Raw genomic sequence first — 72,089 nt, forward strand, 5'->3', positions numbered from 1 at the left:
CTTCACAACATCTTACAGCTATTCAAAGAACTTATAAAATACTAACAACAATTACACTTTAGGACAATATATAGATGATTACACAACTTTACAACAGTGAAGAATGTCAACTAATATAATAACAGTACACTAGATATTGAAACACATTCTTGTATTACATATACCCAGATTTTTATTAGTAAACACTTATTATCATGTACAACAAGATATAGATGTTTAATGACAAGTTTCAGAGCAATTTCAGACTTGCTCTTTCACACACTAAGGTTGATAATAAAACATTATAACACCTAATCGAATTGATAAGCCCCCTCTTGCTTCTCAGGAAAACATCACTACAGTTAAACAGTGCTAAAATTCTAGTTGTTCGAGCAGTTCAAATTCCAAATTTGGGCAGCGAAGATGGAGATACGGCGATTGACCGAGGAGAACAAGAGGATTCGTAGTAGTCCTCCTGTTTCGAGTCCTCAGGTCAAGAAGGGATCGTGGTCAGTGGCTGGACAGCAGGGGACGACGAAGTTGGCGGTCAAGAAGACGAATGGAAAGCCAGAAACGATGAAGAAGAAAGAGACTGATGTAGAAACTCTTGTGGAAACCTCCAACGCATTCTCGGTGCTACCCGACGAATGTGAGTCGACTACTGGGATCGTCACGACGAACGACAAGGAAGGTAAGAATATTGTAGTTGTTGGTGATAACCAGGTTAGATACATGGATAGGGCATTCTGCTTGAAGGACAGGAGTAGGAGACAGAGGGTTTGCTTTCCTGGGGCTGGGATGGAGGACATTGTTAGCCGGCTTGACAACATCATGAACGGTAATGGGATTAATCCTATTATTTGCCTCAGTGCTGGAGGCAATGATGTAGGCAAGCGTAGAAGTGAGGATTTAGTTAGAAAGTTCAGGACAGCTATAGACATAATTAGGAAGAAGGGGGGGCGCCCTGTTATATGTGGCATTTTGCCAAGAAGAGGTGTTGGTAATGAATGGTTGTCCAGAGGAATTGGTATTAATTGTTGGCTGGATAAACACTGTAAGGATAATGCAGTACCGTTCATTGACAACTGGGACAACTTCTATGGCCGAAATGACATGTATGCCTGGGATGGGGTTCACTTATCCAGGGCAGGTGTGGGTTTTCTTGCTAACTCAGTTGAGGGGGTTGTTAGGACTTTAAACTAGGATTAGTTAGAGGTATGGGTTTAAAAATGATAAATAATGAGTATGGATATATTGACTTATGCTCTGATATTAAGAATCTTAATAGTAACTGTCATGGAGTAACTCTGGGTAATGATAATTTCAGGAATTGTGTAAAAACAATGATCAATAGGAAAAATGTACAGAAGAAAAAACATATGATGGTATTTTATGCTAACTGTCGAAGTGCATGAAATAAAATCAATGAACTACGTTTGGTAGCATGCGCTGGGAACTTTGATATCATTGCATTAACTGAAACGTGGTATGATTTAAAGAGTCGGGATATGACTGCTGAGTGTAATATTCAGGGATTTAAGTTGTTCAATGTAGATAGATGTAATGGGAAGGGGGGAGGAGTTGCATTATATGTTTGAGAAAATATTAATTGTTGCATAAAAACAGGTATAAAAATAGATGGAGCAGTAACAGAATCTGTTTGGGTAGAGTTCGTAGAGGGTGAAGAAAAACTAATTCTAGGTGTAATATACCGACCTCCAGGCTTGGATCACGATAGAGGGAGACTTCTTTGGAACGAAATTGTTAGGGCTTCTAGACACAATAACATAGTCATAGTAGGGGACTTTAACTTTAGTCAAATTGACTGGAATTCTTTGACAGGTAATCTAGAGTCCAGTGACTTTATGGAAACAGTTCAGGACTGTTTTCTGAAGCAGAGCGTAACAGAGCCTACCAGGGGTAATAATTTGCTAGACCTAGTCTTGTCAAATAAGGAAACACTCGTGAATAATCTGGAGATCACTGAAGAGCATGGCGCAAGTGATCACAAATCCATCACTTTTAGCATTAACTGGGAATGCAAGAATAATGATAATACAGTAAAATCCCTGATTTTCGTTCTGCCGATTATAATGGACTTAGGGAACACCTGTCTAATCTTGATTGGGGTTATCTAGCTAATGATTTTATTGACGATGATCATACTTATGATTATGAAGGGATCTGCTTTTATGATTGTTTTCTTAATAATGTACACAGTGCCCAGAGTATATACATTCCCCAGAGAGAAATTAGGTCTAATAACAACGATCCCAAATGGGATAACAGGAGGCTAAAGCATCTATTAGGGGAGAAAAGGGGAATTTATAGGCGCATCAGAAGAGTAGAGGTTAACCTTACTGACCAATATGTTCAGCTTAAAAGAGAAGTAAAAAAGGGGATTAGAAAGGCTAAACGTGACTATGAAATTAAAGTTGCTAATGAATCAAAGACTAATCCAAAGGGGTTCTTTCAAGTGTATAGGACGAAAGTGAAGGAAAAAGTAGGACCTCTGAAAATTGGGAATGGACAGCTGACGGATAATGAACTGGAAATGTGTTCCTTATTTAATGACTGTTTTTTGTCAGTTTTTACACAGGAAGATGTAAATGAGATTCCAGTAATTAACAATTATTTAGTTCCTAATGAATTTAAGTTAACTAATATTACTGTCACGAGGGACATGGTTATTAAACAGATAGAAAACTGAAGCAAAATAAGTTCCCGGGACCCGATGAGCTGTTTTCCAGGGTACTTATGGAATGCAAGATGGAGCTTAGTCAGCCATTAACGAGTGTATTCAATGCGTCCATCCTTACCGGTGTTGTGCCAGAGTTGTGGAAGATGGCTAATGCGGTTCCTATATTCAAATCAGGGGATAAGTCCACTCCTTCAAACTACCGTCCAATAAGCCTGACATCTATAGTGGGCAAGTTATTAGAATCGATTATAGCTGACATTATCAGAAGTCACCTTGAAGTGCATAACTTGATAAATGAATCTCAGCATGGATTCACGAGAGGTCGTTCCTGCCTGACAAACTTACTGACGTTCTTCAATAGAACATTTGAGGCAGTTGACAGTGATAAGGAATATGATATTGTTTATTTGGATTTTAGTAAAGCCTTCGATAGAGTACCTCACAAGAGACTCTTAAGAAAAGTGGCAGCTCATGGTATAGGAGGTAAAGTTCTAGCATGGATTGAGGCATGGCTTACCAATAGAAAGCAGAGAGTTACCATTAATGGAGTGAAATCTGAATGGGGATTAGTCACTAGTGGCGTTTCACAAGGATCAGTTTTAGGCCCTCTCTTGTTCATAATTTACATTAATGACCTTGATGAAGAGATTACGAGTGACATGAGTAAGTTTGCTGATGATACAAAGATAGGCCGTATAATTCACTCTGAGAAGGATATCAATGAACTCCAGGACGATTTGGACAAATTAATATCTTGGTCTGAAAAATGGCAGATGAAGTTCAATGTGGATAAGTGTAAGGTACTTGCCCTTGGTAATGAAAATAACCCTCGAAGCTATAATCTAGGTGAAGTAGAGCTTGATCATACAGAATGTGAAAAAGACTTGGGAGTCATGGTAAGCAGAAATCTAAAGCCAAGACAGCAGTGCCTTAGTGTGCGCAACAAGGCCAACAGATTACTTGGATTTATCTCAAGAAGTATAAGTAACAGAAGTCCAAAAGTTATTTTACAGCTCTATACATCACTAGTGAGGCCTCATTTAGATTATGCTGCTCAGTTTTGGTCCCCTTACTACAGGATGGACATAGACTCATTAGAGAACATACAGAGAAGAATGACTAAAATGATTTACTGTGTAAGGAACCTCCCGTATGAAGATAGACTTAAAGCTTTAAATCTCCACTCTCTGGAGAGGCGTAGAATGAGGGGAGATATCATGGAAGTGTATAAGTGGATGACGGGCATAAACAAGGGAGATATTAATAAAGTACTGAGGGTGTCGAACCAGGTAAGAACCAGAAATAATGGATATTAGTTGGATAAATTTAGATTTAGAAAGGGCATAGGTAAGTACTGGTTTTCTAACAGAGTTGTAGATGAAGATTGAGACACTTATGCAGCATATAGGAATCTTTATTCAGGAAACGTTTCGCCACACAGTGGCTTCTTCAGTCCAATACAAAGAGGAAGGCGTAAGGAGAGGAGGAGAATGAGGTAATCAGTCCCTCAACCTGGAGTCGATGTGTTCAGTCCATCAATCTTGTAGAATGATGGACTGAACACATCGACTCCAGGTTGAGGGACTGATTACCTCATTCTCCTCCTCTCCTTACGCCTTCCTCTTTGTATTGGACTGAAGAAGCCACTGTGTGGCGAAACGTTTCCTGAATAAAGATTCCCATATGCTGCATAAGTGTCTCAATCTTCAACTTGTCGGTTTTTCAAAACATTCATCACAGAGTTGTAGATGCGTGGAACAGTCTTCCCAGTGGGGTGATAGAGGCTAGGACCTTGGGTAGTATTAAGAAGAGACTGGACAGACATATGAGTGGTGACGTGTACTTAGCTCTGTGAAGACCTGTTTGTGTGCTCTCTGTGAATCTGAACCAGGATGCCCTCTCTTGAGCAGCTTTACCAGCAGCTGAGAGAAGAACTCAGAGTTGCTAAACTGGAGATACGGCGATTAACGGAGGAGAACAAGAGGATTCGTAGTAATCCTCCTGTTGTGAGTCCCCAGGTTAAGAAGGGAGCTTGGTCAGTGGTCGGGCAACATGGAACCAAGCTGAAGATTAAGAAAACGGTTGGAGAGGCAGAAACAACGAGAAACCAGAAGACTGCCGTGGAAACTTCCAACTCATTCTCGGTGCTATCTCACACCTCACTCAGGTCACCATGCGTCACTCACACGTCACTCAGGTCACCATGCGTCACTCACATGTCACTCAGGTCACCATGCGTCACTCACACGTCACTCAGGTCACCATGCGTCACTCACACGTCACTCAGGTCACCATGCGTCACTCACATGTCTCTCAGGTCACCATGCGTCACTCACACCTCACTCAGGTCACCATGCGTCACTCACACCTCACTCAGGTCACTATGCGTCACTCACACCTCACTCAGGTCACCATGCGTCACTCACACCTCACTCAGGTCACCTTGCGTCACTCACACCTCACTCAGGTCACCATGCGTCACTCAAACCTCACTCACGTCACCATGCGTCACTCACACGTCACTCAGGTCACCATGCGTCACTCACACGTCACTCAGGTCACCATGCGACACTCACACGTCACTCAGGTCACCATGCATCACTCACACGTCACTCAGGTCACCATGCGTCACTCACACGTCACTCAGGTCACCATGCGTCACTCACACGTCACTCAGGTCACCATGCGTCACTCACACGTCACTCAGGTCACCATGCGTCACTCACACGTCACTCAGGTCACCATGCGTCACTCACACCTCACTCAGGTCACCATGCGTCACTCACACCTCACTCAGGTCACCATGCGTTACTCACACGTCACTCAGGTCACCATGCGTTACTCACGCGTCACTCAGGTCACCATGCGTCACTCACACGTCACTCAGGTCGCCATGCGTCACTCACACCTCACTCAGGTCACCTTGCGTCACTCACACGTCACTCAGGTCACCATGCGTAACTCACACGTCACTAAGGTCACCATGCGTCACTCACACCTCACTCAGGTCACCATGCGTCACTCACACCTCACTCAGATCACCATGCGTCACTCACACCTCACTCAGGTCACCATGCGTCACTCACACGTCACTCAGGTCACCATGCGTCACTCACACCTCACTCAGGTCACCATGCGTCACTCACACCTCACTCAGATCACCATGCGTCAAACACACCTCACTCAGATCACCATGCATCCCTCACACGTCACTCAGGTCACCATGCAACACTCACACCTCACTCAGGTCACCATGCGTCACTCACACCTCACTCAGGTCACCATGCGTTACTCACACCTCACTCAGGTCACCATGCGTCACTCACACGTCACTCAGGTCACCATGCGTCACTCACACGTCACTCAGGTCACCATGCGTCACTCACACCTCACTCAGGTCACCATGCGTCACTCACACCTCACTCAGGTCACCATGCATCGCTCACACCTCACTCAGGTCACCATGCGTCACTCACACCTCACTCAGGTCACCATGCGTCACTCACACGTCACTCAGGTCACCATGCATCACTCACATCTCACTCAGGTCACCATGCATTACTCACACCTCACTCAGGTCACCATGTGTCACTCACACCTCACTCAGGTCACCATGCATCACTCACACCTCACTCAGGTCACCATGCGTCACTCACACCTCACTCAGGTCACCATGCATCACTCACACCTCACTCAGGTCACCATGCGTCACTCACACGTCACTCAGGTCACCATGCATCACTCACACCTCACTCAGGTAACCATGCGTCACTCACACCTCACTCAGGTCACCATGCGTCACTCACACCTCACTCAGGTCACCATGCGTCACTCACACGTCACTCAGGTCACCATGCGTCACTCACACCTCACTCAGGTCACCATGCGTCACTCACACGTCACTCAGGTCACCATGCGTCACTCACACGTCACTCAGGTCACCATGCGTCACTCACACCTCACTCAGGTCACCATGCGTCACTCACACCTCACTCAGGTCACCATGCGTCACTCACACCTCACTCAGGTCACCATGCGTCACTCACACCTCACTCAGGTCACCATGCGTCACTCACACCTCACTCAGGTGACCATGCAGCACTCACACCTCACTCAGGTCACCATGCGTCACTAACACGTCACTCAGGTCACCATGCATCACTCACACCTCACTCAGGTCACCATGCGTCACTCACACGTCACTCAGGTCACCATGCGTCACTCACACGTCACTCAGGTCACCATGCGTCACTCACACCTCACTCAGGTCACCATGCGTCACTCACACCTCACTCAGGTCACCATGCGTCACTCACACCTCACTCAGGTCACCATGCGTCACTCACACCTCACTCAGGTCACCATGCATCACTCACACCTCACTCAGGTCACCATGCGTCACTCACACGTCACTCAGGTCACCATGCATCACTCACACCTCACTCAGGTCACCATGCGTCACTCACACCTCACTCAGGTCACCATGCATCACTCACACCTCACTCAGGTCACCATGCGTCACTCACACCTCACTCAGATCACCATGCGTCACTCACACGTCTCTCAGGTCACCATGCATCACTCACACCTCACTCAGGTCACCATGCGTCACTCATACCTCAGTCAGGTCACCATGCGTCACTCACACCTCACTCAGGTCACCATGCGTCACTCAGGTCACCATGCGTCACTCACACCTCACTCAGGCCACCATGCGTCACTCACACCTCACTCAGGTCACCATGCGTCACTCACACCTCACTCAGGTCACCATGCGTCACTCACACCTCACTCAGGTCACCATGCAGCACTCACACCTCACTCAGGTCACCATGCGTCACTCACACGTCACTCAGGTCACCATGCATCACTCACACCTCACTCAGGTCACCATGCGTCACTCACACGTCACTCAGGTCACCATGCGTCACTCACACGTCACTCAGGTCACCATGCGTCACTCACACCTCACTCAGGTCACCATGCGTCACTCACACCTCACTCAGGTCACCATGCGTCACTCACACCTCACTCAGGTCACCATGCGTCACTCACACCTCACTCAGGTCACCATGCATCACTCACACCTCACTCAGGTCACCATGCGTCACTCACACGTCACTCAGGTCACCATGCATCACTCACACCTCACTCAGGTCACCATGCGTCACTCACACCTCACTCAGGTCACCATGCGTCACTCACACCTCACTCAGGTCACCATGCATCACTCACACCTCACTCAGGTCACCATGCGTCACTCAGGTCACCATGCATCACTCACACCTCACTGAGGTCACCATGCGTCACTCACACCTCACTCAGGTCACCATGCGTCACTCACACGTCACTCAGGTCACCATGCATCACTCACACCTCACTGAGGTCACCATGCGTCACTCACACCTCACTCAGGTCACCATGCGTCACTCACACGTCACTCAGGTCACCATGCGTCACTCACACGTCACTCAGGTCACCATTCGTCACTCACACCTCACTCAGGTCACCATGCGTCACTCACACCTCACTCAGGTCACCATGCGTCACTCACACCTCACTCAGGTCACCATGCGTCATTCACACGTCACTCAGGTCACCATGCGTCACTCACACGTCACTCAGGTCACCATTCGTCACTCACACCTCACTCAGGTCACCATGCGTCACTCACACCTCACTCAGGTCACCATGCGTCACTCACACCTCACTCAGGTCACCATGCGTCACTCACACCTCACTCAGATCACCATGCGTCACTCACACGTCTCTCAGGTCACCATGCATCACTCACACCTCACTCAGGTCACCATGCGTCACTCATACCTCAGTCAGGTCACCATGCGTCACTCACACCTCACTCAGGTCACCATGCGTCACTCACACGTCACTCAGGTCACCATGCGTCACTCACACGTCACTCAGGTCACCATGCGTCACTCACACCTCACTCAGGTCACCATGCGTCACTCACACCTCACTCATGTCACCATGCGTCACTCACACGTCACTCAGGTCACCATGCGTCACTCACACGTCACTCAGGTCACCATGCGTCACTCACACCTCACTCAGGTCACCATGCGTCACTCACACCTCACTCAGGTCACCATGCGTCACTTACACCTCACTCAGGTCACCATGCGTCACTCACACGTCACTCAGGTCACCATACGTCACTCACTCCTCACTCAGGTCACCATGCATCACTCACACCTCACTCAGGTCACCATGCGTCACTCACACCTCACTCAGGTCACCATGCGTCACTCACACGTCACTCAGGTCACCATGCGTCACTCACACGTCACTCAGGTCACCATGCGTCACTCACACGTCACTCAGGTCACCATGCGTCACTCACACATCACTCAGGTCACCATGCGTCACTCACACGTCACTCAGGTCACCATGCGTCACTCACACGTCACTCAGGTCACCATGCGTCACTCACACGTCACTCAGGTCACCATGCGTCACTCACCTCACTCAGGTCACCATGCGTCACTCACACGTCACTGAGGTCACCATGCGTCACTCACACGTCACTCAGGTCACCATGCGTCACTCACACGTCACTCAGGTCACCATGCGTCACTCACACGTCACTCAGGTCACCATGCGTCACTCACCTCACTCAGGTCACCATGCTTCACTCACACCTCACTCAGGTCACCATGCGTCACTCACACGTCACTCAGGTCACCATGCGTCACTCACACGTCACTCAGGTCACCATGCGTCACTCACACCTCACTCAGGTCACCATGCGTCACTCACACCTCACTCAGGTCACCATGCATCACTCACACCTCACTCAGGTCACCATGCGTCACTCACACGTCACTCAGGTCACCATGCATCACTCACACCTCACTCAGGTCACCATGCGTCACTCACACCTCACTCAGGTCACCATGCGTCACTCACACCTCACTCAGGTCACCATGCATCACTCACACCTCACTCAGGTCACCATGCGTCACTCACACGTCACTCAGGTCACCATGCATCACTCACACCTCACTCAGGTCACCATGCGTCACTCACACCTCACTCAGATCACCATGCGTCACTCACACGTCTCTCAGGTCACCATGCATCACTCACACCTCACTCAGGTCACTATGCGTCACTCATACCTCAGTCAGGTCACCATGCGTCACTCACACCTCACTCAGGTCACCATGCGTCACTCAGGTCACCATGCGTCACTCACACCTCACTCAGGTCACCATGCGTCACTCACACCTCACTCAGGTCACCATGCGTCACTCACACCTCACTCAGGTCACCATGCGTCACTCACACCTCACTCAGGTCACCATGCAGCACTCACACCTCACTCAGGTCACCATGCGTCACTCACACCTCACTCAGATCACCATGCGTCACTCACACGTCTCTCAGGTCACCATGCATCACTCACACCTCACTCAGGTCACCATGCGTCACTCATTCCTCAGTCAGGTCACCATGCGTCACTCACACCTCACTCAGGTCACCATGCGTCACTCAGGTCACCATGCGTCACTCACACCTCACTCAGGTCACCATGCGTCACTCACACCTCACTCAGGTCACCATGCGTCACTCACACCTCACTCAGGTCACCATGCATCACTCACACCTCACTCAGGTCACCATGCAGCACTCACACCTCACTCAGGTCACCATGCGTCACTCACACGTCACTCAGGTCACCATGCATCACTCACACCTCACTCAGGTCACCATGCGTCACTCACACGTCACTCAGGTCACCATGCGTCACTCACACGTCACTCAGGTCTCCATGCGTCACTCACACCTCACTCAGGTCACCATGCGTCACTCACACCTCACTCAGGTCACCATGCGTCACTCACACCTCACTCAGGTCACCATGCGTCACTCACACCTCACTCAGGTCACCATGCGTCACTCACACCTCACTCAGGTCACCATGCATCACTCACACCTCACTCAGGTCACCATGCGTCACTCACACGTCACTCAGGTCACCATGCATCACTCACACCTCACTCAGGTCACCATGCGTCACTCACACCTCACTCAGGTCACCATGCGTCACTCACACCTCACTCAGGTCACCATGCATCACTCACACCTCACTCAGGTCACCATGCGTCACTCACACGTCACTCAGGTCACCATGCATCACTCACACCTCACTCAGGTCACCATGCGTCACTCACACCTCACTCAGGTCACCATGCGTCACTCACACGTCACTCAGGTCACCATGCATCACTCACACCTCACTGAGGTCACCATGCGTCACTCACACCTCACTCAGGTCACCATGCGTCACTCACACGTCACTCAGGTCACCATGCGTCACTCACACGTCACTCAGGTCACCATTCGTCACTCACACCTCACTCAGGTCACCATGCGTCACTCACACCTCACTCAGGTCACCATGCGTCACTCACACCTCACTCAGGTCACCATGCGTCACTCACACCTCACTCAGATCACCATGCGTCACTCACACGTCTCTCAGGTCACCATGCATCACTCACACCTCACTCAGGTCACCATGCGTCACTCATACCTCAGTCAGGTCACCATGCGTCACTCACACCTCACTCAGGTCACCATGCGTCACTCACACGTCACTCAGGTCACCATGCGTCACTCACACGTCACTCAGGTCACCATGCGTCACTCACACCTCACTCAGGTCACCATGCGTCACTCACACCTCACTCAGGTCACCATGCGTCACTCACACGTCACTCAGGTCACCATGCGTCACTCACACGTCACTCAGGTCACCATGCGTCACTCACACCTCACTCAGGTCACCATGCATCACTCACACCTCACTCAGGTCACCATGCGTCACTCACACCTCACTCAGGTCACCATGCGTCACTCACACGTCACTCAGGTCACCATACGTCACTCACTCCTCACTCAGGTCACCATGCATCACTCACACCTCACTCAGGTCACCATGCGTCACTCACACCTCACTCAGGTCACCATGCGTCACTCACACGTCACTCAGGTGACCATGCGTCACTCACACGTCACTCAGGTCACCATGCGTCACTCACACGTCACTCAGGTCACAATGCGTCACTCACACATCACTCAGGTCACCATGCGTCACTCACACGTCACTCAGGTCACCATGCGTCACTCACACGTCACTCAGGTCACCATGCGTCACTCACACGTCACTCAGGTCACCATGCGTCACTCACCTCACTCAGGTCACCATGCGTCACTCACACGTCACTCAGGTCACCATGCGTCACTCAGGTCACCATGCGTCACTCACACGTCACTCAGGTCACCATGCGTCACTCACACGTCACTCAGGTCACCATGCGTCACTCACCTCACTCAGGTCACCATGCGTCACTCACACCTCACTCAGGTCACCATGCGTCACTCACACGTCACTCAGGTCACCATGCGTCACTCACACCTCACTCAGGTCACCATGCGTCACTCACACCTCACTCAGGTCACCATGCGTCACTCACACCTCACTCAGGTCACCATGCGTCACTCACACCTCACTCAGGTCACCATGCATCGCTCACACCTCACTCAGGTCACCATTCATCACTCACACCTCACTCAGGTCACCATGCATCACTCACACCTCACTCAGGTCACCATGCGTCACTCACACCTCACTCAGGTCACCATGCATCGCTCACACCTCACTCAGATCACCATTCATCACTCACACGTCACTCAGGTCACCATGCATCACTCACACCTCACTCAGGTCACCATGCGTCACTCACACCTCACTCAGGTCACCATGCGTCACTCACACGTCACTCAGGTCACCATGCGTCACTCACACGTCACTCAGGTCACCATGCGTCACTCACACCTCACTCAGGTCACCATGCGTCACTCACACCTCACTCAGGTCACCATGCATCGCTCACACCTCACTCAGGTCACCATTCATCACTCACACCTCACTCAGGTCACCATGCATCACTCACACCTCACTCAGGTCACCATGCGTCACTCACACCTCACTCAGGTCACCATGCATCGCTCACACCTCACTCAGGTCACCATTCATCACTCACACGTCACTCAGGTCACCATTCATCACTCACACCTCACTCAGGTCACCATGCGTCACTCACACCTCACTCAGGTCACCATGCGTCACTCACACGTCACTCAGGTCACCATGCGTCACTCACACGTCACTCAGGTCACCATGCGTCACTCACACCTCACTCAGGTCACCATGCGTCACTCACACCTCACTCAGGTCACCATGCGTCACTCACACCTCACTCTCCACCTATACATAATGTCTTTCAACCTCTCTGTGTTAGAAGTGATCAAGGTCCCAGGACCGAAACGTTTTCTAATAAATATGTCACAGTGTTTGCTTATGTGTCTTTCTAAACCACCACTGTGCGTTACTTACAGATATCACTATATGTTACTCACGGTTAGCATTGTTCATTGCTCACTGATACCAATGTACGTTATTTACAAGTACCATTGTACGTTAGTCTGAGCAACTACTGTACGTTATTCCAGCTACGACTCCACCTTTCAGTTACCACTGTACATAGCTTAATGCTTCTTCAGTATGTTACTGACAACTTTCAAGATCACTTACATACAGCAACCACTGTACCTTACAACGTTTCTTCCAGGTTGTACTGTACTTTACTCACAACAATCAACGTGTGTTGCTTTAGCTTTCACCGTGTGTTACTTATGGTATCATAGTACCTTGATAAATTAGACACATGTGCAACACTTGGGTATCTTTAATGAGGAAATGTTTCACCACACAGTGGCTTCATCAGTCCATACAAAGGAGAATGATGAAGAACAGGAGAGGAGCTTGTGGTAATCAGTCCCTCAGCCTTGAGTCGATGTAATCTGTACGTTGCTTGTTGTTACATATGTACGTTGCTTGTCGTTACATCTGTACGTCGCTTGCTGTTACCTCTATGTTGCTGGCTGTTACATTTGTACGTTGCTTGTTGTTACATCTGTACGTTGCTTATTGTTACATCTGTACGTTGCTTATTGTTACATCTGTACGTTGCTTGTTGTTACATATGTACGTTGCTTGTTGTTACATATGTACGTTGCTTGTTGTTACATCTGTACGTTGCTTATTGTTACATCTGTACGTTGCTTATTGTTACATCTGTACGTTGCTTGTTGTTACATCTGTACGTTGCTTGTTGTTACATCTGTACGTTGCTTGTTGTTACATCTGTACGTTGCTTGTTGTTACATCTGTACGTTGCTTATTGTTACATCTGTACGTTGCTTATTGTTACATCTGTACGTTGCTTGTTGTTACATATGTACGTTGCTTGTTGTTACATATGTACGTTGCTTGTTGTTACATCTGTACGTTGCTTATTGTTACATCTGTACGTTGCTTGTTGTTACATCTGTACGTTGCTTGTTGTTACATCTGTACGTTGCTTGTTGTTACATCTGTACGTTGCTTGTTGTTACATCTGTACGTTGCTTGTTGTTACATCTGTACGTTGCTTATTGTTACATCTGTACGTTGCTTGTTGTTACATCTGTACGTTGCTTGTTGTTACATCTGTACGTTGCTTATTGTTACATCTGTACGTTGCTTGTTGTTACATCTGTACGTTGCTTGTTGTTACATCTGTACGTTGCTTGTTGTTACATCTGTACGTTGCTTGTTGTTACATCTGTACGTTGCTTGTTGTTACATCTGTACGTTGCTTGTTGTTACATCTGTACGTTGCTTGTTGTTACATCTGTACGTTGCTTATTGTTACATCTGTACGTTGCTTGTTGTTACATCTGTACGTTGCTTGTTGTTACATCTGTACGTTGCTTGTTGTTACATCTGTACGTTGCTTGTTGTTACATCTGTACGTTGCTTGTTGTTACATCTGTACGTTGCTTGTTGTTACATCTGTACGTTGCTTGTTGTTACATCTGTACGTTGCTTGTTGTTACATCTGTACGTTTCTTACAGCTAATACTGTAGAATGCTCTTACCATTGACAAAAATTTTTTGCTACTTTTATCTAAGTCCTCTACCTCACTACTTAACACTATGTCGTCTACCTCTCTACTTTACACTGTATCAAGGTCGTCTATCTCTCTATTTAACACTGTATCTAAGTCCTCTACTTTTCTACTTAACACTGTATCTAAGTCCTCTACCTCTCTACTTAACACTGACTATGTCGTCTACCTCTCTACTTTACACTGTATCTAAGTCCTCTATCTATTTAACACTGTATCTAAGTCTTCTATCTATTTAACACTGTATCTAAGTCCTCTACCTCACTACTTAACACTGTATCTAAGTCCTCTACCTCACTACTTAACACTGACTATGTCGACTACCTCACTACTTAACACTGAATCAAGGTCGTCTATCTCTCTATTTAACACTGCATCTAAGTCCTCTACTTTTCTACTTAACACTGAATCCAAGTTCTCTACCTCTCTACTTAACACTGTATCTAAGTCCTCTACCTCTCTACTTAACACTGTATCTAAGTTCTCTACCTCTTTACTTAACACTGTATCTAAGTTCTCTACCTCTCTACTTAACACTGTATCTAAGTTCTCTACCTCTTTACTTAACACTGTATCTAAGTCCTCTACCTCTCTACTTAACACTGTATCTAAGTTCTCTACCTCTTTACTTAACACTGTATCTAAGTCCTCTACCTCTCTACTTAACACTGTATCTTAGTTCTCTACCTCTTTACTTAACACTGTATCTAAGTTCTCTTCCTCTCTACTTAACACTGTATCTAAGTTCTCTACCGGTGGCCTGGTGGCTAAAGCTCCCGCTTCACACACGGAGGGCCCGGGTTCGATTCCCGGCGGGTGGAAACATTTCGACACGTTTCCTTACACCTGTTGTCCTGTTCACCTAGCAGCAAATAGGTACCTGGGTGTTAGTCGACTGGTGTGGGTCGCATCCTGGGGGACAAGATTAAGGACCCCAATGGAAATAAGTTAGACAGTCCTCGATGACGCACTGACTTTCTTGGGTTACCCTGGGTGGCTAACCCTCCGGGGTTAAAAATCCGAACGAAATCTTATCTTATCTTATCTTATCTTAAGTTCTCTACCTCTCTACTTAACACTGTATCTAAGTCCTCTACCTCTCTACTTAACACTGTATCTAAGTTCTCTACCTCTCTACTTAACACTATCTAAGTTCTCTACCTCTCTACTTAACACTGTATCTAAGTTCTCTACCTCTCTACTTAACACTATCTAAGTTCTCTACCTCTCTACTTAACACTGTATCTAAGTTCTCTACCTCTCTACTTAACACTATCTAAGTTCTCTACCTCTCTACTTAACATCCTTAAGTTGCTTTTTCTAGTTAAATTTTGAGAGCTGAAAACTAATTGCAAAGGTTACGCAAAGTTTTCCCATTAGTGAGAATTTCCTCGGGTATCATCAGCAATCACCGAGACGTCGCAAAGGTACCGCACTCAGAGTCCTCATTAGCAACATTCTTTTTCATCAAGTGTACTTAGCAGTGTGCAGTGATTCTCCTTCGCTTGTTTGATCTGTTGAGAACTGTTCAGTGGTGGTCTGTACCACTTTAGACTTCTCTTGTTTGATCTAAGTGGTGGCCTTTACCACTTTAGACTTCTCTTGTTTGATCTTTTAAGAATTGCTCAGTGGTAGCCTGTACCACTTGAGAAAGCTTCTCTGCTTCTGCTTTTTCTCTCTCTCTCTCTCTGTCTCTCTTCCTTTAAGGTTTATAAACTGAGCACTACCTAACGAGGCTGAGTGAGTGATCACCTTAAAATTACATCGTTTACTCTCCCGAGTCACATTCTTTTGTTCTAGTCAGAGGAAGTCTGATGCTCCGGCAAAGTGTGACTTCTGTTAGACTGTGGTGATGGGGTTGTTGATTGTAGCTGCTATTGTAACTGCTGTTATGTTGTGGTGATGGGGTTGTTGATTGTAGCTGCTATTGTAACTGCTGTCATGTTGTGGTGATGGGGTTGTTGATTGTAGCTGCTATTGTAACTGCTGTTATGTTGTGGTGATGGGGTTGTTGATTGTCGCTGCTACTGTAACTTCTGTTATGTTGAGGTGATGAGGTTGTTGATTGTCGCTGCTATTGTAACTGCTGTTATGTTGTGGTGATGGGGTTGTTGATTGTAGCTGCTACTGTAACTTCTGTTATGTTGAGGTGATGGGGTTGTTGATTGTCGCTGCTACTGTAACTGCTGTTAGACTGTGGTGATGGGGTTGTTGATTGTCGCTGCTACTGTAACTGCTGTTAGACTGTGGTGATGGGGTTGTTGATTGTCGCTGCTACTGTAACCTCTGTTATGTTGTGGTGATGGGGTTGTTGATTGTCGCTGCTACTGTAACCTCTGTTATGTTGTGGTGATGGGGTTGTTGATTGTCGCTGCTACTGTAACCTCTGTTATGTTGTGGTGATGAGGTTGTTGATTGTCGCTGCTACTGTAACCTCTGTTATGTTGTGGTGACGGGGTTGTTGATTGTCGCTGCTACTGTAACCTCTGTTATGTTGTGGTGATGGGGTTGTTGATTGTCGCTGCTACTGTAACTGCTGTTATGTTGTGGTGATGGGATTGTTGATTGTCGCTGCTACTGTAACTTATGTTATGTTGTGGTGATGGGGTTGTTGATTGTTGCTGCTACTGTAACCTCTGTTATGTTGTGGTGATGAGGTTGTTGATTGTCGCTGCTACTGTAAGCTCTGTTATGTTGTGGTGATGAGGTTACTGATTGTCGCTGCTACTGTAACCTCTGTTATGCTGTGGTGATGAGGTTGTTGATTGTCGCTGCTACTGTAACCTCTGTTATGCTGTGGTGATGGGGTTGTTGATTGTCGCTGCTACTGTAACTGCTGTTATGTTGTGGTGATGGGGTTGTTGATTGTCGCTGCTACTGTAACTGCTGTTATGTTGTGGTGATGGGGTTGTTGATTGTCGCTGCTACTGTAACTGCTGTTAGATTATGGTGATGGGGTTGTTGATTGTCGCTGCTACTGTAACCTCTGTTATGTTGTGGTGATGGGGTTGTTGATTGTAGCTGCTATTGTAACTGCTGTTATGTTGTGGTGATGGGGTTGTTGATTGTCGCTGCTACTGTAACTGCTGTTATGTTGTCGTGATGAGGTTGTTGATTGTCGCTGCTACTGTAACCTCTGTTATGTTGTGGTGATGGGGTTGTTGATTGTAGCTGCTACTCTAACCTCTGTTATGTTGTGGTGATGGGGTTGTTGATTGTCGCTGCTACTGTAACTGCTATGTTGTGGTGATGGGGTTGTTGATTGTCGCTGCTACTGTAACCTCTGTTATGTTGTGGTGATGGGGTTGTTGATTGTAGCTGCTACTGTAACCTCTGTTATGTTGTGGTGATGGGGTTGTTGATTGTCGCTGCTATTGTAACTGCTGTTATGTTGTCGTGATGGGGTTGTTGATTGTCTCTGCTACTGTAACTGCTGTTAGATTGTGGTGATGGGGTTGTTGATTGTCACTGCTACTGTAACCTCTGTTATGTTGTGGTGATGGGGTTGTTGATTGTAGCTGCTATTGTAACTGCTGTTATGTTGTGGTGATGGGGTTGTTGATTGTCGCTGCTACTGTAACTGCTGTTATGTTGTGGTGATGAGGTTGTTGATTGTCGCTACTACTGTAACCTCTGCTATGTTGTGGTGATGGGGTTGTTGATTGTCGCTGCTACTGTAACTGCTGTTATGTTGTGGTGATGGGGTTGTTGATTGTCGTTGCTACTGTAACTGCTGTTAGATTGTGGTGATGGGGTTGTTGATTGTCGCTGCTACTGTAACTGCCGTTAGATTGTGGTGATGGGGTTGTTGATTGTCGCTCCTACTTTAACTTCTGTTATGTTGTGGTGATGAGGTTGTTGATTGTCGCCGCTACTGTAACCTCTGTTGTGTTGTGGTGATGGGGTTGTTGATTGTCGCTGCTACTGTAACTGCTGTTATGTTGTGGTGATGGGGTTGTTGATTGTCGCTGCTACTGTAACTTCTGTTATGCTGTGGTGATGGGGTTGTTGAATGTCGCTGCTACTGTAACTTCTGTTATGCTGTGGTGATGGGGTTGTTGATTGTCGCTGCTACTGTAACTGCTGTTAGATTGTGGAGATTGGGTTGTTGATTGTCGCTGCTACTGTAACTGCTGTTATGTTGTGGTGATGGGGCTGTTGATTGTCGCTGCTACTGTAACTTCTGCTATGTTGTGGTGATGGGGTTGTTGATTGTCGCTGCTACTGTAACTGCTGTTATGTTGTGGTGATGGGGCTGTTGATTGTCGCTGCTACTGTAACTTCTGCTATGTTGTGGTGATGGGGTTGTTGATTGTCGCTGCTAGTGTAACTTCTGTTATGTTGTGGTGATGAGGTTGTTGATTGTCGCTGCTACTGTAATTGCTGTTATGTTGTGGTGATGGGGCTGTTGATTGTCGCTGCTACTGTAACTTCTGCTATGTTGTGGTGATGGGGTTGTTGATTGTCGCTGCTACTGTAACTTCTGTTATGTTGTGGTGATGAGGTTGTTGATTGTCGCTGCTACTGTAACTGCTGTTATGTGGTGGTGATGGGGTTGTTGATTGTCGCTGCTACTGTAACCTCTGTTATGTTGTGGTGATGAGGTTGTTGATTGTCGCTGCTACTGTAACCTCTGTTATGTTGTGGTGATGAGGTTGTTGATTGTCGCTGCTACTGTAACCTCAGTTATGTTGTGGTGATGAGGTTGTTGATTGTCGCTGCTACTGTAACCTCTGTTATGTTGTGGTGATGGGGTTGTTGATTGTCGCTGCTACTGTAACCTCTGTTATGTTGTGGTGATGGGGTTGTTGATTGTCGCTGCTACTGTAACCTCTGTTATGTTGTGGTGATGAGGTTGTTGATTGTCGCTGCTACTGTAACCTCTGTTATGTTGTGGTGATGAGGTTGTTGATTGTCGCTGCTACTGTTACTTCTGTTATGTTGTGGTGATGGAGTTGTTGATTGTCGCTGCTACTGTTACTTCTGTTATGTTGTGGTGATGAGGTTGTTGATTGTCGCTGCTACTGTAACTGCTGTTATGTTGTGGTGATGGGGTTGTTGATTGTCGCTGCTACTGTAACTGCTGTTAGATTGTGGTGATGGGGTTGTTGATTGTCGCTGCTACTGTAACCTCTGTTATGTTGTGGTGATGGGGTTGTTGATTGTAGCTGCTATTGTAACTGCTGTTATGTTGTGGTGATGGGGTTGTTGATTGTCGCTGCTACTGTAACTGCTGTTATGTTGTGGTGATGAGGTTGTTGATTGTCGCTACTACTGTAACCTCTGTTATGTTGTGGTGATGGGGTTGTTGATTGTCGCTGCTACTGTAACTGCTGTTATGTTGTGGTGATGGGGTTGTTGATTGTCGCTGCTACTGTAACTTCTGTTATGTTGTAGTGATGGGGTTGTTGATTGTCGCTGCTACTGTAACTGCTGTTAGATTGTGGTGATGGGGTTGTTGATTGTCGCTGCTACTGTAACTGCTGTTAGATTGTGGTGATGGGGTTGTTGATTGTCGCTGCTACTTTAACTTCTGTTATGTTGTGGTGATGAGGTTGTTGATTGTCGCCGCTACTGTAACCTCTGTTATGTTGTGGTGATGAGGTTGTTGATTGTCGCTGCTACTGTAACCTCTGTTATGTTGTGGTGATGGGGTTGTTGATTGTCGCTGCTACTGTAACTGCTGTTATGTTGTGGTGATGGGGTTGTTGATTGTCGCTGCTACTGTAACTGCTGTTATGTTGAGGTGATGGGGTTGTTGATTGTCGCTGCTACTGTAACCTCTGTTATGTTGTGGTGATGGGGTTGTTGATTGTCGCTGCTACTGTAACTGCTGTTATGCTGTGGTGATGGGGTTGTTGATTGTCGCTGCTACTGTAACTTCTGTTATGCTGTGGTGATGGGGTTGTTGATTGTCGCTGCTACTGTAACTGCTGTTAGATTGTGGTGATTGGGTTGTTGATTGTCGCTGCTACTGTAACTTCTGTTATGTTGTGGTGATGAGGTTGTTGATTGTCGCTGCTACTGTAACTGCTGTTATGTTGTGGTGATGGGGTTGTTGATTGTCGCTGCTACTGTAACCTCTGTTATGTTGTGGTGATGAGATTGTTGATTGTCGCTGCTACTGTAACCTCTGTTATGTTGTGGTGATGAGGTTGTTGATTGTCGCTGCTACTGTAACCTCTGTTATGTTGTGGTGATGGGGTTGTTGATTGTCGCTGCTACTGTAACCTCTGTTATGTTGTGGTGATGGGGTTGTTGATTGTCGCTGCTACTGTAACCTCTGTTATGTTGTGGTGATGAGGTTGTTGATTGTCGCTGCTACTGTAACCTCTGTTATGTTGTGGTGATGAGGTTGTTGATTGTCGCTGCTACTGTAACCTCAGTTATGTTGTGGTGATGAGGTTGTTGATTGTCGCTGCTACTGTAACCTCTGTTATGTTGTGGTGATGGTGTTGTTGATTGTCGCTGCTACTGTAACCTGTGTTATGTTGTGGTGATGGGGTTGTTGATTGTCGCTGCTACTGTAACCTCTGTTATGTTGTGGTGATGAGGTTGTTGATTGTCGCTGCTACTGTAACCTCTGTTATGTTGTGGTGATGGTGTTGTTGATTGTCGCTGCTACTGTAACCTGTGTTATGTTGTGGTGATGGGGTTGTTGATTGTCGCTGCTACTGTAACCTCTGTTATGTTGTGGTGATGAGGTTGTTGATTGTCGCTGCTACTGTAACCTCTGTTATGTTGTGGTGATGGTGTTGTTGATTGTCGCTGCTACTGTAACCTGTGTTATGTTGTTGTGATGGGGTTGTTGATTGTCGCTGCTACTGTAACCTGTGTTATGTTGTGGTGATGGGGTTGTTGATTGTCGCTGCTACTGTAACCTCTGTTATGTTGTGGTGATGAGGTTGTTGATTGTCGCTGCTACTGTAACCTGTGTTATGTTGTGGTGATGGGGTTGTTGATTGTCGCTGCTACTGTAACCTGTGTTATGTTGTGGTGATGGGGTTGTTGATTGTCGCTGCTACTGTAACCTCTGTTATGTTGTGGTGATGAGGTTGTTGATTGTCGCTGCTACTGTAACCTGTGTTATGTTGTGGTGATGGGGTTGTTGATTGTCGCTGCTACTGTAACCTGTGTTATGTTGTGGTGATGGGGTTGTTGATTGTCGCTGCTACTGTAACCTGTGTTATGTTGTGGTGATGAGGTTGTTGATTGTCGCTGCTACTGTTACTTCTGTTATGTTGTGGTGATGGAGTTGTTGATTGTCGCTGCTACTGTTACTTCTGTTATGTTGTGGTGATGGAGTTGTTGATTGTCGCTGCTACTGTTACTTCTGTTATGTTGTGGTGATGGAGTTGTTGATTGTCGCTGCTACTGTTACTTCTGTTATGTTGTGGTGATGGAGTTGTTGATTGTCGCTGCTACTGTTACTTCTGTTATGTTGTGGTGATGAGGTTGTTGATTGTCGCTGCTACTGTTACTTCTGTTATGTTGTGGTGATGAGGTTGTTGATTGTCGCTGCTACTGTTACTTCTGTTATGTTGTGGTGATGAGGTTGTTGATTGTCGCTGCTACTGTTACTTCTGTTATGTTGTGGTGATGGGGTTGTTGATTGTCGCTGCTACTGTAACCTCTGTTATGTTGTGGTGATGAGGTTGTTGATTGTCGCTGCTACTGTTACTTCTGTTATGTTGTGGTGATGAATTTGTTGACTGTCGCTGCTACTGTTACCTCTGTTATGTTGTGGTGATGGGGTTGTTGATTGTCGCTGCTACTGTAACCTCTGTTATGTTATGGTGATGAGGATGTTGATTGTCGCTGCTACTGTAACCTCTGTTATGTTGTGGTGATGAGGTTGTTGATTGTCGCTGCTACTGTAACCTCTGTTATGTTGTGGTGATGGGGTTGTTGATTGTCGCTGCTACTGTTACTTCTGTTATGTTGTGCTCTCATTTGAGACGACTTTTCTGTGAGTGTTTAGGTTACTGACGCTATTTTTTCAATTAAATAATAAAAATATACATGTTTCCATCGAACAGCTGATGTAATGTTTAGATTTTTATTGTAATTTACATCTGCTACTTTTTCAACATTTGTCAACATTTATTGAATCATGACCTGGGTGCACTGTCCTCATTGAAGCAATTATGTGAAGTCAGCATTGTGGTTTCTTTCCAGGATGAAGTGATCTCTACCCGGACTAAAGCTGAAGTTTCACCTCTGTTGAACGTCTGGCGCTGTGTCACTTCACTTCAGTGACACAGGTTTTCCCCACTGCAGTGCCCAGGTTTTTATCTTTCACAGTGACACAGGTTTTTCTCATTCCAGGTGTCCACAAACAACAGTGACACAAATCAATCTCACTGCAGTGTCTCGGTGTCACAGGTTCATCTCCTTTACTGCAGTTCCCAATGCCTCACTTCAGTAGCCTTTGCAGTGACATGTCTGCCTCACTCACTGCAGTGTAAAAGTGTCTGTTAGGTAAGACACATATGCAACAGTTAGGTATCTTTATTTCGAAACGTTTCGCCTACACAGTAGGCTTCTTCAGTCGAGTACAGAAAAGTTGATAGAAGCAGAAGAGGCTTGAAGACGATGTAATCAGTCCATCACCCTTAAAGTTTTGAGGTGGTCAGTCCCTCAGTCTGGAGAAGAGCATTGTTCCAAAGTCTGAAACAATATGGAGATGAAGTGACAGGATGGAGCCTTATATAGCGCCAGGAGGTGAGACGTAGGTCACTAGAAGAGGTAAGAACGCAGATGTTGGGAGGTCAGGTCCCTCTCAAATCCAGCCGTTCTCACTAGTAGAGGTTGTCGAAGTTGATTGCAGGTCTGTACCAAGGCTGGATTTGAGAGGGACCTGACCTCCCAACATCTGCGTTCTTACCTCTTCTAGTGACCTACGTCTCACCTCCTGGCGCTATATAAGGCTCCATCCTGTCACTTCAACTCCATATTGTTTCAGACTTTGGAACAATGCTCTTCTCCAGACTAAGGGACTGACCACCTCAAAACTTTAAGGGTGATGGACTGATTACATCGTCTTCAAGTCTCTTCTGCTTCTATCAACTTTTCTGTACTCGACTGAAGAAGCCTACTGTGTAGGCGAAACGTTTCGAAATAAAGATACCTAACTGTTGCATATGTGTCTTACCTAACAACCTGTCGGTATTTTATACCATTTTAATGTAAAAGTGTCTACCCTTCACAGTGATTCAAGTCGAAATCCTTCACTGCAGTTCCCAGGTGCTGCTCAAAAGCAACAACAGTCATGGGACAATACACTGATCTCCCAGTTCTTCAAGAACAAGAAGTCACAATACCGTGACTGGAACAAGACACAAATAACCCACACATTACGTTACTGTCCGACTCAGACTATTTGCGGCTGAAAAACATCAGGGACGTGTTTCCGTAAGACATCTGGTGTCCCTGTTCAACCATCAGTTTCAACTGGGTACCTGGGTGTTAGTGGACTGGTGTGGGTCGCATCCTGGGACAAAACTGACCTAATTTGCGGGAAATGCTCAGCATAACAAGCGGCTTTCTATATAGTGGTATGTCACTGATGTCAGCTATGGTCTGTATACCTTGTACATGTACTTGTAGTAAATAAAGATTATTATTATTATTATTAATACTACTACAAGATACACTTCGACTTCCGCTCCATTACTACTATTACTGCTTCTACCTTTTCTACTATTATTACTACTACAACTGCCTCCCTTCTCTCTCCTTCTCTTGTGGCAAAAGTACTTCCCCTATTTTCCATTACCTTCACCGCTTCTACTACAACTTCCACTACCAGCACTACCACTGCTTATTTTTCTACCTCTCTCCCGTCCCTGTCCCCCTCGCCTATGTATACTGACTAACTCTCTTCTGTCAGTGTGATTTGTAAATGGTCCAAGTCAGGCCGACACTTCGTCATAAGCTTTTCTCTCTCTCCTACGTGAGGGTTTATCTGTGTTCTCCTTGCTCTCGTGTGTCCGCATGCCGATATCACACCTTATTCACTGTTTGTTTAGTCTGGTTGAAAGCACTGAAGCAATAAGCAAGAAATACTCAGTCGACAATCAAGTCTATTGATGCTGATATCTGTCGTATGCTATCATTTGTACATGCGACTGCGGGTTGCATTACCACGTCACACATCGTAGGTATCGGAAGACGAGTCCCCGTGAAGAAGCAGTGACTCCACGAAAGAAAAAGTACATAATGCTAGTGGAGAAGTGCTTGTTTGTCTCGTCTTTGGTCCTACCGATGAGACTTTAAATGCACTGTGTTACCGACGATTTACCGAGAAGGTATCAACAACTATGCAGATTCAGACTCTGTCTCCTACATTACCAGCTGCCCAGTACCACAGCTCTCGATCCCACCTCCAAGTTCAAGAGTGGATGGGCATGGATTGTTCACCTGTTTGTGGCGAGTGCAGAACTCACCTGAAATATCTATGGACGTTTGAATGAAGACTTTGATACCAACACATTATACTGTAACCAACGTACTTGTAATGAAAATTCTGAAGAGAGTATCTCGAGCTTTCTGCCCCCATATGGCTCAAAATAAGTACAATATTAATTATGTGTTTGTTCAAACTCATTCAACAAGAATTAAGGCTAAACCAACTTTTTAATTTTGCAACATATACCAAGCTTCCCCCACACATGTCAGTCTATGTTTTTACTAATGGATACTGTTCAAACTGGATTCTGAAACAAAAATCTCTGTTGGATTAACAGGTTGTCAGGCAGGAAGTGTTGTGTAAGTGACTCTCCATTACTTACACTCACTCCATCCCAGGTACATCTGTCATCAGGCAGAAAATGTGTTGACGGGACGAGGGTTAGGGAGCAGGTGAGGGGATGCAGCAGTAAGAAAGGTACAGAAATAGGCGATGGAAGAATAGTAGGAAGAGTGGTGAAAATGGAAGCTGTGGTGGGAAGAGGGATGGGAATGGGAACTGGAAGTGTGGTGGGAAGAGGGGAAGAGGTAAAGGTGAGAATAAAATGGAAGAGGGTTATGCGAATAGGAGCTGGGAATGTTGCAGGAAGAGGGCTGGAAAACTGGAGCTCTGAATTTTGGTGGGAAGAGGACTGGAGAATGGGAGACACAAGCTTGGCAGGAAAATAGGTGAAGAATGGAAGCAGAACGTTGGGAAAAGAACAGGGAGGGGAGCATGGCAAAAAGCAGGCGGGGAAGCAGGGTGAAAAGGAGTGTTGAAGTATAGCATGCACCGAGAATACCTTTTAAAGTAAGCGTGTATCACATGTAACCTCTCATCCTGTATTCCATCAGTAATCAGCTTAAAGCATGCTGTCATAGGTTGACCAGAGAATGACTGAGGGTTGGAATAATACTGGCACTTTCTCTGGTAACGTATATTGTAGTGATGAATATTGATCTGCCTAGCCATGGCCCAGTCTCAAAGACGTCCTGCTTACAACTGGCACTACCCACACAGACATGAGCGGAATATGAATCTGAGTCTGGTCTGTTACACTGGTATAAATATATTACATAGACTAAATGACAATAATGATTATGATAGCATAATTACAGTATTAACAAGGCACCCTTCCCCATTCATGCTCTAGGATGGTTACTATTTGTGAAGGTCAGCCATTCAGACTGAGGGGTGAGTTCCAGGCTAGTCTTGGAGGTCTGTGCCTTATCTACTTCCAGCTGATTATCACATATCAGCGTTCTGTCCTCCATATGGATGCATTGGCTGTAGCCAGAGTACTTTTTCTTGCTCTGTCTGGTAGTCTGTTCATATAATGGTGTCTAGTATCTAACTGGGAATTATTATTAGTTACACTGGTGATGGGAATACATTGGTACTCAAAATGCATCAGGTAAATAGTTCATTAAATATAATTTCTTGACTACTAAAGAGATTGCTTCCTCGCTGGTATTTTCTCATTACTGTCAGGTACAACATACCTTTGAGCAGTACCTATGTTCGTAATAAAGGGTTCTCCTCCTGAACCATTATGTTTCATAACATTAACGCTTCACTGCATTATGACTGCATTGTACTGCATTATAGCATGATATCATTGTACTGCATTATAGCATGATATCATTGTACTGCATTATAGCATGATATCATTGTACTGCATTATAGCATGATATCATTGTACTGCATTATAGCATGATATCATTGTACTGCATTATAGCATGATATCATTGTACTGCATTATAGCATGATATCATTGTACTGCATTATAGCATGATATCATTGTACTGCATTATAGCATGATATCATTGTACTGCATTATAGCATGATATTGTACTGCATTATAGCATGATATCATTGTACTGCATTATAGCATGATATCATTGTACTGCATTATAGCATGATATCATTGTACTGCATTATAGCATGATGTCATTGTACTGCATTATAGCATGATATCATTGTACTGCATTATAGCATGATATCATTGTACTGCATTATAGCATGATATCATTAACTACAGAATGTTTCGGCTGGTTACGTAATAACACTATTATGTGTTTCGAGTCAGGGGATGGTATATGTGCTGCGTACTCTGCGAAGACCATTCCTACAGCGTTGGTATATTTCTCGTTCCATTAGCAACTAATATCATTATTATTTAACTGTTGGGCAGCATCGTGAATTAATTCTTAATAAGCTAGTGACTGATCAGTCAATGTGGTTTTCTTATCTGGTGCGTCTGCTGTACAGAGAGTTCCCTTTAGTCTCGACTTTCCACTCCGTTTCCTCGCTGGTAACAATAACAGTCGTACTCCGGAGTGTTTCTCTGACAGTCTGCCAGTCAGAGGAAAACGGCGGCAGGTCAGGTGTAGCCCAAGAACCATCTGCTTCATTGGCACTCGAATTAACAAAGCGGTATCTTAGAACAGGCTTGGGAACAAACTCAGTTGCTAAGGAATAAAATACAGGGAGGAAGAAGAAATATTGTTACAACTGTGATGAGAATTTAGTCCCATGTTTTCTTGAAATCGAATATGGGCAATTATTTGAATCGTTCGTCGAGAATCAGACTCGATCTTTCCAGGAGCCGCTTCATCGATCTTTCCAGGGCCACTTCATCGATCTTTCCAGGGGCCGCTTCATCGATCTTTCCAGGGGCCGCTTCATCGATCTTTCCAGGGGCCGCTTCATCGATCTTTCCAGGGGCCGCTTCATCGATCTTCCCAGGGGCCGCTTCATCGATCTTCCCAGGGGCCGCTTCATCGATCTTCCCAGGGGCCGCTTCATCGATCTTCCCAGGGGCCGCTTCATCATTGAGAGGCAAGTGTCGTGACAGCGTCGTACAGGAAGGCACAAGAATATAACCTCTAACTTTTCTGACGAGAATATTGTGAATTTAAGCATTGCAAAGTTTACTGCCCTCACAATATATTAATGTATACTGTATATTAATGTATACTGTATATTAATGTATACTGTATATTAATGTATACTGTATATTAATGTATACTGTATATTAATGTATACTGGTGAAATATAAAAGTGATTTAGAAGGGTAAACTTAAATGAGTTTTGCTGGAGAATTGTCTAAAATCTTCACCTAATGATCATTTTAGCGACTTCGTGTAGTTAGTTCTGTTAGACAACTTCTTGTAGTTTGTTATTCCAAATGTAAGTGAATTCCTGGACGACACTTATTAACTTCACGAATATACAATAATCCTCCCAAAGGAGAATGACACCTATGACGACTTTTCGGTCCGACTTGGACAATAAACTATTCACGAAGGGAATGGAGTCAGTATTTTTATGATTGGGGGGGGCGGGGAAAGGGCCCGTACCAGGAGAGAACAAGTGGAAGTAAGAGCAGGTAAGAGCAGGTAAGAGCAGCATGCCAAAGCCACTTATATGCATAGCATTACGGGCTGGCTTAAAATTAACTTAAGATTAACTAAGCAATGATGAAATCAGTGATAAAACATTATTGTAATGGTAGTAGTAATGGTACATGTAGTGATGGAAGTAGTAGTAGTAGTAATAGTCGTAGTAGTAGTAGTAGTAGTAATTAGCGTAATAGTAGCAGAGGTAGTAATAACAAGGGAGTAGTGAAAGCGACACAAGGGTCAGAAAGTGGAGTGCGAGGCAATACTAATAGTAGTAGTAGTAGTAACAGTAGTAGTAGTCGTAGAGGTAGTCTAAGGACAAGAGAGAAAAAGAATAAAAAACCTTTGCAGTGGAGTTAATGGTGCACGAGGGTGAGACCAATAACACAGGGGAAACAACTCATAGGACACAACTCACTTAGGCAGAAGAAAGAAAATACAAAGAAAATTTGGAAACGAAAAGAGGTAAGGAGAGAAGAAGATAAAGATCTGGTTAAATCTCGAGTGTTCTGCAGTTTGGAGCATCTGACAATGTAATGAGAAAGGAAGGTATGTACAGAAACGCAAGCACGACTAAGATTCATATTAGGAAAATTGTGAATAAGAGATTCTTCAACAAGATGGCATCTGTGAAGGCTAGAAGAAGGGTAAATAGTTTTGACAGAGGACCAGTAAGGAGGTTAACTGTGATCTCTAACATGACAGAAAAGAGCATTATTGGTGTCTGAAAGTCTAGCACTAGCAGGAAATGGAGTAGACTCCGGAAGGATCAGTAGCAGGAGAGGTACGAACTAGATTACTACAAAGGGTGTTTGGCGAAAAGTAAATTTGATGTCTAAGAAGCGCAGAGACTGAAAATATAGGGAAGACAAAGAACAAATTTCACTGAGGTAGAGAATTTGTGAGAGAAAAAAAATCCGTTTAGCAAGTGAGAAGGTAAAATATATGAAATCAAAAGGTAGTTAAAGGAAGAGAACGAATTGCAACGAGTGGAAATTTCTGGGTCAAGGAAATGAGGATCACAAATACGGAGGTCACGGAGAAAGAGAGTGAGCATGGTAAGAAAAGTAGCAAATGTACATACCACTGTGCAGAGTCTTACGATAAACGGAAAACGGGAAGCCTGTTGTCGAGCGGTGGACAAGTACATCAAGGAAAGGAAGAGAAGAGTGAGATTCCCATTCATATATGAACAGGATAGAAGTATCAAGACTGTTAAATGTATTGAGAAACAGATGGAAGAGACTCGAGTAATGTGGCCAAAGAGCAAAGATACCATCTGTGTAACAGAGCCAGAGAGAAGGATGCACACTAACGTAGGAAGGAGATCAGCTTCGATGTATTCCATATAAAGGTTATGAAGAATAGGGGATAGAGGAAAGCCCATAACAACACCGAAGTTTTGAGAATAAAAATTACATTGAAAGGAGAAAAAGCTGCAATCCACACAATGACTTATAGCATCAAGAAAGGCATCAGTAGGTCTTGGAAGATGAAGTAACCCTTCACTAGCACCCGCTCTAAGAAAATCGAAAACATTACCAAGAGGAACATTAATGAAGAAGGACTCAACGTCCTGACTTAGCATTTTACAGGTCGGATGTGGCCGAACACGTTCGATGAAGTCTTTAGAGTCACGGAGGAGAGCAGGAGAAAAAGTTCCTAGAAAAGGAGTGAGAGTCTTGGCCAGCCAGGAGGCAAGATAATGTGAGAGAGAATCTTGGGAGGAAATGATGAGATGTAGAGGGATATTAGGTTTATGAGTTTTAGGAAAACCACAGAAATGAGGTAGAGAGTGACAGATAACTTGGAAACATTGAACAAGATCAAAGTCAGGAGGACAGAGGTGGGAGTACGATGTTTATTGTTGAAAGATCTCTTGATGCGATGAAGAGGGTTAGAAACCAGAGGAGTGGAGGTACGTGAGTCAGAGAGCGGAGGTAATCCTCGAGATTCAGGGGAAGAATCTTGATGCGATGAAGAGGGTTAGAAACCAGAGGAGTGGAGGTACGTGAGTCAGAGAGCGAGAAGAAATGATGACAATATTGGTATAAGATTTAAGAGAAAAAATGGCAAGTTGATAGCGTCGATGAAGGTGGCAATTCTTAGACAAAAGTTTGTGAAGACAGGAATGAAAGCACCATAAAAAGTCGACAGATCTGGAAGATTCCGAGAGTTGAGACTAGCAAAAGGAATCAAAGAAGGTAATCAGATCGATGCAAGATCAAGGAGTAGGTGAAGTGGCAAAGGAAAGACAGAAACCAAGAAGTTCAATACACAAATAACCCTCACATAGAAGAGAGGAGTCTGACCGAAACGTCGTCTTAAGCTCATCTCTTCTATGTGCGGATTATTTGTGTATCTTTCCAGTCACTGTATTGTGCCTTTTTTTGTTATTCAAGAAGTTCAAGCTGATGTTGGAAGATTGTGACAGAAGACAGATTAGTAATAAACTCAGTCAGGAAGAATTTAGGCCCGAGGCTGAGATAAAAGAACACAAGTGCAACTATGTGACATTTTATCGTTACATTTTGCTCTCCAGGAACTCTGTCCAATCGTTACCAATAATACATAAGAAGATAAGAACATAAGAAAGAAGGAACACTGCAGCAGGCCTACTGGCCCATGCAGGGCAGGTTCATGTCAACCCCCGGCTTAGACCAATGGCCCACCCAGCCAGGTCACCTCCACTTAAGGAAGGAGCATGGCTTCTGACCCAGTAGCACCAGCTAGTCAGGTCCAACCCACATCCACCCACACCCATTTATGTTTTTATCTAACCTATTTTTAAAACTACACAACGTCTTAGCTTCTATTACGGTACTCGGGAGCTTGTTCCACTCATCCACAACTCTATTACCAAACCAGTGCTTTCCTATATCCTTCCTGAATCTGAATTTTTCCAGCTTAAAACCACTGCTGCGAGTCCTGTCTAGGCTAGATATTTTTTAGCACACTATTTACAGCCCCTTTATTTATTCCTGTTTTCCATTTATACATCTCAGTCATATTACCCCCCTAATTCTATGCCTTTCTAGAGAGTGCAGATTCAGGGTCCTCAGTCTATCCTGATAGGGAAGATTTCTGATACATTAGATCAACTTTGTCATCCTCCTTTGTATGTTTTCCAGCCCATTTATATCCATTCTGTAATACGGTGACCAGAACTGAGCAGCATAATCTAAATGAGGCCTAACCAAGGATATATAGAGTTGAAGAACAACCTGAAGATTTCTATTATTTATGCTGCTTCTTTATATGAAGCCAAGGATTCAGTTAGCTTTATTGCGAACACTTATGCACTGTTGCCTTGGTTTTAGATTACTGCTAACCAGAACTCCTAAATCCTTTCAGCAATCAGTAATATTAAGATCTACATTATTTAGTTTACATGTGGCATGATTATTATCCTTTCTGATACTTAGAACTTTGCATTTGTCTATATTAAACTGCATCTGCCACTTCTCCGACCACTGCATCAGTCTATTCAAATCATCCTGGAGTGCTCTAATTCCTCATTAGAATGAATTGGACGGCCTATTTTGATGTCATCAGCAAATTTGATTATGTTACTATTTATTCCTTCATCTATGTCGTTTATGTAAATTGTGAACAACAAGGGGCACAACGCTGACCCCTGAGAAACACCTCTTGTGACGTGCCCCCATTCTGATTTCTCCCCACTTATGCAAACTTTCTGCTGCCTATTTGACAACCATGCCTCCACCCAGAAAAAAATTTCTCCTCCTATTCCGTGTGCCTTAAGTTTCCTCAATAGCCTCTGGTGTGGAACTCTAACGAAAGCCTTACTGAAGTCCATATACACAATATCATATTCAATACCATGATCTACCTCCTCAAATACCTTAGTGAAAAAGTTAGTAAATTCGTAAGACAGGAACGACGCTTTGTAAAACCGTGTTGAGATTCATTAATCAATTTATGCCTTTCAAAATGGCTACGAATTGCCTCGGTAATTACTGATTCCATAAATTTTCCCACTTATGAGGTAAGGCTTATTGGTCTATAGTTCGAAGCTAAGGACCTGTCACCTGCCTTGTAAATAGGTATTACATTTGCCATTTTCCACTTACCAGGCACATTGCCAGTTTGTAGTGATATGTTGAAAAGATTAGCCAAAGGTTTGCTGCCTTTGGCAGCCTGGTGGCCTGGTGGTTAACGCTCTCGCTTCACACGGTGAGGGCCTGGGTTCGATTCCCAGCCAGAGTAGAAACATTGGACGTGTTTCTTTCCACCTGTTGTCTATGTTCCCCATCAGTAAAATGGGTACCTGGGTGTTAGTCGACTGGTGTGGGTCGCATCCTGGGACACTGACCTAAGGAGGCCTGGTCACAGACCGGGCCGCGGGGGCGTTGACCCCCGGAACTCTCTCCAGATAAACCCCTCCAGATAAGTTCCTCTTTACATTCCTTTGAAACTTTTGCAAACAGTTCATCAGGGCCTGGGGATTTGTTAGGTTTTAATTTCTCTATTTGTCTGAGGACCATGCCACTAGTTACTGCAATCGTCCATAGTTTATTATCGTCCTGTTCTACACAATTTATTATTTCTGGAATTTCGTTAGTATTTTCCTGGGTAAAAACTGAGAGGAAGTAAGTGTTGAAAATTTCACACATATCCTTATCACTGTCAGTGATCTGACCTGAGTTACTCTTAAGTGGGCCAATCTTGTTCCTGATCTTACTTCTGTATACCTGAAAGAACCCTTTTGGGTTAGTCTTTGAATCCCTTGCGACCTTAGCCTCATGATTCCTTTTAGCTTTCCTTATTCTTTTTTTTTCTCTCCTTAACTGAATATATTGATTTCTTAACTGTCTATCCCTTCTTTTGATACGCCTACATATGCCTCTCTCTTGACCAGTGAGATGTTTTAATCTATTGTTCAACCATTTGGGATCATTTTTATTAGATCTAATTTGCCTACTCGGAACAAAAGTTGTCTGGGCAGCTAGAATTATGCTCTGAAAAACGTCATATTGACAATCAACACCACCAACCTGACCCATGGTCAGGTCATCCAAATTTAGCCCACCCAGGTAATTTCTCAGTGCCATGAAATCGGCCAAGCAGAAGTCTGGGAAAGAGACTTGATTGCAGTTATCTAGGTAATTCCATGATATATTGAAACTAAGTGATTTGTGATTGCTTTCCCCAAGCTCATCATTAACCTCAAGATTATTAATTGGTGATTCTTTGTGGGCAAGGTACAGAAAGTATATATAGGCACAGAGTCTTCCATTGCAGACACTGCAAGGCTCCAGGCGGACATCAACCAAATCTTTCAGTGGGCTGCAGAAAACAATATGAAGTTCAACGATGAGAAATTTCAATTACTCAGATATGGTAAACACGAGGAAATTAAATCTTCATCAGAGTACAAAACAAATTCTGGCCACAAAATAGAGCGAAACACCAACGTCAAAGACCTGGGAGTGATCATGTCGGAGGATCTCACCTTCAAGGACCATAACATTGTATCAATCGCATCTGCTAGAAAAATGACAGGATGGATAATGAGAACCTTCAAAACTAGGGAGGCCAAGCCCATGATGACACTCTTCAGGTCACTTGTTCTATCTAGGCTGGAATATTGCTGCACACTAACAGCACCTTTCAAGGCAGGTGAAATTGCTGACCTAGAAAATGTACAGAGAACCTTCACGGCGCGCATAACGGAGATAAAACACCTCAATTACTGGGAGCGCTTGAGGTTCCTAAACCTGTATTCCCAGGAATGCAGGCGGGAGAGATACATGATTATATACACCTGGAAAATCCTAGAGGGACTAGTACCGAACTTGCACACGAAAATCACTCACTACGAAAGCAAAAGACTTGGCAGACGATGCAACATCCCCCCAATGAAAAGCAGGGGTGTCACTAGCACGTTAAGAGACCATTCAATAAGTGTCAGGGGCCCGAGACTGTTCAACTGCCTCCCAGCATACATAAGGGGGATTACCAACAGACCCCTGGCAGTCTTCAAGCTGGCACTGGACAAGCACCTAAAGTCGGTTCCTGACCAGCCGGGCTGTGGCTCGTACGTTGGTTTGCGTGCAGCCAGCAGCAACAGCCTGGTTGATCAGGCTCTGATCCACCAGGAGGCCTGGTCACAGACCGGGCCGCGGGGGCGTTGACCCCCGGAACTCTCTCCAGGTAAACTCCAGGTACCACTTGAGGTGAAAGTATAGGCCTACTGGCCCAAGTTGTAGGTAGTAGTAGTAGTTGCTCTAGTTTTAGTAAGAGGCCATGAGGCCTCATACTATATGAGACCATGGGACCTGGTCACAGACCGGGCTGCTGGGACGTTGACGTTGAGTGGAAGTAACTCTACGTTGCTATGTGATGGCAGGCTTTATTGTTTTGAGTAGAATTCTTGCTATTGCCTCTTAAATGACGAAGCTACCTTTATTTTCTTTAACAGTGTTGTTATGGCGATTAGAGATTATTCAAGGCATTTACATCTCTGGAAGTTTGCTTCTTTGATCACTAGTCGGGAACCACTGAATCTCAATAGGCAGTTGGAGGAGTTTCTGTGCTGCACACATGTATTCCTCAAGTTTTCGTTTTGCCATTTACTGATGTGTTCATTGAGACGAGTGTGCAAGGTACACATTCTGTGGCGCCGAAATATACCCTTTAACAGATTTCGAACGGGATTGTGTAAACACCTTCACTGACTAGTTCAAGCTCCTTCACTTTGGTCCGTGTTAGGTCTTTGAGGGACTTGCTGGTTGCGATGGCGACTCTAGTGTTGGCTTGTGCAAGTACCATGGGGCTGTTGGCAAGGATTGTGACTTTATACATAAGACAATGAAGTTTGTTCTGTAGTTTAGTAGAATGAATTTGCAAATAAAGATGAGAAGTGTCAAAAGCAATGGAAGAGAGGTTACAAAGATCATGTGGGAGAGAGGAAAAGAGAGCACATTGATGGTGACAGAGGATTAAGAAGACATTTTCAACTTAAGACTTGGTGAAAAGCATGAGGTGATGAAATTAGAGGCGGGTATGATCAGGAAAGAGAGTGCCCAAAGTGTTTAATATTGAGGAACTGGCAGAAAGAAAGGGGCCAAAGTTGTTCAGCATTACAGTCAGGTAGACAGTGAAGCTGGTTCTTGTGACGCCTCACATATGAGCAAGAGAGGGTTTAAAAGATAAATACCAGAAAAGCTGAAAAGAATTTGACGCTCTCCTGCTGGGTCGATAAAGAATTAAAAGGCCCAATGCCATTAGAAAACAAGAAACAAGTAAACTGTACATAAGAGAATTAAACTTATGACAACATTTGGGTCCGATTTGGACACTGAACAAGTTACACACAAGAGCGAAGGAAAGGGAGTCAGTATATACTCGAGATGAAGCAGAGATGCGAGAACGAGAATACGTGGAAGTAGTGACTGAGGTAGTGATCCTCACCGCACTTGTGATCCCCAGTTGCTTGAGTCGGAAATTTCCACACTTCGCAATTCATTTTCTCGCCTTGGTTACTCTTCCGATTTCATAAACTCTACTTTCTTAAATGGACTTTTTTTTCCCCTCTCATAACACTTGACTTCTGTAAAATCTCTTGTGCTTTGCCTTCCATATATTTCCAGTCTCTAACCTTGACGGAGATTTCTTTATACACTAAACTTATTTTTCGTCATACTTTCATCTTTTGGAGCAATCTAGTTCATATCTTTCCTCCTGCTACTGATGCTTCTGGAGTCTACTCCATTTCCTGCTAGTCATGTCCATTCCAAAAACTTTGGAGAAATTGGTCGCTCTCTATCCGACAGATCTAACACAAACCGTGAGTTACTCCAGGAGGTAAGATTTATAACTCTGCATTTATGTTTTAACAATGGTGTCCCAGAGGTGCTACAGTGTATCAAAACACTGAGTTAAGGCGATCAGTAAGATCAAGAGTAATTGTTTTCTGATGAGAGTGTAACTGGTACCCATGTTGTGGAGCAGCTGAACCCAGTGCTAGAAGGTTGTGTATTATTTGTTAATGTGAAGCCTGGGCCAGACTAATTGTCATATGTACATTCTGTAAATACTTATCCACTGAATATATAGCTATTTTTGTATACCAGTGTTTAACTTTAACGTAACTTGAACCCGAACATATTCTTTAAACTAAAGACACGACAAGTTTCAAAGGATGAGATGGATTTCTCATAAATGTCAGTATTTCCTTCTCATACATGTCAGTATTCCGAGACTGCAGACTCAAGACACAAGCTATCCTCAACAAACCGTCCAAGGAACAGCCCTCTATGCAGTTTATACTCGCCGGGTACTTGCTAAGAGTAACATAAATGTTACTATCAAAGACTTCACTACGAAGTGCACCCCAAGACCTCCAACTTCCACAGCGGGAGTCTACACCATTATCTGTGGATTCTGTCCCAAAATATATGTAGGCGAAACAGGCAGAGATCTTGCGGTCCGCCTGAACAAGCATCGAAGTACCTGCAAAAAAGACGAATTAAGGTACGCTTGTGTCCTCCACAGAGACTCCACGGGGGCATTTGATGAACTGGAATGAGGCACAACTCGTTCTCACCGAACCAGACCTCAGACGCCGACGATGTCTAGAAGTCTCACTACTCGCCGTCACCGACAATAGAATGTAACACTGGAAACCTCAAATATTCTAACACATTATCATACATGACACTCAACCAAGCGAAGCATCACCAACCCAGCAACACAAGAGTCACGTGATCTTATCGTCTACCCGTCCTCATCCTAATATGTCATTCTTCAGGTCACCATGCGTCACTCACACCTCACTCTCCTCCTATATATAATGTCTTTCAACCTCTCTGTGTTAGAAGTGATCAAGGTCCCAGGACCGAAACGTTTTCTAATAAATATGTTATAGTGTTTGCTCATGTGTCTTTCTAAACCATGGGCAACAGTACGCCATTAAGGACACCAGGACACCATCATAGCAGCCTCCCATAATATTCTACGCTGCCTCCTACATCCCCAGTCTGCACCATCCTTTTCCACCTCCCAAAATACAGTACTGGAAAGGAAACCAGAGGTAAGGCACACCAATGCAGATGAAATGACAAGTAAGAGTGAGGACTGGCAAGCACGAATCATTGATGCATCCATGACATAGCAAAAACAGAGGATGATAACGGATGCAATCTTTCCGACTGTATATCGGATCCTGAGGAAAAACAGAGAAAAGAGGAGGAGGAGGAGGAGGAGGAGGAGTGGCACAGCTCATCAAAAATCAGTGGAGTTTTGAGGAAATGAAAGGAGTGGACAGAGGGGAAGCAGATGACTTCAATGTAGGAACACTTCAGACTGGGGTCCAAAGGCGATGACAGCACCACTACTGAACAGCAGGAGGTCAAGACAAGACTATGATGAGTGCGAAAGAGCTATGGTGGATACACTAGCTGAAATGGCCAGAAAGGTTCACATGGGTAGGAAAAAATTACTCATCATGGGGTATTTCAATCATAAGGAGATTGACTGGGAAAACAGAGCCACATGGGGGACCAGAAACGTGGAGATTTAAGATGCTGGACAGAGTATTGGAAAACTTCATGTACCAACATGTTAGGGATACAACAAGAGGGAGAGGAGAGGATGTTGCAGCAAGACTGGATCACATATTGACGATGAACAGTTCAGACATAAGGGATATCACACACGAAAGACCCTTCGGTATTTGTGATCAAGCCGTCCTGAGATTTGAACACCTTGTAGAGTTTACAGTGGAGAATGCAGCAGCAACATGAGAAGGACAGGAGAAGCCAAACTTCAAAAAAGGGGACTACATAGGCATAAGGAGATTCTTGTATGAAGTACAGTGGGAAAGAGAACTAGAGGGCAAGACAATAAATGGAATGATGGAACTAGTGACCATTAAGCGCAGGGAGGCAGAGTTCATACTAAAGGGTAACAGAAAAAAAATGGTAAGACCAGAGAGAGCCCAGGGTTTAAGTGGAGGTGTAAAGAGGCAAAAACCGAGTGTGCTAAAGCATGGAAAAAATATAGACGCCAAAAGACTTAAGAAAACAAGGAATTGAGCAGAAGAACCAGAAACGAATATGCAGGGATAATGAGAGAGGCCCAGAGGCAATTTGAGAATGATACAGCAACAAAAGCCAAATCTGAATCAAAGTTATTACACTCCTTAGAACGCAGGCGGGAGAGATACGATTATATACACTTGGAAAATCCTAGAGGGATTAGTATCAAATTTGCACACGAAAATCACTCCCTATGAAAGTAAAAGACTCAACAGATGATGCAACATTCCCCCAATGAAAAGCAGGGGTGTCACTAGCACGATAAAAGACAACACCATAAGTGTCAGGGGCCCAAGACTGTTCAACTGTTTCCCAGCATACAAAAGGAGGATTACCAATAGACTCCTGGCTGTCTTCAAGAAGAAGCCGGAAAGGCACTGAAGTCAGTACCCTAACACAAGATTTAGAGAAGTATTCACAGTAGAGACAAAAATGCTTCCAGCAAACCAAGGAGCTAGGATCCAAAATTAAGTGCTGGACACAATACGTAACCAAGGAGAATTTGAAGAAACTGCTAGGTGAACTAGATATCTCGAAGGCGGTGGGCCCAGATAACATATCTCCATCGGTTCTGAGAGAAGGATACTGGGCAACTGCCTGAGGTGTGGAAAACAGCAAATGAAGTTCCAGTTATTAAGTGAGGAGACAGACAGCGTTAAACTACAGACCTGTGTCACTGACGGGTACAGAATGAAAAGTCATGGAAAAGATTATCAGGAGAAGAATGGTGACGGCATTAAAAGGATTGGGCTCATACATGACAATCAGCACGGCTTCAGGGATGGAAAATCCCGTGTCAAAAATTTATTTGAGTTCTCTGATAAAGTTACATAAGTAAGATAGAAGAGAGAGGGATGGATAGATTGCATTTTTTTTTGGACTGCAAGAAGGCTTTTGACACAGTACTGCACAAGAGACTGCTTCAAAAATTAGAGGAGTAGGCAGGAATAGTAGGGAAAGTACTGCAATGGATCAGGGAGTACCAGACAGGAAGGAAACAATGAGTGTTGGTACGTGAAGAAGTGTCAGAGTGGGCGCATGTTCCAAGTGGGGTTCCACATTGGTCAGTCCTATGTTCGGTGCTGTTTCTTGTATATGTGAATGACGTGATGGAAGAAATAGATTCAGAAATGTCGCTGTTCACTGATGATCTAAAACTGATGAGAAGAATACAAGTGGGCGAGGATCAGATAAGATTACAAGATCTGCATAGGCTGCAATTCTGGTCCAACAAATGGCTCCTGGAGTTCAACTCCAGCAAGTGAAAAGTCATGAAGATTGGGGAAGGACAAAGAGGACTGCAGACAGAGTACAGGTTAGGAAATCAAAAACTGTAAACTTCATTTAAAGAAAAGGATCTTGAGGTCAAAGACCTGGGAGTGATTATGTCAGAGGATCTCACCTTCAAGGACCATAACATTGTATCAATCGCATCTGCTAGAAAAATGACAGGATGGATAATGAGAACCTTCAAAACTAGGGAGGCCAAGCCCATGATGACACTCTTCAGGTCACTTGTTCTATCTAGGCTGGAATATTGCTGCACTCTAACAGCACCTTTCAAGGCAGGTGAAATTGCCGACCTAGAAAATGTACAGAGAACTTTCACGGCGCGCATAACGGAGATAAAACACCTCAATTACTGGGAGCGCTTGAGGTTTCTAAACCTGTATTCCCTGGAACGCAGGAGGGAGAGATACATAATTATATACACCTGGAAAATCCTAGAGGGACTAGTACCGAACTTGCACACGAAAATCACTCACTACGAAAGCAAAAGACTTGGCAGACGATGCACTATCCCCCAATGAAAAACAGGGGTGTCACTAGCACGTTAAGAGACCATACAATAAGTGTCAGGGGCCCGAGACTGTTCAACTGCCTCCCAGCACACATAAGGGGGATTACCAACAGACCCCTGGCAGTCTTCAAGCTGGCACTGGACAAGCACCTAAAGTCAGTTCCTGATCAGCCGGGCTGTGGCTCGTACGTTGGTTTGCGTGCAGCCAGCAGCAACAGCCTGGTTGATCAGGCGCTGATCCACCAGGAGGCCTGGTCACAGACCGGGCCGCGGGGGCGTTGACCCCCGAAACTCTCTCCAGGTAAACTCCAGGTATACCGAGCATGTTCCCTGAGGCGAATATCAACCAAATAACTACAGCAGCATAAGGACCCTTGGCAAACCTGAGAATAGCATTTTGACATTTAAGTAAGAAATCATTCACGACACTGTACAACGTGTATGTTAGGCCCATACTGGAGTATTTAACACCAGTCTGGAACCCACACCTAGTCAAAAACATCAAGAAACTGGAAAAACTGTAAAAGTTTGTAACAAGACCAGTCTTGGAACTGAGGGGTATGTCTTACAAATAGAGGTAAAGGGAACTCAACATGACATTAAAAGCTAGAAGGGATAAGGAGGGGGGGACATGTGGAGAAATTTTCTCCAGGAGGGGGGTATCAGCCCCCTTCAGCCCCTTTCAGCCCTGAGGGGCCCAGCCCTCTCAGAAGGGGCAAATAGCTTGCTTACTACTACAGCGAGTAATTGACCCCAGATGCAGTACCAGTATGTGACGTGGCTCGACGCTCCGTGCGGTCCTGTGTTGCAAAGTGTAGCTTAATAAAAGACAGTTCATCTCTTACTTTAGCAGGACAGTTAAGGAAAATCCTGCTCCCACTTTATTACCATAGTAAAGATAGTGGACATTGTTGTCTATGCTTAAGACAGCAAGAATCAAACATTCTGCTTTGCTTCATCGAGGAAGTGGCAAGGAAGCAAAAGTACTAGGTCAGCTTTTCCTTTGTGCTAGGGGAGTAACAGCGTGGGGTGCTGTGGCGTCTTCAGATTACTTTTGACTCTACTGAGAGTGACACTGATGCCAGGATAACCAACAAAGAACGATCTGTGCGTTAGTGTGAACAAAGTGTCTCACAAAACACAATAAACACTTAAGAGAAGTGTGATCAGCTTCTTTAGTGATAAGATTGTGAACAATAAAGACAAATCTTGTGGAACATAGTGTACCAGTGTGCGTATTCCTAGACTATGGAAGACGTGGACATCCAAGGACACTTCAGCTTCTATCAAGTCACCGATATCTGTCGAAGGTGTGAAGAACACCATAGCTCATGCTACAAGAGCAAGATAGGTTACGGATTTCTTGTAGTACGGGGGACTGCGCAGTTCTTGAGTCGCAAGGAGTTTGTAATCAACCTATAGTCGGCAGTAAGGTGCGGACTTTTGAGTCCAAACAAGTATGTAATTTGCCAGCAATCAGTGAATGAAATATGCTGACATAACACCCCCTAGGGGTAATTTATAATCTTACAAATTATAACTCATTTACAGCCCGTTGAGAGATGACTTCGACAGCTTCTCAAGACCTCATCTGCAGGGGCGGCTGTGCAGGCGATGAGCTATCTTTCTAAGTTAAGTACAAACTCTTTAAACTTAGCTGGTAATCCCATTTCTCAACATATTGGTCATGCTCGAACCGGATAAAGGCCACACTGTGGTCCAAATACGTTGTACTACAGTGTACAAATAACCTATGAGCCAAGGTCCTTCGAAAAAAGCTGTAAAACTAGTGTTTTACAATTTAAATCAGTATAAATGAGTCCCTCCAGACTCAATCACAGAGAATGGGCAGTCAAAAGAAAACGGGCGCTCACCCAGCGTTCACCCAAAGAAAACGGGAGCTGGGTGACTCACTTAACAAGAAAACGGGGGATGGCACCCGGCATCCATTGCTCCAAGCTCGAAGAAGTGCTAAGACAACAACAACCCAAGTGATGTTCGGTTTGTCTGAGTGTATATACACATAGTGTTTATAATGTTTATAAACAGAAATTAAGAGACAAGATTGTGTTAAAGTTTGTTTCTTATAGATCTACCTGTTATATTAAAGGAACTTATATATAAAGTGTAAGCTTTCAATACATATTAACAGTGACATATATATATGTGTAAGTAATATTCACATGTGATTTACAGTTATACAGTGACATTTATAGTGTATAGTGAATGAGGTGTATAACGTTATTTACGATTAATCATCGTTGTCAGGCTGACACAGCAAACTCAAGCCATAAACACCAGCCATATGTACTCTGTACCCTTCATGGTCATTGACCCTGAGGTTAAGCTTAGTAGGTCAGTAGTGTCTGATTATTGCTGACTTAAGCATAACAAAAACTCAGCTGTTTATAGCAGTACAGTGGTTTTTAAACACTCTAAGCATGGTGCTAGAATTTACAATATACCATTAAAATGGCTTGTTTGAAAACTCAATTTCGGTCTTTACAGACTAAGATTACACAATTAGAAAATCTAATTTCAGTCTGTACAGGATTAACTCAAGATACAAACATAGATTTTGATGATCTTGATATCAAATTTAAATTACTTGCACAACGTCTGAAAATAATTAATTCAGACTATACACATTATGAAAAGAATTTTCTTGAATCAGATCCATCTGAGGATGAAATTAAAAATGTTTTGGATACTTTTAGTAATCAACAATTAAGGTGGACAGTAGTACAGGCTATCTGCCGCAAAACTCTGGCATAGAGACCTACTGTAACTAGTGGTCAAACACCTGTTACACCTGTAACAACAACAAGTGTCCCATTACCAAGCTTACCTACATTGTCATTACCTATTTTCCAAGGTCATAATTATGAAGAATTCATTAGTGGTTTTCAATCCATAGTAAATTCACGAACTGACATAGATGAGATTGCTAAGTTCAATTATCTTAAATGTCTTGTGAAGGGAGAACCCTATGAACTGATTAAGTCATTTCCGGTGGTTAAAGGCAATTATCAAATAGCCTTACGTGTCTTAGCAGACAATTACTTCGATGCTGACAAGGCCAGAGTTAGACATGTAGTCTTAATATCAAGCTTGAAGCCACCCAAACATTGTTTTTCAGACTTACAGGCATTTAGAATCACATTAGACAATAGTCTCAGATCTCTAGATGCTAAATATGACCTAAGGCAATGTGATTGGTTTATCAGTGGTATTGTACAAGATAAGTTGTCACCACAAACTATTGAACGATTAAATATTATGTTCAATAAACGCTATTTCACTTGTGAAGAAATTAGCAATGGTTTACAAACAATAGTTTCATGCATGCAAACAACGAGACAAGATGAAAAATCCACAAATCCCGTTGATAATAAACCTTCAACTCAGTATAAAAAGAGTATACCTACTCCCACTAAACCACATAATGGGAAATCCCATATAGGCATTTATCAAGCTGTGAATACAACAGACAGTAAACAAACAGTCGCACATAAACGTACTCCAAAATGTGTACTTTGTGATGGAACAAATTGGGCACAGTACTGTATTCAATACACATCAATGGAGGCACGTAAACAACGTATTCATCAGCTGAAAAGATGCATCAAGTGTTTAGGTGAACACAAGGGAGGAAAATGCTCACTGAAGAAGTGTTTTAAATGCAAGGGTATGCATCATACAGCATTATGCCCAAATACTTTTGCTGAACAGCAGCAGACTTCCACAGAATCAGGAAGTCAACAAGCAACAGCATTAAATGTGAGAGATAAGTTTAAAGCAACTGCTCTCCCGATAGCTCGAGTTGAGTTATCTAATAAATTACACAAAACCAATGTGCTAACATTATTTGATCAAGGCTCACAAAGGTCCTTCATAAGAAGAACAGTGTTGCAGAAACTGAATAAACAACCCTATGCCAAAATACAGTTAGATATAGCTGGTTTTTCCACAATTCTGCTAAACAGACATATGACCTAGCCAGAATCACTATTGGTCTAGGAAACAGGAAAAAGACAGTAGAAACTGTGGTAGTAGATGATTTGCCTAAGCCTGTGCAGATCCAGGGATTAAAAGAAACAGTTGCAGCTCTGAAAGCAGCTAAGGTCAAGTTAGCCTGTCCTGACATACAGACGGACACAATTAGTCCAATTGATTTAATCATTGGAAGTGATTATTATCACTGTTTTGTGCAAAATATAGTAAGTAAACATGATGTTCACTTGCTGAAAACAGCAGGAGGCCACATGATAAGTGGTCCCATTCCCTGTCAAAGTGGGAAAGAAGCAGATATTGATTCAGTGGAAAATGTACTAGATACGAGAATAACCGCTGATCATGTACCACAGCAAAAATTATCATTACTGGATGAAATGAATGAACCAGTTGATAAGTTGTGGGATTTAGATGCGATAGGTATTGATGTAAATAAACCAAGCCCACAAGAGTCTTAGACTTATAGCCAATATTTGGACACTGTCAAGTATAAAGATGGACAGTATTGGGTTAGGTTACCATGGAAATTAAATCCACCACATCTGCCTAGCAATTATCGCACGGCTTTCGGATAGATGAAAGCACAAATACATGAGCTCAGGAAGAATCCAGAGCTACTGACTGTCTATGATAATATCATACAAGAACAGTTGGACAATAAATTCATTGAGGAAATAGTCGAAGACAAGTTGAAGACAGACGCTCATTATCTCCCGCACCATGGAGTCAGAAAAGATTCTGAAACCACTCCTCTACGTGTTGTATATAATTGCAGCGCAAGTGCAAATAAAGATGTAGCAAGTCTTAATGATTGTCTGATGACCGGACCCTCACTAACTGAGAAGCTTGGAGACGTGCTTATGAAATTTCGCACAAACCCATATGCCTACACGGCTGATATTTCCAAGGCTTTCTTAAGAGTAGGACTACAAGAAATAGATAGAGATTATACTCGATTCTTGTGGCCTGAAAATCCACATGATCCTCAAAGTCCTGTGAAAACTTATCGTTTAAAATCAGTATTATTTGGTGCAACATCCTCTCCATTCTTACTAGAAGCTACTCTAAATACACATTTGAAGAAATCTGAAAGTCCCTTCAAAGAAATCTTAAAGAAAAGTTTCTATGTGGACAATCTTCAAGGTACTGTGAATAAAGAGGAGGATTCGAAATCCTTATACAGAGAAGCTAACAAGGAGATGAAAGAAGCAAATATGCCTCTAAGGATGTGGAATACAAATTCAAACCAATTAAGGGAACTTATCAAAGAAGATTTCCCTGAAACTGAAATTCCTGATTGCAACAATATGCTGGGACTTAATTGGAACACACAGGAAGATACTTTGAGTCTCAAAAAGATAAACAATAAATCATTCAGTACACTCACTAAACGTAGTTTACTGTTAGAGGTATCACAATGTTTTGATCCTCTAGGACTCGTCTCACCAATTACCATAAAGGGTAAAATGCTTATGCAAGATGCATGGAAGCTCAAAATTGGATGGGATGAGAACTTGCCTCTAGAAATGAGTCAAGCATGGGATGAAATATCCAGGGAGTTTAAACAACTTCATCAAATTAAATTTCCCAGACAAATAGGTCAAGAGGGAAACAAGTACACATTACATGTGTTCCGTGATGCTTCAACCAGAGGTTATGGCGCTGTAGCTTACATGAGTAATGCTGAAGGAAGTACACTAATTACTTCAAAGGCCAGGGTAGCACCCTTGAAGGTCAGAACAGTACCACAATTGGAACTGACAGCACTCTATGTAGGTACAAAATTAGCTGTCTATCTCAACAAAGTACTTGATCATCTCACTATTGAAAAAACCGTGATCTGGAGTGATAATGCAGCAGTTCTCCAGTGGTTAAGAAATAATAAGAGTAAGCTGGTCTATGTACAGAAGAGAGTAGCAGAAATAAAAGAGATGCAGAGAGATTATCTCTTTCTCCACGTCTCTACCCAAGAGAATCCAGCTGACATGTTGTCACGTGGTGTCCCACTCAAGAAATTTGTGGATAATAAATTATGGCTCCACGGACCGAACTGGCTCTCTAATGAAAATAACTGGCCTCAGCAAAAAGCTCACATTATGCCAGAAGAAACAGTCTGCTTGAACACAGCAGAAATAAGTTGTGTAAATACTGCAGACACAACAGAAAGAGTCATTGATGGATCTAAATACTCATCTTTGGGTAAACTCTTAAGAGTTACAGCTCTTGTCTATAAATTCATTAAAGGAATAAAACCTGATTATGAATGTCTTGAACCCATTAAATACTGGATGAAACTAATACAGAAAGATGTTTTCTCTACAGAATATAAATATCTGGAAACACAAGATAAATCCCCAAAGAAACCTGTCATGATTAATTCTTTAGGACTTTATCTCGACTCAGAAAAGATTATAAGATGTCGAGGAAGAATTCATAATTCTTCACTACTTAAAGAAGCCATACATCCAATATTGATCCCCAAGAATCATTGGCTAACAAAACTGATTGTGCAAAACGCCCACAGTAACGTGTTACATGGTGGGGTAGCTGACACACTTTGTCATATACGACAATCCTACTGGATACCTCAAGGTCGACAAAGTGTGAAAAAACAAATAAGGGACTGTATTAGTTGTCGTCACTACGATATGCGAATATGTCAGTATCCAGGTCCACCTCCATATCCCTCTGAAAGAGTTTGTCATATCACTCCATTTGAGGTGACAGGTGTAGATTACACTGGACCAATAATTTTAACCAAAACAGTTGACAAAGTTCCCATCAAGGTGTACATCTGTTTGTTCACTTGTGCTACAACTAGAGCAGTACATCTAGAAGTAGCCACTGACATGTCTGCTGAAACTTTTATCAAATTATTCAGAAGGTTTGCAGCCAGAAGGGCATGTCCCAGACTGATGATATCAGATAATGCAACGAACTTTGTTGTTGGTGCTGCTTATATAAGCAAGATCTTTGATCAACCAGAAGTACAACAGATGCTGAATCAACGCAGTTGTCGTTGGAGATACATTCCTCCTAAATCTCCATGGCACGGCGGATTTTATGGAAGAATGATCGGCATTGTAAAACGTTGTTTAAGGAAGACTCTTCATCGTCAGAGAATAGACTTAAAAGAATTCCGTACAGTTGTGACTGAAATAGAAAACAGAGTCAACAACAGACCTCTAACATATGTTACCGATGATCTGGACAATTTAGAAGTGTTAAGTCCATCTCATTTACTCCATGGCAGAAGGCTCGAACCTGTTCCTCCCATGAATGATAAAGAAATTATAGAGGATCCTACTTATTTCGAACCTGAGCAACTCAAACGTAAATTCGAACACCTTAATAAAGTGATTGAACGTTGGGAGAAAATTTGGCGAGAAGACTATCTCACCTCATTGAGAGAACGCTTCTATGGAGCTGGTGTTCCTGAAAATCATAAGTCCTTAAGACCAGGTGACATAGTGATTATTGACAATGATGGTCCGAGGTCCCAATGGCCACTTGGAAAAATTGTGACCATATATCCTGATGCAAATGGAATCATCAGGACAGTTGATGTTTTGAGCGAAGGTGTAGTGAATAAGAGGACAATAAATAAACTAGTACCGTTAGAATTACACAGTGTTGAAAACAAAATTAGTGATTCTCCAGAAACCACACAGACTAAAGCTGTTCAGAAAAGACAAGCAGCAGTGGTGGCGAGTGAGAAAATCAAATTAATGTTAAGTAATGAATAGTTCACCTGCAGCGAACCTCCGCCGCCCCCCAGTGTGGAGAAATTTTCTCCAGGAGGGGGGGTGTCAGCCCCCTTCAGCCCCTTTCAGCTCCTTTCAGCCCTGAGGGGCCCAGCCCTCTCAGAAGGGACAAATATCTTGCTTACTGCTACAGCGAGTAATTGAACCCAGATGCAGTACCAGTATGTGACTTGGCTCGACGCTAAATGCGGTCCTGTGTTGCAAAGTGTAGCTTAATAAAAGACAGTTCATCTCTTACCTTAGCAGGACAATGAAGGAAAATCCTGCTCCCACTTTATTACCATAGAAAAGACAGTGGACATTGTTGTCTATGCTTAAGACAGCAAAAATCAAACATTCTGCTTTGCTTCATCGAGGAAGTGGCAAGGAAGCAAAAGTACTAGGTCAGCTTTTCCTTTGTGCAAGGGGAGTAACGGCGTGGGGCGCTGTGGCATCTTCAGATTACTTTTGACTCTACTGAGAGTGACACTGATGCCAGGATAACCAACAAAGAACGATCTGTGCGTTAGTGTGAACAAAGTGTCTCACAAAACACAATAAACACTTAAGAGAAGTGTGATCAGCTTCTTTAGTGATAAGATTGTGAACAATAAAGACAAATCTTGTGGAATATAGTGTACCAGTGTGCGTATTCCTAGACTATGGAAGACGTGGACATCCAAGGACACTTCAACTTCTATCAAGTCACCGATATCTGTCGAAGGTGTGAAGAACACCACAGATCACGCTACAAGAGCAAGGTAGGTTATGGATTTCTTGTAGTACGGGGGACTGCGCAGTTCTTGAGTCGCAAGGAGTTTGTAATCAACCTATAGTCGGCAGTAAGGTGCGGACTTTTGAGTCCAAACAAGTATGTAATTTGTCAGCAATCAGTGAATGAAATATGCTGACATAACACCCCCTAGGGGTAATTTATAATCTTACAAAATATAACTCATTTACAGCCCATTGAGAGATGACTTCGACAGCTTCTCAAGACCTCGTCTGCAGGGGCGGCTGTGCAGGCGATGAGCTGTCTTTCTAAGTTAAGTACAAACTCTTTAAACTTAGCTGGTAATCCCATTTCTCAACAGGACATGATAACAGTGTATAAAATACTGAGAGGACCTGATAAGGTGGACAGGGCTAGAATGTTTCATATATGGGAAAAAGGAGCAAGGCGCCACAGTTGAGAGTTGAAAACCCACATGAGTTACAGGGATGTTAGTAATTATTTCCTTAGCTTTACAGTTGTCAAGAAATGGAATAATCTTGTAAGTGCAGTAGTGGAGCCAGGATCCATACATAGCTTTAAGAAGAGGTATGATAAGGCTCTAGGAACTGAGAGTGATCTAGTATCGACCAGATAAGAGGCGGGGCCAGGGGCTATGACTCGACCCCTGCAGCTGCATACAAGTGAGTATATAAGTGAGTACAGACATAAACACACATGTACACACACACACACACTCACACTCACACACACACACACACACACACACACACACACACACACACACACACAGGAGTTGAAGAAGCTCCTTAGTGACCTTGATACCTCAAAGGCGGTGTGATCAGACATCTCCTTTCGTTAGTGGCAACTACGTGTGGCACTAGCAAAAATCTTCAACACCTCCCTTGAAACTGGGCAACTACCTGAAGTATGGAAGATGGCAAATGTAGTCCCCATCTTCAAGAAAGGAGACAGAAATGAAGCACTAAATTATAGACCATTGCCACTGACGTGTATAGTTTGTAAAGTCATGGAGAATATTATCAGGAGGAGAGTGGTGGAGCACCTGGAGCAGAACAAGATTATAAACGACAGCCAGCACGGATTCATGGAAGGCAAATCCTGTGTCACAAACCTACTAAAGTTTCATGACAAGGTAATTGAAGTAAGAAATGAGAGGGAGGGGTGGGTTGATTGCATTTTCTTGGACTGCAAGAAGGCCTGAGACACAGTTCCTCACAAGAGATTAGTACAGTAGATAGAGAATCAGGCACATATAACAGGAAGGGCATTGCAATGGATCGGAGAATGCCTAACAGGGAGGCAACAGCGAGTCATGGTCCGTGATGAGGTATTACAGTGGGCGCCTGTGACGAGTGGGGTCCCACAGGGGTCAGTCCTTGGACCAGTGCTATTCTTGGTATATGTGAAAGACATGACGGAGGGGATAGACTCAGAAGTGTCCCTGTTTGCAGATGATGCTAAGTTAATGAGGAGAATTAAATCAGATATAGACCAGACAGGTATACAACGAGACCTGGACAGGATGGATGCGTGGTCCAGCAACTGGTTCCTAGAATTTAACTCCTTCAAATGCAAAGTCATGAAGATCGGAGAAGAGCAAAGAAGACTGCAGACAGAGTACAGGCTAGGAGGCCAAAGACTGCAAACCTCACTCAAGGAGAAAGATCTAGGAATGAGTATAATACCGAGTACATCGCCAGAAGTAAACATTAACCAGATAACTGCTGCGGCATATGGGCGCCTGGCAAACCTGAGAATAGCGTTCTGGTACCTCAATAAGGAATTGTTCAAGACTTTATACACTGTGTACGTCAGGCCCATACTGGAGTACGCAGCATCAGTTTGGAACCCACACCTGGTCAAACATGTCAAGAAATTAGGGAAGGTGCAAAGGTTTGCAACAAGGCTCGTTCCAGAGCTAAGAGTAATGTCCTATGAAGAAAGGTTAAGGGAAATCGGTTTGACGACACTGGAGGACAGGAGGGTCAGGGGAGACATGATTACCTGGAGTTTACCTGGAGAGAGTTCCGGGGGTCAACGCCCCCGCGGCCCGGTCTGAGACCAGGCCTCCTGGTGGATCAGAGCCTGATCAACCAGGCTGTTGCTGCTGGCTGCACGCAAACCAACGTACGAGCCACAGCCCGGCTGATCCGGAACTGACTTTAGGTGCTTGTCCAGTGCCAGCTTGAAGACTGCCAGGGGTCTGTTGGTAATCCCCCTTATGTGTGCTGGGAGGCAGTTGAACATACAAAATACTACGTGGAATAGACAAGGTGGACAGAGACAGGATGTTCCAGAGATGGGACACAGAAACAATGCGTCACAATTGGAAGCTGAAGAATCAGATGAGTCAAAGGGATGTTAGGAATTATTTCTTCAGCCACAGAGTTGTTAGGAAGCAGAACAGTTTGGCAAGCGATGTAGTGGAGGCAGGAACCTTACATAGTTTTAAGACGAGGTATGATAAAGCTCATGGAGCAGAGAGAGGGAGGACCCAGTAATGGTCAGTGAAGAGGTGGGGCCAGGAGCTGAGTCTCGACCCCTGCATCCACAATTAGCTGAGTACACACACACACACACACACACACACACACACACACACACACACACACACACACACACACACAGGACACACACACACACACACACACACACACACACACACACACACACAAACACACACACACACACACACACACAAATGCCATACACAATGCCCCCAACCACCTCATTTCAAACTCCACCATCACACCAACCTCCCAGACCACAGTTTTAGAAAGGAAGTTGAAGGTTTGGTACACAAATGCAGACAGAGTGGCATGTGAGGAGTGGCATGAAAGAATCAATGAGACATCCCCAGACATAATAGCACTCACAGAAACGAAACTCACCAGAATGATAAGAGGTGCAGTCTTTCCACTTGGATATCAAATCCTCAGTAAAGATAGAGGGAGCAGAGGGGGAGGGGGAGTATCACTGTTCATTAAAACCTGGTGGGGATTTGAGGATATGGAAGGAATGGATGGAATGGGCGAAACTAGTACATAGTAGGAACAATCCTGTCTGAGGGCCTTAAGGTGATAATTGCGGTAATGTACAACCCACCACAGAACTGCAGGAGGCCAAGAGAAGAATACAATGAGAGAAACAAAGCAATGGTAGACACACTAGCCGAGGTGGCCAGAAGAGCTCACATGGGGAGAACAAAGTTACTAGTTATATGTGATTTCAATCACAAGGAGATTGACCGGGAAAACCTTGAGCTCCATGGGTGTCCTGAAACATGGAGAGCCGAGATGATGGATGTGATACTGGAAAATCTCATGCATCAACATGTTAGAGACACAACCAGAATGAGAGGTGAGGACGATCCAGCAAGACTGGACCTAGTATTCACCTTGAGTAGTTTGGACATCGAGGATATCACGTACGAAAGGCCCCTTGGACTGAGTGATCATGTGGTTCTGTTCTTTGATTACATAGGTGAGCTTCAAGTGGAGAGGGTAGAAGGAATAGGACGGGGAAAACCAAACTACAAAATGGATACTACACAGGCTTGAGGAACTTCCTGCAAGACGTTCAGAGGAGAGAGAAATTTCCGGAAACCAGTAACAGAAATGATGGACTATGTGACAGCAAAATGCAAGGAGGGACAGGAGAGGTTTGTTCCCAAAGGAAACAGAAATAATGGAAAGACCAGAACGAGTCCTTGGTTCACCCTAAGGTGTAGGGAGGCGAAAACTAAGTGTGCCAGAGAATGGAAAAGGTAGAGAAGTCAAAGGACCCAGAAAAGAAAGAGATTAGCCGAAGAATCAGAAACAAATATGCACAGATAAGAAGGGAGGCACAGTGACCATACGAAAATGACATAGCATCGAAAGTCAAGTCTGACCCGAAGCTGTTGTATAGCCACATCAGGAGGAAAACAACAGTCAAGGATCAGGTAATCAGGCTGAGGAAGGAAGGTGGGGAGTTCACAAGAAATGACCAAGAGGTATGTGAGGAGCTCAACATGAGATTTAAAGAAGTATTTACAGTGGAGAGAGGAAGAGAACCAGGAATTCAGAATAGGGAGGTACATCAACAAGTGCTGGGTGAAATATTCACAACCGAGAAGGTGAAGAAGCTGCTATGTGAACTTGTTACCTCAAAGGTGGTGGGACCAGACATCTCTCCGTGGGTCCTTAGAGAGGGAGCAGAGAGGCTGTGTGTGCCACTAACAAAAGTCTTCAACATATTCATTGAAACTGGACAACTCCCTGAGGTAAGGAAGACGGCAAATGTAGTCCCAGTTTTTAAGAAAGGAGACAGACACGAGGCATTAAACTACAGACCTGTGTCACTGACGTGTATAGTATGCAAAGTCATGGAGAAGATCATCAGGAGGAGAGTGGTGGAGCACCTAGAAAGACACAAGCTTATAAACGACAACCAGTTGGGTTTCAGGGAAGGAATATGTGTTACAAACCTACTGAGTTTTATGATAAGGTAACAGAAGTAAGACACGAGAGAGAGGGGTGGATAGACTGCATTTTCTTGGACTGCAAGATGGCCTTCGACACAGTTCCTCACAAGTAGTGCAAAAAGCTAGATTATCAGGCACGAATAACAGGAAAGGCGCTGCAATGGGTCAGAGAGTATGTGGCAGGCTTTAAAGTGGGCGCCTGTGACTAGCGGGGTGCCACAGGGGTCAGTCCTAGGACCTGTGCTGTTTCTGGTGTATGTGACATAACGTAAGTGATAGATTCAGAAGTGTCCCTGTTTGCAGATGTTGTGAAGTTTATGAGGATCAGGCAGGATTACAAAGAGACCAGGACAGGCTACAAGCCTGGTTCAGCAGCTGAGTTCTTGACTTTATCCCCGCCAAATACAAAGTCATGAAGATCAGGAAAGGGCAGAGAATTGTCTACGTGGCCAAAGACTGCAAACCTCACTAAAGGAAAAAGATCTTGGGGTGACTATAATACCGAGCACATCTCCTGAGGCACACATCAATCAGATAACTGCTGCAGAATAGGGCATCTGGCAAACCTAAGAATGGCGTTCTGATACCTCAGTAAGGAATCGTTCGAGAATCTGTACACCATACACGTAGGGCCCATATTAGAGTATGCAGCACCTGTTTGGAATCCACACCTGGTCTAGCACGTCAAGAAATTAGAGAAAGTGCAAAGGTTTGCAACGAGACTAGTCCCAGGGTTAAGGGGAATGTCCTACGAAGAAAGGTTAAGGGAAATCGGCCTGACGACACTGGAGGACAGGAGGGTCCGGTGAGACATGATAACGTTATATAAAATTCTACGCAGAATAGACAAGGTAGACAAAGACAGGATGTTCCAGAGATGGAACACAGAAACAAGGGGTGACAGTTGGAAGTTGAAAACTCAGAAGAGTCAAAGTGATGTTAGGAAGTATTTCTTCAGTCATAGAGTTGTCAGGAAGTGGAATGTATGGCAAATGACGTAGTGGAGTCGGGAACCATACATAGTTTTAAGACGAGGCTTGATGAAGCTCATGGAGCAGGGAGAGGGAGGACCTAGTAGCAATCAGTGAAGTGGCGGGGCCAGGAGCTATGAATCGACACCTGCAACCACAAATAGGTGAGTACGTACACACACAAATCGGATGAGAATCAGACAGTACTACAAAGAGACCTGGACAGGTTACAAGCCTGGTCCAGCAACTGGCTCCTTGAGTTTAACCCTTCCAAATGCAAAGTCATGAAGATTGGGGAAGGACAAAGAAGACCGCAGACACAATATAGTTTAGATGGCCAAAGACTGGAAACCTCACTCAAGGAAAAAGATCTGGGGGTGAGTATAACACCGAGCATATCTCCTGAAGCGCACATCAGTCAGATAACTGCTGCAGCATACGGGCGCCAGGCAAACCTACGGATAGCGTTCCGATACCTCAGTAAGGATTCGTTCAAGCCTCTGTATACCATTTACGTCAGGCCCATACTGGAGTATTCAGCACCAGTTTGGAATCCACACCTAGTCAAGCATGTCAAGAAATTAGAGAAAGTGCAAAGGTTTGCAACAAGACTAGTCCCAGAGCTACGGGAATTGTCCTACGAAGGAAGGTTGAGGGAAATCGGCCTGACGACACTGGAGGACAGGAGGGTCAGGGGAGACATGATAACGACATATAAAATACTGCGCAGAATAGACAAGGTGGACAAAGATGGGATGTTCCAGAGAAGGGACACAGAAACAAGGGGTCACAATTGGAAGTTGAAGACTCAGATGAATCAAAGGGATTTTAGGAAGTATTTCTTCAGTCATAGAGTTGTCAGGCCGTGGAATAGCCTAGAAAGTGTCGTAGTGGAGGCGGGAACCATACATAGTTTTAAGGCTAGGTGTGATAGAGCTCATGGGGCAGGGAGAGAGAGGACCTAGTAGCAATCAGCGAAGAGGCGGGGCCAGGAGCTATGACTCGACCCCTGCAACCACAAATAGGTGAGTACAAATAGGTGAGTACACACAGCAACACACACAGCAACCACCCATAGTTCCTTATCAGGTCTCCCACTTCCCCAACCCCAATATACCTCCCAGACCACAGTCTTAGAAAAGAAGTTGGTGTGGTATACAAATGCAGATGGAATAACAAATAAGTATGAGGAGTGGAATGAAAGAATCAAGGAGACATCCCCAGACATAATAGCACTCACAGAAGCAAAACTCACCAGAATAATAACAGACTCAATCTTTCCATCTGGATATCAAATCCTCAGGAAAGACAGAGGGAGGAGAGGGGGAGGAGGAATTGCACTGCTCATTAAAAACCAGTGGGGTTTTGAGAAAATGGAAGGAATGGATGGCACGGGCGAAAGAGACTACTTAGTAGGAACAATCCAGTCTGAGGGACATAAGGTGATAATTGCAGTAATGTACAACCCACCACAGAACTGCAGGAGGCCAAGAGAAGAATACGATGAGAGCAACAGAACAATTGTCGACACACTAGCCGAGGTGGCCAGGAGAGCACACATGGGGGGAGCAAAGTTACTGGTTATGGGTGATTTCAATCACAAGGAGATTGACTGGGAAAACCTGGAGCCCCATGAGGGTCCCGAAACATGGAGAGCCAAGATGATGGATGTGGTACTGGAAAACCTCATCCATCAACATGTTAGAGACACTACCAGGGAGAGAGGAGAGGATGAACCAGCAAGACTGGTCCTTGTATTCACCTTGAGCAGTTCGGACATCAAGAATGTCATGTACGAGAGGCCCCTGGGAGCTAGTGATCATGTGGTTCTGTGCTTCGACTACATAGATGAGCTCCAAGTGGAGAGAGTAGCAGGAATAGGTTGGGAAAAGTCAAACTACAAAAGGGGGAACTACTCAGGCATGAGGAACTTCCTGCAAGACATTCAATGGGAGAGGGAACTGACAGGAAAACCAGTACAAAAAAATGATGAAACGGCCTACCTTCACTACTCCTCTCGCCTCTCCTACCCCCTCCCCTCCTTCCTCGACTTGGAACACAACCATTCGCCTCTATTTACCTAAGGTCTAGAGGCAGATTTTGCCAGTCCATATAAGAGTTTGAGTGCCCGTGCCAGTCCTGCCAGCACTCCACGGTTTCTTCCTCACCCTTCTTACGAATGTATCTCCTCTGGGCCTCATAGAAACTTATACTGTTGGATCGCAGCTGCAGTATTGTGAGAACTGTGTGAGCTGTGACTCGTGATATACTTAGTGTAACACTGGAAAAAGCGTTCCGTTTGATGCCTCTGCTGCCTCTCATCAGCTACCCCTCTTCCTTGCATTTAAACTCAGCCGTTGGCCTCTATCAACGTGCAGTGTAGAGGCGTATTTTGCTGCTCCTTTGGTACTCGAATATCTGAGTTCCTCACAGCTAGTCGCCTCTGCCTCCCTGAGAAATATGGACGAATCTCCCATCCTGCGTGAGTTGGTGATCCAGACCTGAGGCCTGCCAGATGAATCAGACTGTGCCACTTGTACAAAATGTGTTATATCTCTAACTGAGGAAGATGTACCTGTTATTCTTCTATGCACTGAGTATTTCTGGGAGGAATGGTGCATAGTTGGAACAAAATAAGAGTGGTTAATAACAATTTAACGAGCATCCCAGTACCTGGTAACTCCTTTGGAGACGGCTTTTTAACTGTAACATGCCAGAGGTTCATCTATAAACATAGTAAGTTTGTGCTGATTTGTTTGTCCACAGAGTGAAAATTTGTCTGTCATTCCTAGACACGTGTGCTAGCTGTGTTAAGTGCTGCGGGTTTGGAGTAATTAACTAGTAGTGCAGTATTGGTAACTCTCGAGACGACTGTGGCCCCGTGAATGACCTTGAAAATCGCACTGCGACCCGCAGGCCACTACACCCATATTGCCTGTGTCTAGCGAGGTGAATATCCCTTCCTTGTCCCTTCTATTCACTGGTATCCTTTAGCCCATCGCCAGTGTGAAACTCCTGTCAGCTATGAGTATAGTTGATGGTGTTGACGTAGATGATGGTGAAGGCAGATTTGAAACATATTTTAGTAAACAGGCTCGGAAAAAAGAACGAGGCTTCCAGAGAAAGCTTGCTGCAAGCAATGCAGTGGGCACACACCCTCCCAAAGCTATCAGGTTAGATTTCCCTAACAACACTGATCAAGAGACCAAGTGTAACTGGTTTTTCGAAGCTAGTGTAGACAATCATGAGAAAACGATAAAGTTTGTCCACGATGAGGATAACTACGTCTTTGTGCCTAATGATTCAGCGTTTATAGACAAACTTCTCACTCATGAATATGCCAACATCAAACTCCCAGCTGCCCCACCAAGGGCACCTAAAGTGCTTATTGTCATTGTGAGGGAAAAGTTCAATAGATAGGAGTAGAGAGGGAATATATATATATATATATTAACAATAATTTCATTGCCGGCTACTCGTTAAGGTAGGGTCAGTCTAGCTCCCAATATTCCCGCCTTTTCTCCCCCAACCCCTAAATTGATAGTTTGTCTGCCGGCTACTAGTTAAGGTAGGGTAAGTCAAGCTCCCGTTTTTCCCGCCTTTTCTCCCCCTCCCTGAAAGTGATAGTTTGACTGCCGGCTGCTTGTTAAGGTAGGGTCAGTTTAGCTCCTGCTATCCCTTCCCCTCCCTATCATGTGGGAGTTCGATACGTGGATTAGGGTAGAAATACTCACGTAGGCTGTTATACGTATAATTACTGATATGTGGACAGAGCCCGCAGCCGTACCTATCTCCTTGCTCACACTCGTAATACTGACTAGCCGTCTGGCCAGTACCCCGTAGTGGGTGTTTTGAAATAGTGTCAGCTCAGCACAATATGAAGACCGTGACTCAAGACGGTTGGTCGTTGAGTCAACGGACAGGTTACTGGTAACTGGTTACTACTACTGAGATTACTGGTAACTGGTTACTACTACTGAGAGCTCGGCGACGCTAACGTATGTCGTCTCGACATACAACTAATACAAACTAGAGATGGCAGGTATACGGCTTGGGCTGATTCTATACAATGTCAAAGTACACAACATGAAACATTATAGATACATAAGTAGAACATTGGAATGAAAGCGTACGTAACTGAAACTGTAATGCAATACAAGGTATACTATAGTACAACTTAAAACTCAACAAATGAACAACGAACTCAACATTGAGATTACAAGTGATAAAAACAAAAATTTTGATCGATCGATCTGTATTCATGTGATCTACGGATTCTGAGGAAGGAATATATACAAAGAAAGAGTGTTTAACAGAAAGGCAGATTCGGTGCACGCAAATCTAGACTGTTAACTCTCAGAATGCGGAGAGAACACGAACACAAAAAAAAAAAAATTCTTGAATACTGATAAGTTGATACTGTAATAATTCATCTATACAGGTTATTTACATTTAACCCCAACTCTGCTAGGGTAAGATTGGCATATGCAGAATGGGTGTCATCTCTGGGAGGATCAAACTCTGTAGCATTGGCTAACTCATGCTGTATTTGAGGCAAATCTGAATTGGAAGTTACAAATGATACTTGAGGATTTCTCAATACCTGTCGTGTACGTAGGGAATAACGACATTCAGGTTGATCATCTGACTGAGTATCAGAGGAAGAGAGTACAGGATCAGGAGGATTGTCAGAGTCTGTCACATTAGTCTGGGTTGGAACATCATTATCGTCACATACTAACTTCATATGATCCAAATGCGATTCTTTATACTGACCAGTACTAATCTCTCTAACCTTATACTTATTTCCAGTGATATGTTCAACTACGCGATAAGGACCAACAAACCTTTGATCAAGCTTTGGCATTGCAGACGTTTTGTTAAAGTTAATCAGCATAACTCTCGAACCTACTTTGATTTTGGATGGCTTTGATCGAGTGTTTGCGACTCTTGTAAATTCTGCTGTTGATTTATGAAGTGTTTCACGGATTCTTCTAAAAACACTTTGAGCTAAGCTGGTACGAGTTGCTACAAAATCATCAGGGTTGTAATTTGGTTTCGGATTAGAATATAACAACTCATAAGGCAAACGTTTATCTACACCATACAATGCATAATGTGGAGTGTCACCTATAGAAACATTGTAAGCAGAATTTATAGCACACTGCACATCAGGTATAACTTCATCCCAAGTTTCACTATTGGGATTGATAGTGGCTCTCAATACATCAAGTACTTTCTTATTGGTTCGTTCCGCTAACCCATTGCTGGCAGGATGATGAGGAACAATGGTGGACTTAGAGATCTTGTACAAGGTACACAAATTTTCAAGAATTTCATTACAGAATTCACCTCCATTATCTGTTACTAGGGACTTAGGGGTGGTATGCCTGCAGATAATGCGTTCTTTAAACGCTTTAGCTACTGTCTCGGCAGTCTTATCTGCAATAGGAACTAACTCACAATATCTGGTGAAATGGTCTACCATAACACACAGATGTTTGTTACCTTGGAGGGAACATTGGAAATTAGTTAACAAATCTAGCGCAACTCTTTCCCAAGGTTCGCTAGTAGTTGGATACACTTGGATTGGATTAGGACCATTAGCATTGCCTTTATGTTGCATGCAGACACTACATTTCCTAACATACTCAGAAATATCAGTTGCCATACGAGGCCAAAAGTATTTCAATCTGGCTTGTTTTACTGAACGATCCATACCAGGGTGTGCAACACCTGGTACATCGTGAACTAGCTGTAAGGCTACATTCACTAGTGACTGTGGAATTACTAACTGGTATACTCTTCTGCTAGGAGTACCCAACTCTGCTGTTCGATACAGTAATTCTTGGTTCATGACAAAGTCACTAATGGGTGCTGGTGGCTTCACAGTCAGAATAAGATCTTCCTGGAGCAGGAATCGTATCACACCAGACCACATGGGATCTGTTCGTTGAGCATTCTTTACATCTTCAGCACTAAATGGAGGGTCTGCAGTTACTATACTAACATGTCGCGATAAGGCATCTGCGACTACATTTGACTTGCCAGGTAAATGCTCAAAGGTGGGATTGAACTCTTGGATAGTCAAGGTCCATCTAGCTAACCTTCCAGTAGGTTGTTTGTTCTGGAATAAGGGTATCAGTGGAGCATGATCTGTCAAGACATGAACAGAGTACTGATAAATAATGTCTCGGAAGTGCTTTAAAGACCATACTATTGCTAAAGCTTCTTGCTCAGTTACTGTATAATTACGTTCAGCCTTTGTAAGGACTCGGCTAGCAAATGCAACTGCGTTGTACTTGCCATCGGTCTTCTGAGCTAGTACGGCACCTATGCCAATTGAACTAGCATCAGTTGTCAGATAGAAAGGCTTAGAAAAATCTGGAAATTTCAAAATTGGAGCAGAAGTTAGCTTTTCTTTTAGAGTTTGGAATGCTCTTTCTTGACGGAAGGTCCAAACAAAAGGAGCATCTTTCTTAAGCAACTCAGTTAGAGGAGCAGCTATGGAAGAAAAATTGGCAATGAAAGCTCTATAAAAACCTGCTAAGCCCACAAAGGATCTTACGGCATTAGCAGTTTTGGGAGTTGGAAAATTTAGTACTGCAGTTACTTTACTTTGGTCAGTCGTAACCCCTCTAGGAGTGACTACGTGACCAAGAAACTTAATTTCTGATCTGAAGAATTGACATTTTGACAGTTTGATCTTTAAATTGGCTTCTTCAAGCTTACCAAGTACTACATCAAGTCTTTTCAAGTGTGTATCCACGTCTTTAGACATGACGATTACGTCATCTAAGTACACCATAAGTGCATTACCTATGAGACCTCTAAAGATATTAGTCATGAGCCTTGAGAACGTGATAGGGGAAGATCGTAATCCAAATGCCATTCGGAGGTAGTGATAATGACCTGTAGGAGTGGAGAATGCAGTTAGCTCTTGGCTGTCCTCGTGAAGAGGGACTTGCCAAAACCCTTGTAACAAATCTAGGGTTGAAAAGACTTTGTTATCTCCAATATTACGTAAAAGATCACCCAGTACAGGGAGTGGAAAGCGATCTGGAATGGTTTTTGCGTTTAACTTCCTAAAGTCAATTACTGGACGCCAAGTACCATCCTTCTTAGGTACTAGTATCAATGGTGCATTCCAAGGGGAATTGCTAGGTGCAATAACTCCATCATCAAGCATTTGATTGATCAATTCTTCTGCGACAGCAACTTGTGAATGAGGCATTCTGTACGCAGGTATGTAGATAGGTCTAGTACCAGGTTCAAGTGGAATACGATGGGACAATAAGTTCGTTATACCCATCTTCTCACCTGGTAAAGCAATGGCTTTACGACGTTTGTTCAGCAGAGTCAACAAACGCTTGACTTCATCTGGGAAGTCAGTGGGAGCTAAGTCTTTCTCCTCAACTGGTGGAACAGATTGATCCAGTGAGGTGGATGAGGTCTCCCCGGCAGAAATAGCACCGACCCACTGGTCAGGTGACAACTCATCCTCTACCTGAACAGGGTAAGGATAGTGAACAAGGTCAACAAGATTGGTATTTGCTCTAAGGCGAACACTGTGACCCGAAGTGTTGGCCAGGTAGAAATGGATCTTACTATCTCTTACAACATGTAAGGATGGTTCAACAAATAGACCTTTTACTTTGCAGGAATCACTGTCAACTAGGACGTTATCACCATCTGGAACACTAGGAACAACTACAGACACTCTAGTGAGAGCACTAGCCGCAACAGAAACGTCTTTCTGCAGACGGCATGTGACATCAACAAGAGATGGCATTACTAGTTGCAAGTAATTGTTTTCCGACAAGGCGTCCCCTGTGGAGAAACTACTACTCGAACTAGCAGGCATTGCAGGGATAGGTTGAGCACTCAAGGCAATCTGAGCGTCCTCGGACACTTGAGGCATCGGACTATCCTGCAATTCTGAAGGTATAGGTGGAACACTGATGGGAGTGACAGAATTACCAGTGCCTGACCGCTTGGGTACGCTACTGGAGAAAGCATTGGCTTGAAAGGACTTAATCCGTACATCATACTCTGCAGCAGTATAACAGATTTCTGATCCAAGCTGGTAACCCCAGAATGGAACGATCAAGTCGTCAATTTGTGCATGCCATCGATAAGGGTCGAGCACAATGCGTAAGTCTCGCATGGAAGCAAATCCCAGTAGAAGGTCACCAGGGAAAGTAATCTGGTCGACAACAAGGAAGGAAACAGTGAAGTCTCTACCTTGGATAGAAAAGGTTAGGGCAGTCGTACCTCGGACACGCAGGTGAGAACCAGATACTCCACTAAGGGAGGACACAGGAGTCGGTTCTACAAGAAGGACATGTCGTAACTTCTTATCCTTAAACAAACTAGACCTAATAATATTGATTTGCGCACCAGAGTCCATGAACAATTGAACGGGCGCATTATAAACAGATGCTTGCACTATAGGGCCTATGGTTGCATTGGAAGTTATGTGCAAACAAAAGGGTGGATTGTCATCAGAAAAGACTTGTTCTACTCCATCCCCAAAATCATCTGTGTCAGAGACATGTGAAGCAACAACCTCGGCAGGGTTGTCATTCTCGAGACTGCTTAAGGCTTCAAAGGAGTTGTGAACGGGGATGGTGTACTCATTATCACCTACTGTCACCATGGGGCGGTTTGACTGGGGCGCTCGAATTCCCCCGACTGGGAAGAACGAGTCTGGTTCTGGTGAGGTTGAGAATTGAATGAATGAGCCTGGTTCTGGTTATTTTGAAAACCACGAGATCTGTTACCTCGACGGGTTCTGCGGTTGGAACGACCACGGAAAGATCTAGAGTACTGGAGGTTATAGAGAGCATTACACTCAGATGTGTCATGTCCATGTATTCTATGATAAGTACAGTAAGGAAGATCTGAGTACTCATCATCAGTACGACGTCTCTTAGGATAACTATCAGGACAATTAATTGCAATATGTCCACGGAAACCACAGTTGTAACAATTCCGCCGACTATGGTTACTGAATGTACTATGAATACTACGAGGTGTATAACGACTCTGTACACTGGTTCTTGGTGATCTCGGAGATGGTTGACGACTACGATTTGTCTCTGTGGCGCAAACAAGAGGTGGTGCAGACTGAGGCATATTTGTGACATTACTTTTAATACAAGGGAAAGTACCCTGGGGGCACAAGGAACGTACATGATTTAAGGCTGTAAGAGGTTCCATCGTTACAGTTGGAGGATGAGCCTCATAAGCACACACAGAAGCAGGTGGCATTAGTTCTTTAATTGCTCCAAAAGCTGCTATTTTAGCAATTGATGCTGTAAATGGTTTAGCCTCTTCAGGGAGAAAAGATGATGATTGGACAGCATTGATAAATGATGATAAAAGTTTGTCTAATCTAACAGCAAATGCACTCAACGATTCAGTACTCATGGGTGTAGCATTCACCAGTTCCCTAAGGACGACATATGGATCAGCTGTTTTTACTGGGACAAGGAAAGAACGAATCAGTTCCTCATATTGTGACCACCTAGTAAGATTCCTGAAGTCTCGCATATCAAGGAGATCAACAACGTGAACAGCAGCAGGAGATCGATAAAGAGCTTCTTTAGCAAGTCTGATAAGGCTTTCCTCTGAAGGAGGACCTTCAGCTAGGGCACTAGCACGAGAACGAATGGCTGCAAACCATGCTTCAAGACTATGTACATGGCCATTGAATAAAGGTAACGCATCAAGGGAATCACGAGTATAACTATAATATCTCGGTGTCTGAGTCGGTCTGTCAGTCGGTAAGGAACTGTGAGGACTAATGACAGGGCCAGCAGTAGTAGCCTGAGAGGTCTGAGTGTCGACATTCACTAAAGTATCACTTGACGGTACGTGAGACATAATGGCAAAGTAGCACGAGAACAAATAAGGCAAAAATAATGAACAATAAAAATGATATAAAATTCTAGAATTGAAATGAAAAGATATACAACTAATTCTGCAGAATAATGTTTAAATACACTGCAAGAGGAATGAAAACTCAATTTAAAGGACTATTGACCAAGGAAAAAAAATTTACATTGAAATATACAAGTAAAAATATTACTGGAGACTGAATTAAATGCAAAATGAGCTGTCTTTACTCTTGCTACTAAAGAAATTAATTAATTAAAATTTTAAATCAATGTGAAAGTGTAAAATAAAATTATTAAATTGTTAACTGGGAAATTTTAAATATTTTCTAAGAATGCATAGACAAAACTAAAATATAATTCACAAGATATCAATAAAAGAAAATAACTCACTGCAGAACAAGTTCAAAAATAATTCACTTCAGAACAAGTGCAACAAAATAAAGTATAGAAATAATCACTGCAGTAATAAAGTGTCACTGGGAAAACTCAGGTAAAATAATGAATTAAAATTATGAAGATCAAAAAAATAAACTGATTGAACACTTTAACTCTTAATTGTAAATTAGACAAAACAATTTACTCAAACAGAGTAAGAAAACACTTTACGTTAAAAGTAATTGAAATTGCATCAAGAGTGAATTTGTTCATGAATATAAAAATATAAAAAAATAAAACACAGGTACAAACAGGTAATATAACACTTACAGTTGCGTGGCACACTTCACTATAACAAATTCTTACAACAACATCCTGCTGTGACTGATACAACAAAGTCTTGCTGTGACTGATACGACAAAAATTTTGCTGGCAAAAAATAATAGTACACAGTCTGCGAAAAAATTAGAGAAATGAGACACTGTTGGCATACGAAAAAAAATGACACACATAGAAATAAATGGAAAATTTGGTATACTGGGGTAAATATCACTGCAGAATACAACGCTGAAAGAATACAATAAAAAAAAATTGAATCACTTCACACAGGTGACTGACTGGTACACTACACAATAATACTTACTACAGACAGGAGTAGCATAAAGAAAAACACAGCAGAAAAATATAAGATAAGTGAAAACACTGAAAAAATATTGTAAAAAAATTACTGAGTCAAAGAATACTGCGTTTACACTGAAAAACACAAGGTTTAGAGTACACAAGCAATTTACTATAAATGTCTCACACTCGCAAATATCTTTAAATGCAAGAAAAATATCTAAAAAAAATTATCACTGGAGTCTGGAGTAGGAGACTGGCGGTGAGTACTGGTGGTGGGGCGAAGATATTGTCCTGTGGGCGGGCGGTGCTTCCTCTTCCACTCGCACTGTTGTCGTGAAGAATGTGCTTTCTAGGCGAACTCACATAACTGGCTTTATCTCGTTGGCACCAGCTACAATCTCTTGACCAAATATGTGAGCCAAAACAGTACTAGGACCCGGTACAAGGGTGCAAACAACCACAGGTAGATGAGTGGATGGCTGGTGGGAGAGAGTGGGGGGGTGTGACTCTCGCTGGGGTACTGCCGCGCACCCCGGGAGGTGGGGGAGAGGTGGGGGAGAAGACTCCCTGGCGGACGCGCTCACTCCACTACCCACGAGATGACGAACAACCCACTCTATGCCACAGGAATGGTAAAAACCACTCTTAGCATCCAACAGGAAGCACAAAGCGATATAAACAACACTGCAGAGGAACTTGGCTTACTTCTTACTGCGTGGCTTACTTCTCTCTCTCAGCTGGGTTAGAAGCTGGGTTGGCTGACTGGCTTACCCCACGAGAATGGATGACTGGAAGACGTGTAACGATGCACAAAGCACGGAGGAGCAGTTGGATGACAGGAGACAGGCTGGATGATAGGCTGACTGGCGTTCACTTCCACAGTCTGGCATACTGACTGGCTTAATTGCAAAATCCGGGTCAACCCCTCGGAGATTGAAGCAATTAGCACACGAACTAAGCCAGGAAGCTTGAAACGGCTGCAACAGGCTTGCAGGCAGTAGGTTTGAGGGGAGTAGGCTGCTGGCTGGTGGTGCGCGAGGGTATAGCTGGTGGTAGAATCACCTCTGACCCTGCCGGCTACTCACAACAGTCTTCAAACGCCTTGAATTACCCTTAAAAACGTAAATCCACGCTCCACACCGCTGTACACCATTTATCATGTGGGAGTTCGATACGTGGATTAGGGTAGAAATACTCACGTAGGCTGTTATACGTATAATTACTGATATGTGGACAGAGCCCGCAGCCGTACCTATCTCCTTGCTTCCACTCGTAACACTGACTAGCCGTCTGGCCAGTACCCCGCAGTGGGTGTTTTGAAATAGTGTCAGCTCAGCACAATATGAAGACGTGACTCAAGACGGTTGGTCGTGAGTCAACGGACACTGGTTACTGGTAACTGGTTACTACATTACTACTACTGAGATTACTGGTAACTGGTTACTACGTTACTACTACTGAGATCCCTTCCCCCCCCCCGAAAGGTGACGTGTGGGGCTCTGGTTAAACAGTAAATCACTAGACTCACAGCTCCCAACTCTACTCTTGGATGTCAGAGAGGGTCACCTGGCAATCAACGAGTAGAACAGGAGAAGGACTAACGTCCAGAGACTTCTCCATTTTGTATTGAACTACCTGTGCACCTGTAGGAAATTGCAGGACGTAACTCCACAGCATTGCAGCGGTAAAGAACCTGCTTTCCTGTCATCGGGATATTATACTCACGGCAATAATCTGTGAAGATCTAGCCAGTGGTGGTCACCAACACCTGCGAACCACCCCCCCATCATCAGCAACGGCTACGATTTCAACAACAGTGTCACCAACACCAGACACCCACGTTTTATATACATTTAAATTAGCGTTGAATTCAGTTATCATTTATATTTTTCATTTTTCATTTTCTTTAATGTAGGATTAATATTTCATATTTAAGTGTTTTACATTTTATATTTTCTATATAATAAAGTGTTTATGTTTGTCTGTTATTATTTCTTTTTCTATTCACTAATTTTCCTGAGGAGGAGCCAGCCTGAGTAATACTGTCTGAAGTTGTTACAGGGCTGAGTAAGCCTTCACAAGTGGCGACCTTGCCAGGATCATTCTACTGAATCAAGATTCAACTCCATCTTGAATCTTCCATTGGAACTTCAACGCCGCATACCACAGACGGTTACCACCAGCCATGAGTAATCATTCTCTATGGTAGGACTACAGTACAGGTATTTAAAAGATTTGGTGATTGTTATAGTCTCAATTTATTGTAAGTCAAGTCAGGCAGGATATAATATTTAATTCTGCCACTTAATTGTATGTGAGCTTGAAACACTTTGGAGGATTAGACTCTAGGGACCCGAGATTTTCCAGTGACAACTTGTTTCATTGAGCTCTTCATTATATCAAGGGAACTGTCATAGGACACTCTTGATTTGTTGGTGAGAAGATTGGATGGTCAAGGGACCCCATTCTACTTACTGTTTGCTCGGAGCCGGCATAGAACCCTTCGTTTTCATTAAATACATATTGTTTAATTGAAGCAGGGATCGAGCCCTCTGGTTTATTTATAGTTTGAGTGGAGCAGGAATTGAACCCTCCGATTTCTTTAATACCCGTTTCATTTCCCCTGACAGTTTAAGTTATTCTTGCAAGTATGGAGGAATACCAGTTTTGGATGAACGCTGGAAGTAAGTTAGGAATAACAGGGAAAAATTTAGAATCTTTCATTAGTGCTAAGATCCAGGAAAGACTTGAACGAGAGAGAATTGAGAGAGAAGAGAGACAGCTAGAAAGGGAAAGAGAAGAGAATAAGGAGAGAGAGAGAATTGAGAGAGAAATCCGAGAAAGACAGTTAGAAAGAGAACGAGAAGACCAAAAAGAGCGTGATAGACTTGATCGTGAGGAAAGAGCTAGGGAACGTGAGGAACAAGCTAAGATACGTGAGGAACAAGCTAAGATACGTGAGGAATAGGTTAAATTAAGAGAACTTGAGGAAAGAGCAAAGGATAGAGAAGTTGAGGAAAAAGCTAGAGAACATGAGTTAATAGAGAGAGAAAAGGATCGTGAGCTCGAAAAATCTCGCCTTGAATTAGAGAATAAAAAGCTAACTTTTACACAACAATTAGAGGAAGGAGTAATTGAACAACGTGCAGTCAGTGCACATATTCCAACACCTAATTTACCTCCCTTCACAGAGGGGGAAGACATAACTTCATACATTATCAGGTTTGAAAATACCGCTACCCTCTGTGAATTGCCTGCTGACACCTGGGCTACCAGGTTAGGAATGTTATTTTCTGGTACAGCCTTAAATATCTATGCAACTTTGTCGCAGGATATCATATGTAATATACGTAATTATAACCTACTAAAGAAGGCAATCCTTAAAGCATATCAAAAAACCACTAATTCTTACAGGAAAGATTTCAGGTATGCCACCTTACAGCCTGGCCAGAACTTTCAGCAGTTACAGGTAACACTCTTTCGTTTGTTCGACTTTTGGATAGAGAGTTCAGGAATTGATCACAGTTATGAATCTCTTAGAGACTTCATGGTTGCTGACCAGTTCCTGACAGCATTTCCCCATCAGATACGAACATTCATCAGAGAACGTAACCTGATTAAAGCTGAGGAAGTTGCTGAGGCTGCTGACCTGTATGCTGAGGCTCACAATTTCTATAAAGACCTAAAGGGATCGAACCCTATGGGCAAGGGTTCATCAAACCTTAAGAAATCAAAGCCTCTAGTGGAAAGTAAAATGACTTCTTTTATTCCTGTTTGTCATTTGTGTGGTGTTAAGGGACATAAACGTCCAGATTGTCCTTCTAAGAAGGTCCAAAAAGTTGGAAGATGTTTTAAAGACTGTAATGACCAAGCACCCTTCTGTTCAGGAACAGTTAATGGACTTAATGTATCTACCATTTTACGAGACACTGGATGCACATGTATAGTCATTTCTGATAAGCTGTTCCCTAACCTTAAAGAAACTCATTCCTCTGCTATACTTTCAGACTACTTGGGCCGTACAGACACTTTTCCTACCATCCGTTGTTACATTAGGTCTAAATGGTTCACAGGTTGGTCTGAAGCCGTACTAGCTCCCATCACTTCTTGCTCCGTACTAATAGGTAATGTAAAAGGTGCCATTCTTCCTTCTGAGCTTGACCTGTCAGCACCAGATTCATGTGGGATTAAAAACCAGTGATGCTTCTCTCGAAGGAGAGGTAGTAGGATCACCGGTTCACTTGTTAGATGAAAGTGAAGATATCACCTCCGATACCATAAATGTCTTGACTAGGGCTCAGACCAAAGCCCAGGCTTCTCCTACTGTCCATCCTTTGATTTTCCCTGACTTTAAGCCTTTAGATATATCGAAGGATTCCTTTGTCAATTTACAACGTAATTGCCCTTCTCTTCAGAATTGCCATAATGCCGCTAAACAAAATCAAGTGATCCAAAGGAAAAACTTTTCATATAAATTTGAATATATAAAAGGTATCTTGTACACGTCAGTATTCAAATTAAATTCAAATGAGATAGATTATTCCATCTTAGTTGTTCCAAGTCAATGCAGAGAGACTGTTCTTAAAATGGCTCATGACCTGCCAGTGGCCGGACATTTCTCGCATCGTAAAACTTTAAATAAAATTAGGGAAACCTATTTTTGGCCAAAAATGTCCTCAGATATCACTACCTATTGTAGATCGTGTAAAGTTTGCCAACTGTCATCCTCCCGAGGTACCAGGCGAGTACATATGGTCAAAATGCCTATCTTTACGGTACCGTTTGAAAGAGTAGCTATTGACATCGTTGGTCCTTTATCTCCACTTTCATCTGGGGGACATAGATATATATTAACATTAGTTGATTATGCTTCGAGTTTCCCTGAAGCCATACCCTTAAAGACCATAACTACTACAGAGGTGGCTGAAGCCCTTTTGTCCATCTTCTCCAGAGTGGGCATCCCTAGAGAAATTTTGTCTGACCGTGGGACACAATTCACATCTGACTTAAGGCAACATCTATACCAACTTCTGGGAGTGAAGCCTCTCTTCACAACACCCTATCATCCCAGCTGTAATGGGAGGATTGAGCGCCAGCATTCGATTCTCAAGTCTATTTTAAGGAAACTTTGCTCCCTTAAACCTAAGGAGTGGCATCGTTACCTACCCTGTGCTTTGTTTGCCATGAGGGAAGTTCCCAGTGACTCTTTGGGGTTTTCACCTTTTGAACTTCTCTATGGTAGACAGGCCAGAGGTTCACTGTCCATCCTTCATGACTTATGGACTAATGAGGAGGTAAATGCTGAGGTTCAGTCTTCTTACCAGTTTCTCCTTGACCTTAGATCCAAACTTGAGGAGACCTCTGACATAGTTTTGAAGAACCTAAGCATGTCAATTAACCAGTACAAAACCTATTTTGACTCCAAAAGTCAGAGGAGAAGTTTTAAAGTAGGAGATGAAGTTCTTGTACTTTTGCCTATCAAGTCAAATAAATTATTAGTAGCATGGAAAGGTCCATATAATGTATTAAAAATTTGTGGGAAAGTTGACTACCTCATAGAAGTCAAGGGGAAACCTAAGCTTTATCATATCAACATCCTTAAGAATATTACCGAAGAAATTCGGTTAACTGCCTTAACAACTTTGACTTAGTTTTTCCACACGAACTTGATAAGACAACTGAAGAATGTAAAGTGTGCGTATTTGACACCTCTAACTTAGACTATGATGAAGAACTACATGACTTGGTGACTCTTGACCACTCGGATGCAACCAACATTAATATTAATGAATCTTTGGATGACCATAAGAGACATGAACTACTTCAATGTGTGAGTAACTTTTCAGACGTCTTTACTGATATTCCAGGTGTTACCTCCACGGTAGTCCATAAGACTGACTTAGTGACGGACAATCCTATCAAACGAAAATTATACCCAGTTCCAGTTCACCTTAGGGAGGCATTTGACCGAGAGGTAGACAAATTATTAAAACTAAAGATCATTGAACCTTCAGTATCTTCATATTGTTCACCAGTAGTCATGGTTAAGAAGGAGGATAATTCATATTGACTTGCTATTGACTTCAGAGGCCTTAATGCTATAACTCGGTGGGATGCTGAGCCTATGCCCTTAATAGATAGCGATCTACACAAATTTTATGACTCTTCCTTCTTTTCAGAGATTGATATTGCACAGGCATATCATCAAGTAATGTTAGATCCTTCTTCTAAGCAGTACACCGCTTTTCCTACACACCAAGGACTGATGCAGTATAGAACTATGCCCTTCGGTTTGGTAACTGCCTGTGCTACCTACGTGAGACTGATGAGAAAGGTCTTGGGTAATATGTCAAATGTTTCAGTTTATTTTGATAACATTTACGTAATGACATCCACGTGGGGCGAACATATACAAACATTAACATCAGTTTTGCGTAGGTTACGCTCACATGGCCTCACTGCCAAGCCGAAGAAATGCTTCCTTGGGTATAACAAGATTAGATATCTTGGACTGATACTTTCTAATAACTCTCTGCAGCCTCTCCCCAGTAAGATCAAAGCTTTATTAGAATTTAAATTCCCCAAAACCAAGAAACTCATGCATAGCTTTCTTGGTTCTGTAAATTTTTATGCACGGTTTATCCTGAATCTTGCTGATCTTACAGGCATCTTATCCGACTTTCTTAAAAAGTCTGTGAAGGAACCTCTTGAACTTTCCGACGTAGCTCGGGAAAAGTTTAATGAGATTAAAAGTATCTTTTCGAAAGACCCTATACTTAAGATTCCAGATATTAATAAAA

This window comes from Cherax quadricarinatus, chromosome 74, assembly GCF_038502225.1.
Source record: "Cherax quadricarinatus isolate ZL_2023a chromosome 74, ASM3850222v1, whole genome shotgun sequence".
In the NCBI taxonomy this organism is placed as follows: Eukaryota; Metazoa; Arthropoda; class Malacostraca; order Decapoda; family Parastacidae; genus Cherax; species Cherax quadricarinatus.